General features: G+C 43.6%; 1 protein-coding gene across 2 annotated transcripts; it reads right to left on the minus strand.

Annotated features, from left to right (window-relative positions):
• Positions 1 to 2,385: 2,385 nt before the first annotated feature.
• Positions 2,386 to 42,866, minus strand: rragd (ras-related GTP binding D). 2 transcript variants are annotated; one of them, XM_046309409.1, is made up of 8 exons: positions 42,642 to 42,866; positions 40,425 to 40,570; positions 39,846 to 39,992; positions 38,976 to 39,175; positions 36,956 to 37,070; positions 13,753 to 13,895; positions 5,328 to 5,476; positions 2,386 to 3,175 (listed from the first exon to the last, which is right to left on the minus strand). In XM_046309409.1, exons 1-8 carry the CDS (start codon positions 42,781 to 42,783, stop codon positions 2,973 to 2,975), a joined length of 1,245 nt encoding a protein of 414 aa, XP_046165365.1. In that variant the 5' UTR covers positions 42,784 to 42,866; the 3' UTR covers positions 2,386 to 2,972. The 2 variants fall into 2 exon arrangements, with proteins under 2 accessions (XP_046165365.1, XP_046165366.1); XM_046309410.1 differs by having other exon boundaries at positions 2,973 to 3,143.
• Between the last annotated feature and the right edge of the window lie 13,521 nt (positions 42,867 to 56,387).

Here is a 56,387-nt window from a genome sequence, read left to right on the forward strand (position 1 = left end):
CCTCAGTGTACAGGTATCTCCTGTGGGGTTAGCGTGGTATGTGTTCCCATAGGGCTCCAAGTGGGTGGTGAGACAATGTGTGTGTGTTCTGTGCAACCATGAAATTGCGTAATGCCCTAGTGACCTAATGGTGCAGTCATAATGATGACAGAATGCTTGTTCTAACAGATGAAAACAGGCAACAACAAAAAAAACACTCACACACTCATGATGTGGAAATATGTTGTGAATGCATCCATTTTTTCCTAATGGGTTGTGATTAAGGTGACAATGAGATACATCAACGTAAACAAATCTTATTTTATTGATGAACAAAATAAATAAATAGAACTTTAAAATAAATTAAATGGTTCAGTAAAGTAGTAAAGTAATACAAGTATGGGTCAAAATAATTGGTTTTTGAAAGCAGACAGGCTTCAAGAGCAAATTGCTTGTCAAAGTCAACAAGGTGTTAGTAGAACGTTCTAGCATTGCTAAAATAGTATTATTGATGCCGTGATTAAACAACTTTGAGACACCACAATTGTGATTCAAACTGTCGATTGTAATTGCTAGCACATTTAGATTTGGTGTTCCTAGAATTGACATATGTTATCTTGTATAAAGCATGGAAGGAGATAAGTTTGCATTGGCTAAACAAAATCAATACACTATAATAATACATACATAATGCAAGACAGCATTTTTGAATAGCACTCTGCTGTTGTATAGAGTATTGATTTGTGTATTTTGTATGCTGACCTTACAAAATGTATTTCCATATATATTTTACAATAAAGTTATCGTGTCATACTATTTGAATGGGAGTGTTACAGTTAATTGTGATGTACAGTTAACATTACAGGTGATAAACATAGCTATAAGGACAGGTACATAGTTATATTGAACAACCCTTATTGCTATCTTTGATCTTGCCTTTGCACTGTGCCTGAAAAACGTAATAAAGCACCTTTTAAAAACAAAGTTATTGACATTCAGTTAGCTGACATTCTGAGACTCTTCTTTCTCTTCTCTATCTTTCAGACCTGAGTTCAAATATTATTTGACATTTTTCAAATACTTTGAGAGTTTCCTTTAGTCTGCATGGTGCCAGGTGGGCAGGGTTTGCACAACTTAACTTTTCTATTGGTTCCATTGCAACAGGCAAAAGTATGTGGACAACCGCTCGTCGAACATCTCATTCCAAACTCATGGGCATTAATATGGAGTTTAGTCCCCCCTTTGCTGCTATAACAGTCTCCACTCTTCTGGGATGGCTTTCCAATAGATGTTGGAACATTGCTGCGGGGGCTTCCATTCAGCCACAAGAACATTAGTTAGCTCAGGCACTAATGTTGGGTGATTATGCCTTGCTCGCAGTCAGTGCTCCAATTCATCCCAAAGGTGTTCAATAGGGTTGAGGTCGGGGCTCTGTGGAGGCCAGTCAATTTCTTACACACTGATCTTGTCAAACTATTTGTGTATGGACCTCGCTTTGTGAATGGGGGCATTGTCATACTGAAACAGGAAAGGGCCTTCCCCAAACTGTTGTAATCAAGTTGGAAGCACATAATCGTCTAGAATGTAATTGCATGCTGTAGCGGTAAGATTTCTGGAACTAAGGGGCCTAGCCTGAACCATGAAAAACAGCCCCAGCCCATTATTCCTCCTCCACCAAACTTTACAGTTGGCAATATGTATTTGGACAGGTAGTGTTCGCCTGCCATCCGCCAAACCCAAATTAATATTTCGGACTGCCAGACAGAGAAGCATGATTCATCACTCCAGAGAACGCGTTTCCACTGTTCCAGAGTCCAATGGCAGTGAGTTTTACACCACACCAGCCGACGCTTGGCATTGCGCATGGTGATCTTAGGCTTGTTTATGGCTGCTCGGCCATGGAAACCCATTTCATGAAGCTCCGGACGAACAGTTTTTGTGCCGATGTTGCTTCCAGAGGCAGTTTGGAACTTGGCAGTGAGTGTTGCAACTGAGGACGGATTACTTTTACGCGCTACGCGCTTCAGCACTCGGCGGTCCTGTTCTGTGAACTTGTGTGGCCTGCCACTTCGCAGCTGAGCCATTGTTGCTCCTAGACGTTTCCACTTCACAATAACAGCACTTACAGTTAACCGGGATAGACTCTAGCTGGGCAGAAATTTGATGAACTGACTTGTTGGAAAGGTGGCATCCTATGACGGTGCCACGTTGAAAGTCTATGTGCGCTTCAGTAAGGCCAATCTACTGCCGATGTTTGCCTATAGAGATCGCATGGCAGTGTGCTTGATTTTATACACCTGACAGCAATGGGTGTGGCTGAAATAGCTGAATCCACCAATTTGAAGGGGTTTCCACATACTTTTGTATATACACACTCTTAAAGGGAGTGCTACTAATCTCAGTTTGTTACCTATATAAAAGACACCTGTCCACAGAAGCAATCAATCAATCAGATTCCAAACTCTCCACTATGGCCAAGACCAAAGAGCTCTCCAAGGATGTCAGGGACAAGATTGTAGACCTACACAAGGCTACAACTTCAGCATGCCCTACTATGGGCTGACACTCAACATACAGGTCAACTGTAACAAATGTGGTAATTATATATATATATTTCCGGGTCAGGTCTTGTATGATTAGACAAAAACTTCTGGCCCAAGTTATACAGATGTAAGATCTTAATTTGAGGCAGTTTGCTACAGCAGGAAAGTAATCTTTCTGTAACAGGAAATGTGAATTATCATGTTCTCAGCAACAAAAGATAGTGATCAAATTAAGATCCTATATCTGCTGGTTTGTATGGTTGAAATGCAACCATTTGTGATTGTTGAACAGTCGTGAAGACCTGCACTTGCACAAAAATGTTTACTATTGTGTTTAAAAAAAACTCTCTGTTGTATCACAAACGTTGTGCCAAATGTGTTGTACAGCAGTTGCACAACCTGAGTGTGTTTGGGGCCATACAGCCCTTCATATATCACCTCCTCTTTATTTTATGTTGATTTAAAGATGGTTGATTGACATGTGATGCCACCAATGGGGCGGCGTTCAGTGGTGGCTGCTGAGGACTCAATTGAGGCCTGTTTGCTCCACCTCCTCTGGCTGAGTAGCTTTCTGTTTTTCTGCACCTTCACTCGTACATCAAACACCTCCTGAATAGCATTCTTAAAACAGTGAAAGTTGTAGTCAATTAGTCCTGTGGGATAAAGACAAGATAGGATGAGATCAGTAGTCAGACAGGACGAGCAGAGTTACCATAGCAATTAGAATGTTAAAATGACAAATTCATCTCGCTCTCACAATATCAATTATGAGCGGAAATATCCTACATTGTGAATCAGATAATAATTGCAATTGCAAGAAATACAAAATGATGTACTTAAATCTCTTCTGTCTCATTAGCTTGTTAGCTTAAAGTTAGGTAATACATGTTTAATGTATCTGTCAAATTATCAAAGCCTAGCCATCTCTAATTATTTAGATAGTCAAATATGCAAGTTTGGAGCAATGCTCTTTACATGAGATGTTGTTATTTTATATCACTGAATTTGAAGACAAGCTAAATATACAATTGTTGAGTGGTATTTGTCTAAAGAGTTGAAAGTGTCAAAACGCTAATAAAGACTGAAATATTATTTTACAATTCAAGGGAATAGAATACAGATGCTATGGGCTCATACATGCCTTGAAGACAACTTTTACCCCCATTCTTCCAAAGTTTTGGAGGGTAAAAGTACTTGAAACCGCAGGTGAAAACAATGCATGATGCGACCGTGAATAATATCACCTGTATGATATGACCTGTTGTAAAAACCACTAAAGTTAACGAATACATTCTACATAATAATGAGGTAATTCATGTAACCTTATCATTGTTGGCCTATTGTTATATTGGGGAAAAGAGGGTATTTTGTGACTCGTTGACAAACAGTTTACCAGATGTAAGAAGCTTCCATGCTTTTGTTCTGCTGACAAATATGATAGGGGGAAAGACTTATCAATGCCGATGGAAATGTTCAAATGTAACACATTTTAAAAAAGTCAGACCATACTGTTGAATAAAAATACACACAATAAAAAACAGGAAATACACAACCCTGCACTGACTTCGCTGTGTCTAATAAATACAACTTGAAAACGACTGTTCCCGTAGTTTGGGTGCCATGCCTTCCCATGTACTGTACAAAGAGAACACTCTTATGAATGCCTATTATAACAAGTGGTGTGTCATCTGTCGTCCAATCTCTTAGCTGCCGCAGACAGCCAAGGCTCAATCTTACAAGCCGGGAGGAATTGACAAGTTCACAAGTTAAAAGGAAGATGAGAGCCTTTGATCATCGGTGCTAAGGTAACCACACTCTTCTCTTTAAGAGATAGAGAGAGAGAGAGAGAGAGAGATAGAGGAGAGAAAGAGAGAGAAGTGTCTATGGATTAATGGGCTTTCCATTGCAATTTATATAAATGACTTATTATGTTTTCATCTGTTAATTGAGCGTAAGAAGGGATACTGTATTTAGTCTCTGGACAATACAGCTTTTTGCTTTACATTGTCATCATATTAATTGTGTTATGCCATCTGTCAATTAACACATATCACTGTGCTCATCACAGATCACACAACACGCTAGCAGCGGTTGGATTATAAATATTTCAATCCTGGTTAGTCGTTAGCCTTTGGAAGCATGCTGTTTAGAGTAGCAGGTGGTCTAGTATCAGCAGGTATTCAGTACTGCACTTGTGGATTCATGTCATGTTTGGTCGTCGTGATATCTGAATATGCGCATGTAGCTTTGCTAACTCGGACCTTGGCATAAATCATGCATTGATGTAAGTCTGATTTTTGAATAAATCATGCATTGGTGTTAACAGGAGATACGTGTGACATTTCCTGGAAAATATTTTGTAGTGCCAACGACACATCTAAAAACTAGGTATGTAAACATAAAACTTTGTTAGAATTTATCCCTATATAGTCACAGCACATTCTCCTATAAGGCTAGGAGTTCTTCTTGGACCAGTTTGGGCCCTGGTCAAAAGCAGTGCACTTTAAGGGGAATTAGGGTTCCATTTGGGATAGAGACTGACTCTCGCTCACCTTTCTTACCTTTCTTCTCAAAGCTCTCCTCCCTAACTCTCTCACCTTTTCTCTCGAGACTCTCTATTCCCTAACTCTCACATTTCTTCTCAAAGCTCTCTTCCCTAACTCTTTCACCTTTCCTCTCGAAGCTCTCCTCTCTAACACTCTCTCACCTTTCCTCCCTAACTCTCTCAACTTTCTTCCCGAAGCACTCCTCACTAACTAACTCTCACCTTTTCTCTCAAAGCTCTCCTCCCTAACTCTCTGTTACCTTTCCTCTCAAAGCTCTCCTCTCGGAGGAAGCAGACCAGAGCCAGGAACTTGGTGACCTCCTTCAGGTACATGACGGTGGTGTTGTTCAGGTGGATGATGGCCATGGACTCTTTATCATAGGGCTGACCTGCCTCTTCCTCCGTCAGCCTGGGAGAGAGAGGGATACGAACAAGGGTATGAGAGAGGGAAGAGAGCGAGGGATGAGAGAGGGAAGAGAACCAGGGATGAGAGAGGGACGAGAACCAAGGAAGAGAAAGTGATATAGGGTGTGCCTCCTTCGGCACATGTTAGCCTGGTAGAGAGGGATGAGAACGAGGGGGTGGGAGCGAGAAGAGAACAAAAGGTTGAGATAGCGAGATGTAGGCTAAAATTCATTCAAAGAAGAAAAGGAGGGTGATATGCACATCCTAAACTTAAGAATACCAGTACGGAGATTAAAATGAATACAGAGATAAAGGAAACCCTGCTGTTGTTGGTTTAATAATGTATTTTGTTTGTGCTTTTACATTGTCGGCCAAGGAACTGAAGGAGAAGCTCAATTCAATGAATATTCAATAGACCCCTCATATTCAACTCTGGAACTGGAAGTCAGTTCCACTGCTTTTTTTCATTCTTTCCCTCTAAATCAGAGAGCAACTTAGACCTGGAACACCAGTTGGGTGCAATTAATCAACAGGTAGAACAGAAAACCAGCAAGCTCCGGACCTCGCAGGGTCAGAGTTGAATACCCTTTACATTATTTGGGGATTCTGTTCGAAATAAAGCCTATTTCCCATTCCTTTTCCCAAGTTCTCGTCTCTGTTCTCTTTAGGAACTGTTCATTCTCATAGACTCACTGTAGTATCATGTAAAATCATACAATAAGAGATACTCTTTAAAAGTGCTCTAACTTCTGAAACTGGGTTATTCTTGTTAGTTTGGAGAGATGATGATGGATTTGAGTGAGGGTGTCTTATCTCTCTCTTTGTTAACAAAACAACAAGCAATAAGGCCATGTACTCTAGCCCCCCCACACTGTTTTTAAATAAATATTTTTAGGAATGAAGGCAACATATGTATGGCTAAACTCGTTTAGCTCATTTAACAGATCTTATCCATGGCAAACTAACAATAAGTGCAACCACATAGGAAAATCATTGCCAGTAAAACCTTCACAACAGCCACCATCTGCATAATCAGTGATAACAATCAATTAAAAACAAGTAGAACAGTTAAGGCATCCATCTTGATTTATGTGTTCTCCCACACACCGGCAAACATCCATATTAAACCGAGCACAAACCCTGAGTTAAATACACGGACACAAATAATCTACTGTATATTCCCGCCATGCATTAAAATGAGAAAGTACATGTGTACCTGTGTCCCCTCTGCCAACACCATCTAGTACATACGATAAAAAGCTGTGCTATGTAACAGATGCCGGATCAAATGGTATTTATCAAAATGAATAAAAGCTCAAATCTAATCCCATGCTTTCAGGAGCTTTGGGGGGGGGGGATGCATTGACATAAGGTCTGCAAACCAAGAATAGTTTCTCACTGGGGAGGAAAACAAGGCAAAAAACATGAACATTTTCACATGGAGTCATAATTTGTGAAAATAAAAAAAGGATAACCTCAATCAAGAAAGACCCTTTCAAAGAAGGGCCTACTTGCAATAACTGTGATATGTGGTTGTTTTCCCTTACTAGTTGAATGTACCGACTGTAAGTCTCTCTGGATAAGAGCATCTGATAAATGACAAAAATGTCAAATGTAATTACTAGGAAAAGAAGCAGACATTCAATATGTTGGTCAAGGGAGTGCGTCATTAACTAAATGAGGTGGGAAAAAAACATTGCTGAAACCTCTAAATAATGTTAATAGCCCAGCCGTTTTGTCATGGTTCTGCATCCCAAATAACACCCCTTTCCCTACATAGTATATACACTATATAGGGAATAGGTGTCACACCCTGACCATAGTTTGCTTTGTATGTTTCTATGTTTTGGTTGGTCAGGGTGTGAGCTGGGTGGGCATTCTATGTTACATGTCTAGTTTGTCTAGTTCTATGTTTGGCCTGATATGGTTCTCAGAGGCAGGTGTTCGTCATTGTCTCTGATTGGGAACCATATTTGGGTAGCCTGTTTGGTGTTGGGTTTTGTGGGTGATTGTCCTTGGTGTCTTGATGTCCTTGTTCTGTGTGTATGTGCACCAGTATTAGGCTGTTTCGGTTTTCGTTACGTTTATTGTTTTGTAGTGTTTGTATTTAGATTTGTGTTGCTTCAGTTGAATAAACATGGATCGCAATCTACACGCCGCATTTTGGTCCGACTCTCTTTCCCATACAGAAAACCGTTACCGAATCACCCACCACAACAGGACCAAGTGGTGTGGTAACGGGCAACAGCAAAAGCAGCAGCAGGAGAAGCAACAGAGGCAGCAGCAACAGGAGCAGCAGCAGCAGTGGGAGAGGCTGCACTACTTGGAAGAATGGACATGGGAGGACGAATTGGATGGTAAAGGACCCTGGGCTCAGCCAGGAGAATATCGCCGCCCAAAGAAGAACTGGAGGCGACGAAAGCGGATAGGCGCTGGTATGAAGATGCAGCGCGGCGTCATGGATGGAAGCCTGAGAGTCAGCCCCAAAAATGTCTTTGGGTGGGGGCTCACAGGCAGTATGGGTACGCCAAGTAGGAGACCTGAGCCAACTTCCTGTGGTTACCGGGGGGCGAGAGAGACCGGGCAGGCACCGTGTTATGCTGTGAAGCGCACGGTGTCCCCAGTGCGGGTGCATAGCACGGTGCGGTACATTCCAGCTCCGTATCGGCCGGGCTAGAGTGGGCAAAGAGCCAAGTGCCATGAAGCCGGCTCTACGCATCTGGTCTCCAGTGCGTCACCTTGGGCCGGCTTACATGGCACCAACCTTGCGCACGGTGTCCTCGGTTCGCCTGCATAGCCCAGTGCGGGCTATTCCACCTCGCCGCACTGGCAGGGCGACCGGGACCATTCAACCGGGTAAGGTTGGGAAGGCTCGGTGCTCAAGAGCTCCAGTGCGCCTGCACGGCCCGGTCTATCCGTCACCACCTCCACGCACCAGCCCTCCGGTGGCAGCCCCCCGTACCAGGCTGTCTCTCCGGTCCATCCTTACAGGGGCTCCCTCCTCTCCAGCGCTACCGGAGTCTCCCGCCTCTCCGGCGCTCACAAGAGCCTTCCTCCTCTCCAGCGCCGCCTGAGCCGCCCGTCTGCCCAGCGCCGCCTGAGCCGCCCGTCTGCCCAGTGCCACCAGTCTGCCCAGCGCCGCCAGTGCCGCCCGTCTGCCCAGCGCCACCAGTGCCGCCCGTCTGCCCAGCGCCGCCAGTGCCGCCCGTCTGCCCAGCGCCGTCAGTGCCGCCCGTCTGCCAGGAGCCGCCAGTCAGCCAGGGGCCGCCAGGGCCGCCAGTCAGCCAGGGGCCGCCAGAGCCCCTCTGTCCCGAGCAGCCGCCCCTCTGTCCCGAGCAGCCGCCCCTCTGTCCCGAGCTGCCGCCCCTCTGTCCCGAGCTGCCGCCCCTCTGTCCCGAGCTGCCGCCCCTCTGTCCAGAGCTCTGTCCAGAGCTTCCACCCCCCTGTCCCGAGCTGCCGCCCCTCTGTCTCGAGCTGCCACCCCTCTGTCCCGAGCTGCCGCCCCTCTGTCCATTGAGAAGAGTTGCCATGGTGAGGAGGCCACGGAAGCGGACAAGGTGGGGGACTAAGACTACCGTGAAGTGGGGGCCACATCCAGCACCAGAGCCGCCACCGCGGACAGATGCCCACCAGTGCCGCCCGTCTGCCCAGCACCACCAGTGCCGCCCGTCTGCCCAGCGCCGCCAGTGCCGCCCGTCTGCCCAGCGCCGCCAGTGCCGCCCGTCTGTCCAGCGCCGTCAGTGCCGCCCGTCTGCCAGGAGCCGCCAGTCAGCCAGGGGCCGCCAGTGCCGCCAGGAGCCGCCAGTGCCGCCAGTCAGCCAGGGGCCGCCAGAGCCCCTCTGTCCCGAGCTGCCGCCCCTCTGTCCCGAGCTGCCACCCCTCTGTCCCGAGCTGCCGCCCCTCTGTCCATTGAGAAGAGTTGCCATGGTGAGGAGGCCACGGAAGCGGACAAGGTGGGGGACTAAGACTACGGTGAAGTGGGGGCCACATCCAGCACCAGAGCCGCCGCCGCGGACAGATGCCCACCCAGACCCTCCCCTATAGGTTCAGGTTTTGCGGCCGGAGTCCGCACCTTGGGGGGGGTACTACTGTCACACCCTGACCATGGTTTGCTTTGTATGTTTCTATGTTTTGGTTGGTCAGGGTGTGAGCTGGGTGGGCGTTCTATGTTGCATGTCTAGTTTGTCTAGTTCTATGTTTGGCCTGATATGGTTCTCAATCAGAGGCAGGTGTTCATCATTGTCTCTGATTGGGAACCATATTTAGGTAGCCTGTTTGGTGTTGGGTTTTGTGGGTGATTGTCCTTGGTGTCTTGATGTCCTTGTTCTGTGTGTATGTGCACCAGTATTAGGCTGTTTCGGTTTTCGTTACGTTTATTGTTTTGTAGTGTTTGTATTTAGATTTGTGTTGCTTCAGTTGAATAAACATGGATCGCAATCTACACGCCGCATTTTGGTCCGACTCTCTTTCCCATACAGAAAAACGTTACAATAGGGTGCCTTTTGGGAAGCAATCCATGATAATGATGTTCAAACGTCATGTGAGTAATCCCAGTATTTGGAGGAGAGTAAAATCAACTGGTCCAATGAAACCTCAAGAGCTAAATTGGAGCTCAATTTGCATGCCTTGGCCACTCACACACAATTATCTACATACAAGAATATGTAAAGTGCGTTCAGAAAAAAATTATACCCCTTGACATTTTGTTGCGTTACAGCCTGAATTAAAAATAGATTTAAAAAAACATTTTTCAAAAGGACAAACTGTTTTTAGAAATGTTTCAAAATGTATTGAAAATGAAATACAGAAATATTTCATTTACATAAGTATTCACACACTTGAGTCAATACATGCACAGCTGTGAGCTTTTCACACCTGGATTTTACAATATATGTACATGATTGTTTTTTAAATTCTTCAATTTCTGTCAAGTTGGTTCTTGATCATTGCTAGACAGCCATTTTCAAGTCTTGCCATAGATTTTCAAGCTGATTTAAGTCAACTTTAGGAACATTCAATGTCATCTTGGTAAGTGTTTTATTTAAATTCAATGTAACTAGGCAAGTCAGTTAACAAGAAATTCACATTTACAATGACAACCTACACCGGCCAAACCGCCACCCTATGGGACTCCCAATCACGGCCGGATGTGATACAGCCTGGATTTGAACCAGAAACTGAGTGACCCCTCTTGCACTTAGATGCAGTTCCTTAGACCGCTCCGCCACTCAGGAGCCCAAGTAACTCCAGTATATTTGGTCATGTATTTTAGGTTTTTGTCCTGCTGAAAGGTGAATTTGTCTCCCAGTGTCTGTTGGAAAGCAGACTGAACCAGGTTTTCCTCTAGGATTTTGCCTGTGCTTAGCTCCATTTTTATTTTTATCCCAAAAACCGCTAGTCCTTGTCGATGACAAGCATACCCATAACATGATGCAGCCACTACAATGCTTGAAAATATGAGGAGTGGTAGTCAGTGATGTGTTGTGTTAGATTTTCCCCAAACATAATGCTTTGTATTCAGGACAAAGTTTTTTGCAGTTTTACATTTTTTGCAGTTTTACTTTCGTGCCTTATTGCAAACAGGATGCATGTTTTGGAATATGTTTTATTCTGTACAGGCTTCCTTGTTTTCACTCTGTCATTTAGGTTAGTATTGTGGAGTAACAACACTAAACAAAAATATAAACGCAACGTTGGTCCCATGTTTCATGAGCTGAAATAAAAGATCCCTGAAATGTTCCACACGCACAAAAAGCTTATTTCTCTCATATTATGTGCAACATTTGTTTACATCTCTGTTAATGAGCATTTTATTGATGGCAATTTGAATGCAAACAAAATATGGTGATGAGATCCTGAGGCCCATTGTGAGGCCTATATTTTTTTATTGTATCTATGACCAACCGCATCATAACTGTATTCCCAGTCATGTGAAATCCATAGATTAGGGCCTAATGAATTGATTTCAATTGACTGATTTCCTCATATGAACTGTAACTCAGTAAAATCAATTAAATTGTTGCATGTTGCATTTATATTTTTGTTCAGTATACAATGTTGATCCATCCTCAGTCTCCTATCACAGCCATTAATCTCTGTAACTGTTTTAAAGTCACCATTGGCCTCATGTTGAAATCCCTGAGTGGTTTCCTTCCTCTCCGGGCAAGTGAGTTAGGAAGTACACATGTATCTTTGTAGTGATTGAATGTATTGATACACCATCCAAAGTGATATTCAATGTTTGCTGTTTGTATTTTTACCCATCTACCGATAGGTCCCCTTCTTTGCCAGGCATTGGAAAACCTCCCTGGTCTTTGTGGTTGAATCAGTGTTTGAAATTCACTGCTCGACTAAGGGACCTTACAGACAATTGGATGTATGGAGTACAGATGTGAGGTAGTCATTCAAAAATCATGTTAAACACTATTATTGCACACAGAGTCCATGCAACTTATTATGTGACTTGTTAATAAGCAAATGTTTACTCCTGAACATATTTAGGCTTGCCATAACAAAGGGGTTGAATACTTATTGACTCAAAACATTTCAGTTTTAAATTTGTAATTAATTTGTTTTTTGTTTTGTTTTGACATTATGGGGTATTGTGTGTAAACCAGTGACACAATTTATAACTGAGGCTGTAACACAACAAAATGTGGAAAAAGTCAAGGGGTGTGAATACTTTCTGAAGTCACTGTACACACACGTTCCCCCTTGGAAAATATCTCAAAGTCTGTGCAGTCTCCCAGACTTATATACGGTGAGAGCTCATCTCATCTAGAGTGTTGTGCCCTGAAGCGTAAACACAGTCAACAGCCTTCCCCAGCTCAGCCCTCCTAAACCACAGCGTGGCATATCTCCATCCCATCCCAACCTACAGCTGCCGTGCCCTGGGTAAGGCCTCGGCCTATATCCACAGCCCCAGCAGCAGCCTCCCTGCCAGGGCACAGCAGCCCACGAAGGCACATCAGACCTGGTTCATATTGGGTCAACGGACCCAGAGGGAGCTAACGTTACCACATGGCTTACCACGGCTGGCTTGTTTACTACCGTCCTCTCATGGATACGAGGAAGGTTCTACCATCAGCCTGATGGCCAGAACAGGAGGGCAGGACAGGAGGTAGGTGTGTGTGTGTGTGTGTGTGTGTGTGTGTGTGTGTGTGTGTGTGTGTGTGTGTGTGTGTGTGTGTGTGTGTGTGTGTGTGTGTGTGTGTGTGTGTGTGTGTGTGTGTGTGTGTGTGTGTGTGTGTGTGTGTGTGTGCGCGCGCGGGTGGGTGTGTTCAGGGCTAGGGTGAAGACTGAGGAGACATAAAACGGATGATCACCTGCTGTGTTTGTCAGGTTTTGATGCAATAGAGCTCCCTGACAGGCAGCCAGGTGGAAAGATAAGAGAGGTGTTTGCAAAGCAAAGCCGAACTCTTGAGTGCACCACACCGTGCTTAAAGGGCTCAACTTAAAAGGATACACTTGTGTGCCTTCCGTGTTTAGCACCACCAACATTACCATATGAACTCTCTATGTAAATAAACTCAGAGTGCAAATATGTGTTTGTTTTTTACTTGCAATGACTGTGATGTGGTTGTCTTAACTGCCTTCATTTAATCCACTAACCTTCAGTCACTCTGGATAAGAATGTCTGCTAAACGACTTTGAAGTGAAAGTAAATGTTTTTTGATTTTCCCCAATATCAATAAAGGCTAGATTTAGAGAATATAAATTTCAACTGCGAATGCAGCAATTCGTGAGAGGAATAACGTAGATGAAGGTGTGCTTGTACTCATAATTTCTTCATTTGTGTGTGTGTGTGTGTGTGTGTGTGTGTGTGTGTGTGTGTGTGTGTGTGTGTGTGTGTGTGTGTGTGTGTGTGTGTGTGTGTGTGTGTGTGTGTGTGTGTGTGTGTGTGTGTGTGTGTGAGAGAAAGAGAATAACTATCTACTAAAACAGACTGGGAACTCAGATTAGGATCTAATTAGTGTCTCAGCTGGAGTGAAATTGAACAGAGACACAGAGAGTATGAAGAACAGGATTCACACATACTCTGTTCTGAGGGCAAAGCGTTTGCTAAATGACAATTTTATTACCAGAACTGGGCTGGAACAAAACCCTGCACAGCCTGTGGGTCCCCAGGACTAGAACTGAAGGGCCCTGCCTGGTGTGAAGGTCTGATTGTGACTGTGAGACTCAAGACAATAACATCTTTGTTGGTCCATTATACTCAGGATACAACAGAAATGTGTTGGTTTTTGCCGGCACAGTACCTCCACGCAACTTTCAACTCACCCGTAGATGCAGGAGATGTCTATGACCACATCGATCATGTCGCAGCACAGCTCGTAGGTCTGCATGTCCACCGGACTGCTGTCTGTGGCGATGTAGATCTTACTGACCACGTCAAACAGAAATGCCTTCTCTATGCCCGAGTTCTGAAAGTACACGGAGAGAGATGACATGCTACACTTGGAAAACACATAATAGAGCAAATACACCAGAGCTATTAGAAGCAGCAGGTGGGCACGCTATCGTCTCCTGCTAGAATATCATCCATCAATTTCCTGACGATTCTACATGTTGAACTGCCACAGTTCGCCGCCACCCAGCAGGTGATCCGTAAAACACTGCAGCCACCCGCTGCTTTTTAACAGTTCATCATTCTGGTGTGTTTTCTCTCCGACATTTGACACTTGACTACCTCACACAGGGGAAAAAGAAAGCAAGGACGGGGCAAAAACTAAACTGGAGATGCTCTACTTTCTAAGAACTCAAAACAGCAGGGAGGGATATATTTTGGCAAGACCAAAAAGCCCTGTAGAGGAACTAACGAGTGAGGTTGAGAGCCATGGTGTATGCTCGCCAGGGGGGCAGAGGGGGGCAGGGGGGACCAAAGTTAAGTAAATCAAAGAAGAGAAAGTAGAGAGCACCGAGCACCAACCAGGGATATGAAAAGGATTGTGTCCTAAATAGCCCCCTATTACCTATATAGTGCACTACTTTTGACTAGGGCCCATTCAAAAGTAGTGCCGTTTATAAAGTATAGGGTGCCATTCAGGACAGAACCAAGAACTCCAGAGCACTAGGGGTCGGTGGTGGGAAAAGGACTCCAACAGAGTCTACACTTTGAAGATATAGCACTAACACAGTCATCTGGGTCTCCCTCTCCTCTGTGAATATTAGATCACTGGAAACAATTTACATAAGCAGAGGGAGAGAGGCAGAGAGAAAGAGCGAGAGATAGAGAGGCTTGTTTATTTCACTTTTGTTTATTATCTATTTCACGTGCTTTGGCAATGTAAACATATGTTTCCCATGCCAATAAAGCCTTTTGAATTGAATTGAATTGAAAGAGCGAGAGAATGAAAGAGCACTCACTTGAAAGCTTGGAAATAAAGCACCAAAGCCAAGGTTTTCAGACATTCTTCCCATTAACTAAAATCTCCCAAAAAAGATATATGTCCCATGTGGCTTTTGAACCTTCTTTCCATATGTCGATAATGTATTTTAGATACAGTACTAATCTATGGGCAGCAAGAGATTACTGACGTTTGATGAGGTAAAGTGACTTCTGTGTGATCTGTGTTGACACTGAATGACAGGTATTCTCTCTTCTCCCTCCTACTTTGACAACCAGTTGATGCAATTGATTGGCTAGTCCACTCATCTGGTTTTACAAGTCTACATCACTCTGGGACTAATCCTAACATACTTGTCTTTCTTGCACTCACTTGTTTTGTTTTTCTTCCGGGCACTGATTCCACTATTTTGAAGAAGTCTACTTGGACTGACGCTGATATGTGGTTGTTTTTTACTAACTTAGTTGAATGCACTGACTGTATGTCTCTCTGGATAACAGTGTCTGCTAAATTAATTAAATTGGCATTGTAAATGTAGATTTACGCACATAGAGTAACTTCAATCTTCAGACATACTGCGCAGTGCCAATCATAAGTATTCAGCCCCCCTTGGATTTATTCACTTTTTATTGTCTTACAAATTGGGTTTAAAATGTAGTCAATTGTCTTTTTCTGTCAACAATCTACACAAATCCTAAAGTGTATGAAAAATAAAACACGAATATACCTTGATTAGATAAGCATTCACCCCTGAGTCAATACATGTTAGATTCAGCTTTGGCAGTGATTACAGCCGTGAGTCTTCTTGGGTAAGTCCCTAAGAGCTTTTCACACCTAGATTGTGCAATATTTGAAGATTATTCTTTTCAAAAATCTTCAAGCTCTGTCAAAGTGTTGGGTAATCATGGCTAAACATAAATGTTCAAGTCTTGCCATAGATTTTCAAGCAGATGTACTGTAAGTCAAAACTGTCACTCAGGAACATTCACAGTCTTCTTGGTAAGCAACTCCAGTGTAGATTTGACCTTGTGTTGTAGGTTATTGTCCTGCTGAAAGGGGAATTCCACTCCCAGAGTCTGAGGTAAAGCAGACTGAAGCAGGTTTCCCTCTATGATTTTGCCAGTGCTTAGCTCCATCCCGCTTCTTTTTATCCTGAAAAACACCCCAGTCTTTGCTCATGTCAGGCATACCCTAGTCTCGCATTGCCATACCTCCAAAATCACGCCTCCCTTGGAGGTCTGGAGAATGTTGTATTGCAAAAACGGTTTGAATAGTCCTCTGGCAAGATTATGATTGGGTGTTACATTTCAAGAACTCTCCCCACACACCCGTAGAAGGAGAGCTGTTATGTTATGTGCATTACCAGGTAACTGTTACCTATGCTAGTTTTTAAGTTATCAAGTGTGGCCGACAGACTGCGATGTACATTTATTATAACGGAAAGTGGATTACACTGATCAAGTCAAACTGCACAACATGTTCTAAACCTCTCTGGTGACAAACACTTTTTTCCTTGCCTCCATTCATCCTGTCTACGTGGCTATGCTCAGCTACCATTGAAAGTATCTTGAAGATGGCCCATTATTGGGAGAACCTATTCAAGTAAGTAAATACATTTTTCAAATGTGAAGAAATTCTGTATTAATAGCCAGCTACTGTAACAAAATATAATGTACTTGTCAACGTAAATTATACTGTATGTGTAACGGTTTTCTGTATGTGAAAGAGAGTCAGACCAAAATGTGGCGTGGCTATTGCGATCCATGTTTAATGAGACAAAGTAAACACGATCAAATACAAATAAACGTAACGCAAAAACCGAAACAGCCTAATACTGGTGCAAAGTAACACAGCGACAGAACAAGGACATAAGGACAATCACCACAAAACCCAACACCAAACAGGCTACTTAAATATGGTTCCCAATCAGAGACAATGACGAACACCTGCCTCTGATTGAGAACCATATCAGGCCAAACATAGAACTAGACAAACTAGACATGTAACATAGAATGCCCACTCAGCTCACACCCTGACCAACCAAAACATAGAAACATACAAAGCAAACTATAACCATATGTTAGCTTCGTTACTCCACATTACTAACCTAAAAAAGGAAGCCTGTAAAGAATACAAATATTCCAAAACATGCATCCTGTTTGCAACAAGGCAGTAAAGTAATACTGCAAAAAAATGGGGCGAAGTAATTAACTTTATGTCCTGAACACAAAGTGTTATGTTTGGGTCAAATCCAATACAACACATTACTGAGTACCACTCTCCATATTTTCAAGCATAATGGTGGCTGCATCATGCTATAGGTGTGTTTGTAATCGTTACGTTTTTCAGGATAAAAAATAAACGGAATGGAGCTAAGCGCAGACAAAATCCTAGAGGAAAACCTGGTTCAGTCTGCTTTCCACCACACTGGGAGATTAATTCATATTTCTTCAGGACAATAATTTAAAACACAAGGCCAAATCTACACTGGAGATGCTTACCAAGAAGACAGTGAATGTTCCTGAGTGGTCGAGTTACAGTTTTAACTTAAATCTACTTGAAAATAAAGACCTGAAAATGGTTGTCTAACAATAATCACCAACCAGAGACTTACCAAGAAAGACTCACAGCTGTCATCGCTGCGAAAGGTGCTTCTACAAAGTAGTGACTCAGGGGTGTGAATACTTATTAGGGCTGACCCCATTTAGTCGACTGTTTGGTCGACAAGCTGTTGGTCGACCGAAATTTCTTTAGTCGAGCAGTGGCAATTTATTTTTCACGGTGCACAAGACACCTTATCACAAGACACGTCTTATTCACGCCTGTCTCAGTGGACTAATCCATTGCAGAGGCCACAGGGATGGCACAGTCCATCACTAAGAAATGTAATACTGAAATTGTAAATGGTTATATTATGTAAAGATAATGGTGCAACACTAATACATCTAATATTATTTTAGAACAAATGTGCTTTCTCCAGCGTTGGATACGGTCCCTGTCCGTGGTTCTGAAACATAATCTTCACTGTGCCCTAAAATTGGTGCCTTTCCCTATGTCGCTATGTGTATAATAGCAAAATGAACCACCATATTGGGATTGAGAACAATGCGGCAGAGGCAGCAGCAGAGACAAGGAAACAGCCCTTGCCTTAACCTAATTGTCTAAGAAAATTGAGGACAGAGGAAACAAACTGTAGCTCAGTTTAATGGCGCTTATAATCATCCCGGGACCAGCCGTAGAATGTATGCAACATGACTGTAAGTCGCTTTGGATAAAAGCGTCTGCTAAATGGCATATATTATTATTATTATTATATATATAATCCTATAATCAATAGCCTAACCGTACGTGTACATTAGTACGTGGTAAATTGCAGCTTGCTGCTCCAGCCGCCCAGAGTGGCTCGCTTGTGGGTGTGCTGGCAGCATATAGCAGCAGCACGTTAGATTGTGCGTCAATAATTCAGCACAGCAAGTGTGTATGAAGTTCTGGTTATTAAATGGGTGAATAGTTTAATCCATTCTCCATTTCATGCATTTACTACAGTGCTACAGGCTAACTCAAATGAGCTGCTAACGTAGCTCGCTAGCTAAGTATAGTTAGCTACAGTAAGTGAATTAAATGTCACCATCTACCTAACTTCATATTAGCTAGCTATCTTGATGTAGTTATCATTGTAAAAAACTAACTCTAAATGCATTTGTAGGTAGCTAGCTAACAGCTATTGAGGAGGGTGAAAGGATAGCAGCCCCAACTGTCAAAGTGAGAGAGTATAGGGCAGGTACTTGTGTAGTTCCAGCACATAGAAATGAGGATGGAGATAAAAGTAACATAATATTCAGTGCTGTATTATTTAAGTATAATGAAGTCTGTTTCCTGTGATGTTTTCTGTCCTCAGACACAGAGAGCTGTGAAAGCCTGTCTGCAGATGAAGAGGTCCCAATGGAGCGCAGTGGTTCTCAGTCCTGGGGACTCAGAGGTGCACAGTTTTGTTTTTGCCTTAACTCATCATCAAGCTTCAAGTGTTATTTATGTATTCATGTGTGATGCTATCCTTGACATGATCCTGCCATTGTCACGTTACACATGCACATGTCTGTGCACATGCCTCTATCAATCCAATGTTATCATGATTCGTTATAAGGGATAATATACTTTAGTAATCCACAATGACCTGGTGATGTAAAAGTCTAATAAATACATTGTCTTCCATATTCCTACAGATACCTTGTAACTGGAAATTCCTTCAAAATGATTGCCTTCCGTTACTGTGTAGGGCACTGCAAGGTTGGGGTGACCAAGACCATCTGGGACTCCCTCTGGGGAATTCAGGCGTGTGAAGGCTACCTGTGTTCTGTATAACTTCATGAGGATGGACACGAGGACCAGGCGGGGATCTGCAGCTCGCCGCTGTGTGCCATAGGAGAAGTCTGCTGCTCTGCAGGATGTTTCAAGGAGGGCGGTCAACAACGCAGCAAGAGAGGCAATCCATGTGCCGGAGGCCTTCACCTCCTACTTCTTCGAAGAGGATGCTGTTCCCTGGCAACGCAAACGACTACACTATGCACAACCAAAGGCTCTTAAGAGTAAGAGTATTCTTCCATTTACTTAGTGTCAGGATTTGGCCAGGATTTTTCCAGTTTTGGCCACTAGATGCCCCCATTGTGCTTTTTTGACCCTTTTGTTTTCCCTTGTTTCCAGTTATTATTTGCACCTGTGCCTCGTTTCCCTTGAATGTATTTAAACCCTTAGTTTTCCTCAGATCTTTGCTCTGTGTTTGAATGTTTAGCACCCAGCCCCAGTGATGCTGTGAACATTTGTTACTCCAGTTGGACTCTCTTGTGGTACTTTGTTTTTGTTCTCGTTTATTTATTTTTGATTATCTTTTGAGGCTTTTTTCCTGCTGTACCTACCACCTTGTGGATTTACCTTTTCAGTTGGAGGATTACCTTTTTCTCTTGGAATTACTTTTGACGTTGTGGATTTATATTTTTGCATGAAGTACTTTCCTTTTTACTTTATTAAAACACTGTCTCAAGTACTGCTGGGTTCTGCCGACTATTAGTGGCTCAGTTTGCTAAGTGACTCTTTCTCACACCGGGTCCTGACACTTAGCTACAGTACCTGTCAAAGGTTTGGTCACAACTACTCATTCAAAGGTTTTTCTTTGTTTTTTACTATTTTCTACATTGTAGAATAATAGTGAAGACATCAACACTATGAAATAACATATGGAATAATTTTATATTTGAGATTCTTCAAAGTATCCACCCTTTACCTTGATGACAGCTTTGCACACTCTTGGCATTCTCTCAACCAGCTTCATGAGGTCGTCACCTGGAATGCATTTCAATTAAACCTCACTAGGTTAGGGGGCACTATTTTCACCTCCAGAAGCTAGGATATGCAAATAGGAAACATTCTAAAGTTTCCAAAACTGTTCAAATAATGTCTGTGAGTATAACAGAACTGATATGGCAGGTGAAAACCTGAGAAAAATCCATCCAGGAAGTGGGATTATTTTTATGTTTGTAATTTTCCATTGGCTGCCTATACAGTATCCAATGACTTAGTACTCAGATTGCACTTCCTACGGCTTCCACTAGATGTCAACCGTCTTTAGAAATTGTTTCAGGCTTGTATTATGAAAAATGAGGGAGTAAGAGTCAGTGGATAGTGGAAAGTCCCCAGACCTGTTTTCTACACTCGACCGAGAGCATGCCTTTCTTGTTTTTCTTTTATATTGACAAAACAATTGTCCGGTTGAAATATTGATTATTATGACAAAAAACAACCTGAGGATTGATTATAAACATCGTTTGACATGTTTCCACAAACTTTACTGATACTTTTTGGATTTTTCGTGACAGCCTTTGAGCCAATGGATTACTGAACAAAACGTGCCAACAAAACAAGAGGTTTTTGGATATAATGAGGGACTATATCGAACAAAACAAACATTTATTGGGTAACTGGGAGTCTTGTGAGTGCAACCATATGAAGATCATCAAAGGTAAAGTGATTAATTTTATCGCTATTTTTTACTTTTGTATATTGAAACAATTAGACACCCTATAACCCACACCTACTGTACACACTTGTGTATCAATCTGATTGATGGATTGTGTCTCAGGTGTATAACTGCAGCTCCTTCCACCTTCAAAGAATAAACCAGAGGACCAACCATGGAGAATAGTAAGACACTTCATTATTTATATAACTACGCTATATTGTTTGTCCTTGTGTGTCTGTGCATGTTTTTCAGTATAAAGTATTCTGCAGCCACTTAGTGTGGACACCAGGTGAGGCCACACACAGATTCCTGTTGAACACTGTCTTTTTAACTAACTTATTTTCTCAATAACAGTCTTCACTTCATAACTCTCCCACCTTCTCCCTAAAACCTCTAGATCAGAGTTGCCCAACCAGTCGATTGCGATCAATCGCGGAGTGCTTGCCAGTTGATCGTGAGATGATAATACATCTACTAAAATTTAGCCACACAAATCAATGCCTATAATCTCTTTCTGTTTTAACGTTCGACAGTCCTCCAATCACAGCAATGTCTGAAAAGTCACGTGATTTACATAAAATATGACCAGTCCCTGCCCACTTATTGACTAGTTGGCGCGGTCAAATGCCGCCCGCCAACTTCAAGTCGAGGTCACTGGCTACCTGCCAGGCAGGTAGCTAGCTAGCTAAATTTGTAGCTAGATCCGTTCTTAAGTTGTTCTTAAATTGTGTAGTCAACAGCAGCAATAATTAGTGAAGGGAAGGATACAGAAAAACAGAACATTTGTAATTTCCACAAGGAATGGGAGGAGGATTACTTTTTTGTCAAATCAAACTTAAAATGTGTGCCGGTGTAGCCTAGTGGATAGAGCATGGACTAGTAACCGGAAGGTTGCAAGTTCAAACCCCCAAGCTGACAAGGTACAAATATGTTGTTCTGCCCCTGAACAGGCAGTAAAACCCACTGTTCCTAGGCTGTTGAAAAAATAATTTGTTCTTAACTGACTTGCCTGGTCAAATAAAGGTAAAATAAAATCTGCCATAATAGCATCGCTATCCCAAAGAAAGGTAACATAGAATGACATTATAAACCACACACAAAGCCCAGGAAAGAGATTTTCCAGCAAAGACTGAATTACGAAGAAGAAAAGTACAAGAACAAAAAAATCAACTGGCAGCGCAGCAGTCAATTTTCATAAGGCGTGACCAAAGGGAAGGCGGCAACCATAGCATCTTATCGTGTGAGTCGCGTTATTGCTAAGCATAAAAAGTCCCTCCAAGATGGGGAGATGATCAAGGAAGCATTTATTGAGGCTGCAGACTCGCTGTTTGGGGATTTTAAGAATAAGACTAAAATGATGGCTGCCATCAATGACATTCAGTTGTCCACATATACAGTGACAAGAAGATGTGAGGGAATAGCAGAGAACCTCGAGGATCAACTGAAGAAGGATATTGACAACTGCCAGTGTTATTCCCTCCAGTTTGACGAGTCCACAGATATGGTAGATGTGGCACAGTTATGCATTTTCATTGACAACATGAGTACAAAGGAGGAACTAGTCACCATTTTGCCACTGAAAGGATATACAAGGAGTGGCAGGTAGCCTAGTGGTTAGAACGTTGGGCCAGTAACCGAAAGGTTTCTGGATCAAATCCCCGAGCTGACAAGGTAAAAATCTGTCGTTCTGCCCCTGAACAAGGCAGTTAACCCACTGTTCCCCAGTAGGCCATCATTGTAAATAAGAATTTACTGAATTTACTTAACTGACTTGCCTAGGTAAAAGAAAACAAGGGGTGAAGATAGTTTTCAAGCTTTTATGGAGTTTGCTAACAAATTCCAACGGCCCTTTTGTAAGCTTGTCTTCATTTACTACCGATGGGGCACCCACTATGTTAGGCCGCATTAGTGGGTTCGTTGCACTGTGCAAACAAGATGATTCTTTCCCTGACTTTCTTAGTTATCACTGCGTATTCATCAGCAAGCCTTGTGCTGGAAGATGTTAAACATGAAAGAGGTGATGGATGTTGCGATGAAGATTGTGTGTTCTATTCGAGCAAGAAGCCTACAGCGGAGGCTATTTCAAGCTCACTTAGAAGAGACTGAAGCGGAACACACAGACCTGCTGCTGCACACGGATGTGCGCTGGCTGAACTCAGGTATATTTTTAGGGAGATTCAGAGTTGTTGCCTGAAATCAAGGAGTTTCTGAAGGTCAAACATGCAGAATATGCACAGCTAGAGGACACACAGAGGCTCCTGGATTGAGCTTTTCTCACTGACCTATAATAATAATAATATATGCCATTTAGCAGACGCTTTTATCCAAAGCGACTTACAGTCATGTGTGCATACATTCTACGTATGGGTGGTCCCGGGGATCTACGTATGGGTGGTCCCGGGGATCGAACCCACTACCCTGGCGTTACAAGCGCCATGCTCTACCAACTGAGCTACAGAAGGACCTAACTTACATGCTAAATGATTTGAATGTAGAACTGCAAGGAAAAGGCAAACATGTCATCAACATGATCAGCTCTGTGAACACTTTTAAAAACTGCAACGTAACTGCACTTCTTTCAACACATGCATTCAGATACAGCACAGCTTGACAGTGCACGTAACGTGGAGCAAGTCCAGAGAATCTTATCTGAGTTTGACAGTCGTTTCACTGACTTTGCATCACTTGAGCCTATTGCCACTTATATGTGCTTTCCGTTTGGCACAGACATAAATGTGGAAGTCATTGCCTCCAAAAATGGGGTACCTTTTTCAGTTGGACACCACTCACTATAGCAGAAACTGAAATTCTCCCCCTTCAAAATGACATTCAGCGGAAATCCAGGGAAACCACTGAAATGAAAGAAGAGTTCTGGGAGCTACTGCTAGACGAGAAGTATCCCAACATAAGATGTGCTCTCAACTTATCAGCCCTTGGTGGATCAACCTACCTCTGTGAGTCTGCATTTTCTCACATGAAAATAATACAGTCCAAGTAGAGATCTACTTTGACTGATGACCACCTTGTGGCATGCATTAGACTTGCAACAAGCTGCTTACAGCCCTGACTATGAAAAACGGCTTGCCTCCACACAATGCCAAAAGTCACACTAAGGTAGGAAATTAAACTAGTTGCACTTATTTGTGGAAGACATGTTATTAGTCCACATTACATTTGGGTATCAAATAAGTATTACAGCGGCAGGTCCATACTCATTGGTGTGTTGCGTTTCATACATTTTGTTGGTTGGTTTAGATTTAGAGACTGGTAGATCTCATCAGGCTGGCAAATGAAAAGTTAAATCTCACGTCAAAGGTTGGGCACACCTGCTCTAGGTGATATCATCTGTGAAACCCCTCCCGCATCATCTGTGAAACCCCTCCCGCATCCGAACTGGCTACATAGAGGGCACAGCATGATCAGCGGTCAATTGGTCAGGTCAACAGGAAGTATTATTAAAGAGATGCTTTACATTGAAATACAGATAGAGATGTAGTAGTGCCAGAGTTAATGATCCAAGGTCAGTTTTGCATTTCACCTCCTGATGATTATGATTTGACTTTTATCCAAAGCGACTTACAGTCATGTGTGCATGTACGTATGGGTAGAACCCTGGCGTTACAAGCGCCATGCTCTACCAACTGAAAAAAACAGTGTTAGAATAAAAAAAACACAAGGGCTTAATCATGCCATTTCTTTCTCCATCTGTCTCTTGTCTTCAGGTATGTTTTGATGTGAGAGAGGATGCCAACCCCAAGTCCCGTCATTGCCATCTCACCAGCTCTTCAGATAATCTTCGGGCCAACTGGGGGCCCAAGGCTGGTTAGGAGACACCGCTAGAGACACTACTATGTAACTGTGATGAACTGAGAGAATATTAAGTTATGTAGCACTGTAATTAATAAATCATGTGCTGCCTTCCATGCTCCTCTGTTCTTACCACTTTCCTGTTCTGTCTTTTACACTCTCACACCTCTCTGGCCACCTATTTCTTCCTCTGTTTTTACAATGCACACCAGATGTGCAATGAAGTACAGATTGAACTTGTATTAGTGTGTTGTCTTGGCTGTGTGCTTAGGGTCGTTGACCTGTTGGAAGGTGAACGTTCGCCCCAGTCTGAGGTCCTGAGCGCTCTGGAGCAGGTTTTCATCAAGGATCTCTCTGTACTTTGCTCCGTTCATCTTTCCCCTATCCTGAATAGTCCCCTAGTCCCTGCCGCTGAAACAAATCCCCACAGCATGATGTTGCCACCACCATGATTCACTGGTGCCAGGTTTTCTCCAGACGTGACGCTTAGCACGCAGGCCAAAGAGTAAAATCTTGGTTTCATCAGACCAGAAAATCTTGCACTTAAAGCTTTGATTGGTGGAGTGCTACAGAGATGGTTGTCCTTCTATAATGTTTTCCCATCTCCAAAGAGGAACTATGGAGCTCTGTCAGAGCGGCCCTTCTCCCCCGAGGTGGCCCTTCTCCCCCGACCAAGGCCCTTCTCCCCCGATTGCTCAGTTTGGCCTGGCGGCCAGCTCTCAGAGTCTTGGTGGTTCTAAACTTCTTCCATTTAAGAATGATGGAGGCCAATTGTGTTCTTGGGGACCTTCAATGCTGCAGAAATGTTTTGGTACCCTTCCCCAGATATGTGCCTCGACACAATCCTGTCTCGGAGCTCTACGGACAATTCCTTTGACCTCATGGCTTGGTTTTTGCTATGACACATGCACTGTCAACTGTGGGACCTTATATAGACAGGTGTGTGCCTTTCCAAATCTTTTCCAATCAATTAAATTGACCACAGATGGACTCCATTCAAGTTGTAGAAATATCTCAATGACGATCAATTGGTCACATGCATGCGATGCTTACATGTTTCACGTAAAGAGAGAATGGGTTGAGGGAATAGGGAATGTGTTTCCTAAACAAATGAGTAATTTCGGTAACAGAACTTTTCAGTCAGAAACAAGTAAGAAACTAAATGGCTGAAATAAGGTTGCAGCATCAGCACAGACAGCACAATAAACACTTACTGTGCTGTGGTGCCTTTTCGCTGCAGTAGGGAGAAGAGCGAGTCAAAGTACGCCAGTCACACAGGTACTCGCTGTCATTCATTTTAACAGTGACCATCAGCCTCTTTCAATCACTTCGCTTAAAGCATCAGACAAGCTCAGAGCATACGTAGTTGATTTCATTCAAAGACATTGTGTGAGTTTCTATATTTGGAAAAATACGTTTATACCAATCGATTGGTCAAAAGAACAGGATGACTTGGTCAATCAAGATTTTTTTCTAGTCAAAATGTGTTTTATTTTTCTTCCACTTTGACAGAGTATTTTGTGTAGATTGTTGACCAAAAATTTAAATTAAATCTATTGTATCACAACAAAATGTGGAAAAAGCAAAGGGGTGTAAATACTTTATGAAGGCATATATACCTTTTCTTATTGTATCAGGTATTTTTTAAATATATTTTGAGTTAAAATACAAATAAAATTCTGTACCTAAATTGAATAAATACACAGCTCTATTTGCATATATGAACACATTAACATAAAGGGGTGGAAGAGGGCTGCAGCCACCAAACACTTGCTCTGTCTACCCTCCCTTCCTGCACTCACCTGCACTGTCTAGACTGCCTCATTAATTAATGTTGTTGTTACGTTCAACAAGTGTGTCAATAGCAGGATACCCTCAGATTGAAAATCAACATGCTTGGGTGGAGATTACGCCTATCTAAACATACTTTACATCATGGTTTCCCAAACTTGTGGTCGCGGCCTCCCCTGTTATGCAGGTGAAGGAGGACCCAAACGCGACTTAACAGAAACAGAGTTTATTAATGCTCAAAACCGAATAACTGAAATCCTCTAGATAGTAGAGGGGAAAACAACTGGAGAAGCGGCCACAGACTGCAGGTCGCTTCGGGTAGGCGCAGGCCGTAGTCAACTGAGACACCTGCTCACACGCAGCGTCTGAAGAAGGCACAAAACACGACAGGACAGGGTGATACACAATCACGGCAAAAAACACGACAGGACAGGGCGAAACGCAATTACAGCATGGAATACAAAACAAGGAACCGATGGAACAGGAACGGATCACAAAGGAATAAATAGGGAGTCTAATCAGGGGAAAGGATCGGGAACAGGTGTGGGAAGACTAAATGATGATTAGGGGAATAGGAACAGCTGGGAGCAGGAACGGAACGACAGAGAGAAGAGAGAGCGAGAGAGTGAAAGGGGAGGGGGAGAGAGAGGGATAGAACCAAACAAGACCAGCAGAGGGAAACGAATAGCATGGGGAGCACAGGGACAAGACATGACAATAAATGACAAACATGACAGTACCCCCCACTCACCGAGCGCCTCCTGGCGCACTCGAGGAGGAATCCTGGCGGCAACGGAGGAAATCATCGATGAGCGAACGGTCCAGCACGTCCCGAGATGGAACCCAACTCCTTTCCTCAGGACCGTAACCCTCCCAATCCACTAGGTATTGGTGACCCCGTCCCCGAGAACGCATGTCCATAATTTTATGTACCTTGTAAATAGGTGCGCTCTCGATAAGGACGGGAGGGGGGGAGGGAAGACGAACGGGGGTGCGAAGAAAGGGCTTAACACAGGAGACATGGAAGACAGGATGGACGCGACGAAGATGTCGCGGAAGAAGCAGTCGCACAGCGACAGGATTGACGACCTGGGAGACACGGAACGGACCAATGAACCGCGGAGTCAACTTACGAGAAGCTGTCGTAAGAGGAAGGTTGCGAGTGGAAAGCCACACTCTCTGGCCGCAACAATACCTTGGACTCTTAATCCTGCGTTTATTGGCGGCTCTCACCGTCTGTGCCCTGTAACGGCAAAGTGCAGACCTCACCCTCCTCCAGGTGCGCTCACAACGTTGGACAAACGCTTGAGCGGAGGGAACGCTGGACTCGGCAAGCTGGGATGAGAACAGAGGAGGCTGGTAACCCAGACTACTCTGAAACGGAGATAACCCGGTAGCAGACGAAGGAAGCGAATTGTGAGCGTATTCTGCCCAGGGGAGCTGTTCTGCCCAAGACGCAGGGTTCCTGAAAGAAAGGCTGCGTAGTATGCGACCAATCGTCTGATTGGCCCTCTCTGCTTGACCGTTAGACTGGGGATGAAACCCGGAAGAGAGACTGACGGACGCACCAATCAAACGACAGAACTCCCTCCAAAACTGTGACGTGAATTGCGGACCTCTGTCTGAAACGGCGTCTAACGGGAGGCCATGAATTCTGAATACATTCTCAATAATGATTTGTGCCGTCTCCTTAGCGGAAGGAAGTTTAGCGAGGGAATGAAATGTGCCGCCTTAGAGAACCTATCGACAACCGTCAGAATCACAGTCTTCCCCGCAGACAAAGGCAGACCGGTAATGAAGTCTAAGGCAATGTGAGACCATGGTCGAGAAGGAATGGGGAGCGGTCTGAGACGACCGGCAGGAGGAGAGTTACCCGACTTAGTCTGCGCGCAGTCCGAACAGGCAGCCACGAAACGGCGCGTGTCACGCTCCTGAGTCGGCCACCAAAAGCGCTGGCGAATAGACGCAAGAGTGCCTCGAACACCGGGATGACCCGCTAACTTGGCAGAGTGAGCCCACTGAAGAACAGCCAGACAGTGGAAACAGGAACGAAAAGGAGGTTACTAGGACAAGCGCGCGGCGACGCAGTGTGCGTGAGTGCTTGCTTAACCTGTCTTTCAATTCCCCAGACTGTTAACCCGACAACACGCCCATAAGGAAGAATCCCCTCGGGATCAGTAGAAGCCACAGAAGAACTAAACAGACGGGATAAGGCATCAGGCTTGGTGTTCTTGCTACCCGGACGGTAAGAAATCACAAACTCGAAACGAGCGAAAAACAACGCCCAACGAGCTTGACGGGCATTAAGTCGTTTGGCAGAACGGATGTACTCAAGGTTCTTATGGTCTGTCCAAACGACAAAAGGAACGGTCGCCCCCTCCAACCACTGTCGCCATTCGCCTAGGGCTAAGCGGATGGCGAGCAGTTCACGGTTACCCACATCATAGTTGCGCTCAGATGGCGACAGGCGATGAGAAAAATAAGCGCAAGGATGAACCTTATCGTCAGACTGGAAGCGCTGGGATAGAATGGCTCCCACGCCTACCTCTGAAGCGTCAACCTCGACAATGAATTGTCTAGTGACGTCAGGAGTAACGAGGATAGGAGCGGACGTAAACGTTCTTTTAGAAGATCAAAAGCTCCCTGGGCGGAACCGGACCACTTAAAACACGTCTTGACAGAAGTAAGAGCTGTGAGAGGGCAGCAACTTGACCGAAATTACGAATGAAACGCCGATAGAAATTAGCGAAACCTAAAAAGCGCTGCAACTCGACACGTGACCTTGGAACGGGCCAATCACTGACAGCTTGGACCTTAGCGGAATCCATCTGAATGCCTTCAGCGGAAATAACGGAACCGAGAAAAGTAACGGAGGAGACATGAAAAGAGCACTTCTCAGCCTTTACATAGAGACAATTCTCTAAAAGGCGCTGTAGAACACGTCGAACGTGCTGAACATGAATCTCGAGTGACGGAGAAAAAATCAGGATATCGTCAAGATAGACAAAAACGAAAATGTTCAGCATGTCTCTCAGAACATCATTAACTAATGCCTGAAAAACAGCTGGCGCATTGGCGAGACCGAACGGCAGAACCCGGTACTCAAAATGCCCTAACGGAGTATTAAACGCCGTTTTCCACTCGTCCCCCTCTCTGATGCGCACGAGATGGTAAGCGTTACGAAGGTCCAACTTAGTAAAGCACCTGGCTCCCTGCAGAATCTCGAAGGCTGATGACATAAGGGGAAGCGGATAACGATTCTTAACCGTTATGTCATTCAGCCCTCGATAATCCACGCAGGGCGCAGAGTACCGTCCTTCTTCTTAACAAAAAAGAACCCCGCCCCGGCCGGAGAGGAAGAAGGCACTATGGTACCGGCGTCAAGAGACACAGACAAATAATCCTCGAGAGCCTTACGTTCGGGAGCCGACAGAGAGTATAGTCTACCTCGAGGAGGAGTGGTCCCCGGAAGGAGATCAATACTACAATCATACGACCGGTGAGGAGGAAGGGAGTTGGCTCGGGACCGACTGAAGACCGTGCGCAGATCATGATATTCCTCCGGCACTCCTGTCAAATCGCCAGGTTCCTCCTGAGAAGTAGGGACAGAAGAAACGGGAGGGATGGCAGACATTAAACACTTCACATGACAAGAAACGTTCCAGGATAGGATAGAATTACTAGACCAATTAATAGAAGGATTATGACATACTAGCCAGGGATGACCCAAAACAACAGGTGTAAACGGTGAACGGAAAATCAAAAAAGAAATAGTCTCACTGTGGTTACCAGATACTGTGAGGGTTAAAGGTAGTGTCTCAAATCTGATACTGGGAAGATGACTACCATCTAAGGCGAACATGGGCGTAGGCTTATCTAACTCTCTGAAAGGAATGTCATGTTTCCGAACCCATGCTTCGTCCATGAAACAACCCTCAGCCCCAGAGTCTATCAAGGCACTACATGTAGCGCCCGAACCGGTCAGCGTAGGTGGACCGACAAAGTAGTACAGGACTTTGATGGAGAGACTTGAGTAGTTGCGCTCACCTGTAGCCCTCCGCTTACAGATGAGCTCTGGCTTTTACTGGACATGAATTAACGAAATGTCCAGCAACTCCACAATAGAGGCACAGGCGGTTGGTGATCCTCCGTTCCCTCTCCTTATTCGAGATGCGAATCCCTCCCAGCTGCATGGGCTCAGTCTCAAAGCCAGAGGGGGAGATGGCTGCGATGCGGAGCAGGGAAACACCGTTGATGCGAGCTCTCTTCCACGAGCCCGGTGACGAAGATCTACCCGTCGTTCTATGCGGATGGCGAGAGCAATCAAAGAGTCCACATCTGAAGGAACCTCCCGGGAGAGAATCTCATCCTTAACCACAGCGTGGAGTCCCTCCAGAAAACGAGCGAGCAGCGCCGGCTCGTTCCACTCACTAGAGGCAGCAAGAGTGCGAAACTCAATGGAATAATCCGTTATGGACCGTTCACCTTGGCATAAGGAAGCCAGGGCCCTAGAAGCCTCCCCACCAAAAACTGAACGGTCAAAAACCCGAATCATCTCCTCTTTAAAGTTCTGGAAATCGTTAGAGCAAACAGCCCTTGCCTCCCAGATAGCTGTGCCCCATTCTCGAGCCCGGCCAGTGAGGAGTGAGATGACGTAAGCAACCCGAGCTCTCTCTCTAGAGTATGTGTTGGGTTGGAGAGAGAACACAATCTCACACTGCGTGAGAAAGGAGCGGCACTCAGTGGGCTGCCCGGAGTAGCAAGGTGGGTTATTAACCCTAGGTTCTGGAGGCTCGGCAGGCCAGGAAGTAACAGGTGGCACGAGACGTAGACTCTGGAACTGTCCAGAGAGGTCGGAAACCTGAGCAGCCAGGTTTTCCACGGCCTGGCGAGCAGCGGACAATTCCTGCTCGTGTCTGCCGAGCATGGCTCCTTGGATCTCGACGGCAGTGTAACGAGCGTCAGAAGTCGCTGGGTCCATTCTTTGATCGGTTCCTTCTGTTATGCAGGTGAAGGAGGACCCAAACGCGACTTAACAGAAACAGAGTTTATTAATGCTCAAAACCGAATAACTGAAATCCTCTAGATAGTAGAGGGGAAAACAACTGGAGAAGCGGCCACAGACTGCAGGTCGCTTCGGGTAGGCGCAGGCCGTAGTCAACTGAGACACCTGCTCACACGCAGCGTCTGAAGAAGGCACAAAACACGACAGGACAGGGTGATACACAATCACGGCAAAAAACACGACAGGACAGGGCGAAACGCAATTACAGCATGGAATACAAAACAAGGAACCGATGGAACAGGAACGGATCACAAAGGAATAAATAGGGAGTCTAATCAGGGGAAAGGATCGGGAACAGGTGTGGGAAGACTAAATGATGATTAGGGGAATAGGAACAGCTGGGAGCAGGAACGGAACGACAGAGAGAAGAGAGAGCGAGAGAGTGAAAGGGGGAGGGGGAGAGAGAGGGATAGAACCAAACAAGACCAGCAGAGGGAAACGAATAGCATGGGGAGCACAGGGACAAGACATGACAATAAATGACAAACATGACATCCCCCCAAAAAATGTACATTTGGTTATTAGAACCGGGGGTTACGTCAGTAACCTCCAGTAGCTGCTAGATGCAGTTGTAATAAATAGAGTGGTTTCTGTTTTCTTCCTACGAATGTGGCTCTAGCTTTTGAATGGTTTAAGATACAAACTATTATGACTCAATCACTGAAAGATAAGAACATCTACAGTATGTATGTACGTACTGTTTCCCTCTACTATGCCCACAAGCTGTTAGAACCGAGTGGACAAGACCAGACACTAAATCAGAGTGGGGGAAAAATGTCTACACAGAAGATGATACAACATGATGCCCTTCTGAACTTACTGCCTGATGCTCTTCTGAATACCTTTCTGATGCATTTCAGTCACTTCAAACCATAGTCTTCAGATTGAAATACTTTCAAAAAAATACTGTCTGACTGATTTGTAATAGACTGCCACAGCCCAAATAAAAAAAGTCAACATTGGCCATTGATTACAAAAATATATATTTACATAGTGGGGTCGGGAAAGAAATGTGATTTCCAAATGGGGTAGTGGGCCAAAAAAGTTTGGGAACCCCTGCTTTACATTGTTTGCGAAATCAAGAGATAATATCACTATAATCTGAATGCTCATTTTAGGAAGTTGCTTTCATTTCAGCGCATCTAATTTGTAAACATTTCAACTGTATTAAATTATTACTTTTTCAATTACACAAAAAAATGAACACCCATCAAAATAAAGTTATCTTTCTTCTCTTTCTTGTGATGTAAGTGTCGAGATGGTGCATTATATCCCTAAAGAAACTTTAGCGTTGTTTTTGATTCAATGGTAAGACAATGTATTCAAGACAATGTATTGAGCCCATTTCAGCCATTACCAGGGTGTTTGACAGGTCATCACAAACAGTGTAACGTTAACAGGGAAAAACGACAGGCACAAGCAAGAGTATGAAAGAGTCACAGGATTAAAATGAAAGCAGTCCAGCGGGATTTAAGTGGAAAGTACATTTGAACCCCTCTAACACAGGAAATGGATGGCTGAAAAGGACAGATCCTCAGGTGGGCGTGGCATGCACGTAATGTAATGTCCATTAAGAGATTAATGGTTTCTCATGTACTGTACTTATTAACATACACAGACTAACAAGATACTACAAACGCTTTGCTGATTACACTGAAGGCACAAAAGCAGAGAGAGGCGTTTGCTGCCCCAATCTTCCACACTAAGCATAAAAACCATTTTAAATCTATTTTTCTAAGAAACGTTTGTACCCGTGATATGAATAATGATTTAAATCATAGAAAGTTGTTTTCTCATATGTCTGTAGTTATAAACTGAAGGCGAGGGTATGACTTTGGCTTCACCTAAGGTAAGATGTGTGTCACCAATATCTCTCATGATGTTAATTTTCTGTGCAGCTTGTTCACAAATGAAAACAAAAATCAGTAAATTCATTTATGTGTATACAATACATGAACTGAATGATGTATTCTGTTATCAATCTTCTCTCTACACAGTATAATGGGATCATGCCTCTTTCTACAAACCCCTGCCATTCTTACCTATTACTGCCACCTTCTGGATGAAATTCAAAGTGTTCAAAATAAACCATTTGATTCAGCAATAATAATAATAATATAATAATAATATTAATAACAACAACAATATATGCCATTTAGCAGATGCTTTTATCCACAGCGACTTAGTCACGCATGCATACATTTTTTGTATTGGTGGCCCCAGCGGGAAACAAACACACGACCCTTGGCTTTGTAAGTGCCATGCTATCACTCACATTCAGCTGAGCACAACATTGACCAAATTACAATAGAGATGGGCCTCTGCTTTATTTGCTCAGGCCTTGTCAAAGCACTTCTGCCCAAACAACCAGCCTGTTTGGTCTCTATCGGCCATGTTCGAAGTGCACTAGGAATAGGGTGCCATTTGTCTGAAATATACCCTATTACTCACTCACTCAATCACTCTAGGGGTGTCATGAGGACAGTTATGTGCATTCACACATAGAAAAATATTAAAGGGTAGGTTCAGTATATTGAAAACTTACTGTTGGATGGTTCTCACCCTGAAAGTAGTCTATCGGCCAGGAGAAACTTTTCTTTAAACTGCGACTTTAAACAGCACAGTAGTAGTGTACTTGTGACAAACAAATATGTCTGGTCATATTTTTGATGTTTTATTTTCATTTGTTATTTTATTGGGCCATCCCTTGCATCATTTTTTAGGCCTCCTGGGTATTTGCATGTAAATGAATGTGCACGAGTACTGCCACTACGGGGAGCGGTGACGTCAAATGGGAGCGTTAAGTGAGATCTTGGACGTTTCTCTTTCAATCTTGTAGAATGCTTACTACTGAACACCACTAACGTTTCTCCGTCTTATCATTCTATCCTGTATGGTATGTAATGTGCAAAAATGCAAGATGACTCTCAAAATATTGAGGTAACATGGTTACTTACATAGTCCGTGAGTTTGGTGACGTTTTAAGGCAATTGGAGGGAGTTTTAATCGAGCGGAAAAACGTGTTGTTATGTTCCCCATTGTAAGTAGGTTGGCTAAATTGTTAATGATTTACATGTAGGGATTAAGATGGCGCACAAACATTTTGTACTTTTAGCTCCTATTTGTTTTATTTTCTATGAACGAAGGCTCAGTTTAGTTCAGGAAATACAGTTGAAGTCGGAAGTTAAAATACACCTAGCAAATACATTTAAACATTTAAATTCCTGACATTTAATCCCAGTAAAAATTCCCTGTCTTAGGTCAGTTAGGATCACCACTTTCTTTTAAGAATGTGAAATGGCAGAAATTTCAGCTTTTAATTCTTTCATCACATTCCCAGTGGGTCAGAAGTTTACATACTCTCAATTAGTATTTGGTAGCATTGCCTTTAAACTGTGTAACTTGGGTCAAATGTTTCAGGTAGCCTTCCACAAGCTTCCCACAATAAGTTTGGTGAATTTTGGCCCATTCCTCCTGACAGAGCTGGTGTAACTGAGTCAGGATTGTAGGCCTCCTTGCTCCCACACGCTTTTTCAGTTCTACCCACAAATGTTCTATAGGATTGAGGTCAGGGCTTTGTGATGGCCACTCCAATACCTTGACTTTGTTGTCCTTAAGACAAATTTGGAAGTATGCTTGGGGTCATTGTCCACATGGAACACCCATTTGCGACCAAGCTTTAACTTCCTGGCTGATGTCTTGATGTTGCTACAATATATCCACGTAATTTTCCTGCCTCATGATGCAATGTATTTTGTGAAGTGCACCAGTCTCTCCTGCAGCTAAGCACCCCCACAACATGATGCTGCCACCCCTGTGCTTCACGGTTGGGATGGTGTTTTTCAGCTTGCAAGCCTTCCCCTTTTTCCTCCAAACATAACAATGGTCATTATGGCCAAACAGTTCTATTTTTGTTTCATCAGACCAGAAGACATTTCATTTGCAAACCGTAGTCTGGCTTTTTTAATGGAGGTTTTGGAGCAGTGGCTTCTTCCTTGCTGAGAGGCCTTTCAGGTTATGTTGATATAGGACTTGTTTTACTGTGGATATAGATACTGTTGTACCTGTTTCCTCCAGCATCTTCACAAGATCCTTTGCTGTTGTTCTGGGATTGATTTGCACGTTTCGCACAAAAGCACGTTCATCTCTAGGAGACAGAACGCGTCTCCTTCCTGAGCGGTATGACGGCTGCTTGGTCCCATGGTGTTTATACTTGCGTACTATTGTTTGTACAGATGAACGTGGTACCTTCAGCTGTTTGGAAATTGCTCCCAAGGATGAACCAGACTTGTGGAGGCCTACAATTGTTTTCTGAGATCTTAGCTGATTTCTTTTGATTTTCCAATGATGTCAAGCAAAGAGGCACTGAGTTTGAAGGTAGGTCTTGAAATACATCCACAGGTACACCTCCAATTGACTCAAATGATGTCAATTAGCTTATCAGAAGCATCTAAAGCCATGACATAATTTTCTGGAATTTTCCAATCTGTTTAAATCTGTTTAGTCAACTTAGTGTATGGAAACTTCTGGAACACTGGAATTGTGATAGAGTGAATTATAAGTGAAATAATCTGTCTGTAAGCATTTGTTGGAAAAATTACTTGTGTCATGCACAAAGTAGATGTCCTAACCGACTTGCCAAAACTATAGTTTGTTCTCAAGCAATTTGTGGAATGGTTGAAAAACTAGTTTTAATGACTCCAACCTAAGTGTTTGTAAACTTCCGACTTCGATTGTATATGTAAATATGCAATGTGATGATACAATGTGTTAAATTGGTGATATTTGTAAAAAAAAATGTTTTAAAGTTTAACAGTTTGTTAGCTTTATGCTAACCAAATTTAGCTTTGCTAAGCGCTAGCTAGCTTTAGGCTAGCGGGTGTCAGCTATTCTTAGCTTACGTGTTAATGGTTAAAAGGTCATGGTTGTAGCATTGTTTAGCACAGGCCTCCAGTCATTTTTAGCTTTTGAAAATTGATACTGCTAGTACAGTAAGTTATATAATGTATTGTAGCCTCTTATTGTACAATTTGATGGTTTTATACATGCCAAATAGATTTAGTTGCTAGACGCTAAATACTACTGATTGAATAGCCTCAGATTATATGCACTATTGGTTTGGCCATTAGTGAAAGGTAATATGTGAATGGGTTTGAATGTGTAGATGTATGGCGAGAGTTTTTTTTACTTTATTTTTGATACTGAAATATGAAAATATAACAACGCAATACTACAATGCAATTGTAGTGTGGAATTGATTTTGACAACAAAAATATTAACAAAAGACAACCATATTTTAAAAACATTGTAGAATGCCTACTACTGAACACCACTAACGTTTCTGCGTCTCTTCATTCTATCCTGTTAATTCGGGTTTATTATCTGCTGACCCGTCTCAGTCCGAGGCGTGTAACATACTCACAGATATCAAGCTAACTGAGGAAGGTTGAGTGTACTCACAGATATGAAGATATTGAGCAAGTTCTCTAGAGTGGGCAGCTGAGGGATGAGTTTCTGCACCACTTTGCTGAAGGCCTCAAATATGGAGTGGTCATAGATGCTGGTCAGGTAAAGACTGAAGAGTCAAAGGGGAAAACAGTCAGTTCCTTTCAATTGGGTATAACTGTAACCACCTTACAGCAGCAGTTAAGACTGGATCTACTCACAAGTGCATAGCAAAAATGAATGTGAACAAAATGTAGGTAATGTAGCTTGGAGAGAACACTCTGGCCACACACTAGTAATCCACATTATGGTAGCTTCATTTGAAAACACCTCTTTATAGTCAGGCGGCTAAGCAAATCGGTTGTGCATTTTGTGATAAAAGCGCCACATTTTTTTACAGAGGTAGATTTATTTACCCTGAAAATATTGAAATATGGAGCAACCAGAAATTTAGAAATTTAGCCCTTGGGGGATGTGGCAGCCATCTTACAAAATGGCCGCTGACGGTATTACCAAAGATTTTTATAACTAACCCAAGATAGACTGTTGTTTCCACTGGGAGCAAATCATAGTGGGCAGAACAAGTCACTTGGCTCTGTCATAACCTCACATGGTCTCTCCTATCATTGCTATGCAGACGACACACAATTAATCTTCTCCTTTCCCCCTTCTGATGACCAGGTGGCGAATCGCATCTCTGCATGTCTGGCAGACATATCAGTGTGGATGACGGATCACCACCTCAAGCTGAACTTCGGCAAGACAGAGCTGCTCTTCCTCCCGGGGAAGGACTGCCCGTTCCATGATCTCGCCATCACGGTTAACAACTCCATTGTGTCCTCCTCCCAGAGCGCTAAGAACCTTGGCGTGATCCTGGACAACACCCTGTCGTTCTCAACTAACATCAAGGCGGTGGCCCGTTCCTGTAGGTTCATGCTCTACAACATCCGCAGAGTACGACCCTGCCTCACACAGGAAGCGGCGCAAGTCCTAATCCAGGCACTTGTCATCTCCCGTCTGGATTACTGCAACTCGCTGTTGGCTGGGCTCCCTGCCTGTGCCATTAAACCCCTACAACTCATCCAGAACGCCGCAGCCCGTCTAGTGTTCAACCTTCCCAAGTTTCTCTCACGTCACCCCGCTCCTCCGCTCTCTCCACTGGCTTCCAGTTGAAGCTCGCATCCGCTACAAGACCATGGTGCTTGCCTACGGAGCTGTGAGGGGAACGGCACCTCAGTACCTCCAGGCTCTGATCAGGCCCTACACCCAAATAAGGGCACTGCGTTCATCCACCTCTGGCCTGCTCGCCTCCCTACCACTGAGGAAGTACAGTTCCCGCTCAGCCCAGTCAAAACTGTTCGCTGCTCTGGCTCCCCAATGGTGGAACAAACTCCCTCACGACGCCAGGACAGCGGAGTCAATCACCATCTTCCGGAGACACCTGAAACCCCACCTCTTTAAGGAATACCTAGGATAGGATAAAGTAATCCTTCTCACCCCCCCCTTAAAAGATTTAGATGCACTATTGTAAAGTGGCTGTTCCACTGGATGTCATAAGGTGAATGCACCAATTTGTAAGTCGCTCTGGATAAGAGCGTCTGCTAAATGACTTAAATGTCTTAAAAAGAACAAGCAAGGACGTGGGCAGAGCCAAGTACGAGTTAGTAAAATTCAATTGGTGCGTTCTAGCATTTATTTGCATATTTTCATTAGGGAACGCCTACTCTGTGACGTACACGTGTCCAATAACTCAATACGCCCTTGTACTCGTTCTAAACAACACGATTTTAGAAACTTTGGCAAAGGGTAAACATTTTTCAAATGCAGTTCACTATGTTACAGATTTTAGTTTTGGAAACAGAAAACTGTATGGAGATCAAATGTTTAATCGATGAGAAAATGTAAAGAATGTCGCACAAAACCCATCCGGCCACTGAGCTTCTTATATTTGGTAGTTTGTGGAAATGCCAACCGGATGCTTCACATTTATACATCTGGTGAAATGTCTGGCTCATTATTCTATCTGTGGTATTACCTTAGATGTATCTTCTCCAAGCCAGCGTCAGCCAGGTCGTCATTGGCCCGTTTGTGTATGTCCCTCTGCTTCTCGATCTTAGCGTCGTCCGACAGCCCATCCACCTTGTGGATAAACACCTCAAAGTTGATTTCTGGGTTGACCTTGTAGGCCCTGGTTACTGTGAGGTGGAGCCGACTCAGCGCCTCCACATAGTCATCCTAGAGACAGACATTGGGGACAGGATGGACAGTTACTGTTATAACAGAGGGAAGTTGGCACTTTCTATGAACAGCCTGTGTGTAATTAATGCATTTATAGCGCCTTATATGGTTAGTATTACACTCCTAGTAGTCGCTTGAGTCCATCCTTCCAAATCTCGTCTCGTTGACAACGTGAGCGATGTCTGGGCATCTGAGGCTACACCCTAGACATGCTTTAAACATTAATACAATTGTTGTATACAAATGCATAAATGCCTTTTGATGCATTCACAATACATAACACCAAGGACTTAGACGAGATCTGGCCCTAGCTCTTCAATAACACATAGATGGTTCAAAGACAGCCAAGTCACCAAAAGGATTCCCGATTGCTGATTGAAGCTCTCACAGCAAGACTCCTTATCAAAGAGGTGTGGAACACATCTAACAACCTAGTTTCTATTAGAGACCTAGGAGACATTGCTTTTCTACTTTCGCTGTACACTCAAAAGTTCTGAGAACTTTTTTGAATTTAACTGAACTGAACCGACCTGAACTTTATTGATCCCAGAAGGAATCCTCCAACCGGGCATTCTTCAACCAGGATTTATGGAAAACCAGAGAGTTTTCTGGAAGTTTTGGGAACTTTGAAACCTTAACATGGACACCACCGTTTCCATGTAGTCACCTGTGAGTCGATGACGAAGATGAGGGCCCCTGTTCCTCTGAAGATCATCTCGTAGTCAAAGGTGGGGTCAAAGAAGTCGATCTGTCCAGGGAAGTCCCAAATCTGGAAGCTGACGAAGGAACTGTTGGACACGTCCTCTCTGCAGATCTTATTCAAATCAAATTCAACTTTGGTTAAAGTGGATTTAAAATCACAACACACTTTTTTCAGTAAAACAATACAATGATGGAGATTTAAAAAACAAACAGAAGGCAATAAAAAGAGATGTATAAAATAACATAAAAAATGCAGTCTAAAAAAGGAAAACAGTAAAATCATCACCAGGTGAAAAAGGTGGGTTTTCAAACGTGATTTCAAACCTTCAACAGTGCCTGTGTGACAAAGGTCACTGGTGCATGCTTAACAGAATGGCTTCCATAGTCTAGCTGGGATGGGACACTGTCCTTTACCAGGCCAGGGATCCTCTGTCTTGTGACCACACCGTGACAACATCTCAGCCAGTCAATTCGATAGCACGAGTGGAGTCATTTCTACCTGGGCAGTGAGGTTACGGTGTGATCTAACTCGGATACATCTTACCTTATTGGTGCTCTCCAGAAACAGGGTCTCGTTGGGGGACATCTTGTGGAACACCACTTTTTGGATGGAAGACTTGCCGCTACGCCTTAGACCCATGAGGAGGATCCTGGGCTTCACCTCCCCACTGAGGGGGTCACTGAAACCACCTGGAGGGAGAGATGTGTTTTATGACAATTGTGTGTATTTATTAAAATCAATGTTTATATTTTTGCTGTGTATGCACTGGACTGATGAATGGTTTGTGTATTTGTTTTTTAAAATTGAGCTGCCCTTCTTGGCCAGGACTCTTGTGAAAGAGGCCTTGTAACCTCAATGCTGACTTCCTGGTTACTCGCATACCAGTATTTAGCCTGGTGATGATTTTACCGCAAGCCAATTAAATACATAAGAGCAACTCATACTCAAGGAACATGTGCTCCACATACACCGACCAACCAACACCACATGAGTGTAGCTCACACTCCGACAGCACAGTTGGCATGATGTGTATCATATAGCATGGAATCTCCTCAGCCCCATAGAGCCACAGTTTATCTGACCCAAATGGCACACTATTCTCTTTCTAGTGCACTTATTTTGACCAAAGCCCTATGGGCGGCCCCTGGTCAAAAGTAGTGCTCTACATAGGGAAAAAGGTGCCATTTGTAATGCGGACAGTGCCTTCTCTGACCCTGGTACTGAGCTGGCCCAATCAAATGCTTCCTCTGACCTTGATAACTCTCTACTGAGGGAAGAATGTGGTCTGCATTCTGTCACCACAGGGCTGGCCTTCCTAATGCTGTAACATTATAAGGCTGTGGCCAAATGCCACCCTATTCCCTATGGGCCCTGGTAAAAAAAAAAAAGTGGTGCCATTTGGGATGTAAACCGAGACTGAGACTTGGCACTCATGTAATGGAATGTGGTTGAGATGGGGTAGCACCACAGTGGTAATATATTATGGATTCTGAAGAGCATTCGGGAGTTTATAGCTTCAGGAAAAGGAACTGCTCTATCGGTTATTCTTTCACTGACTGGAATGATTCATGACAAATGACTGGCTGGCGGGTATGAAGAGAAGGCCCAGTTAGGCAATTAGCAGCGTATGCATTGAGATCACTGTTACTTTTAGAGAAAAACAAAGGACCTCTGAGCATATGAAAGTGTGCTATTGCAGAATTATTGGAAGATCATTGTAATGTAAGATACAGTGTTGACTGGTCATTTAACAGAACACACACTGTCTGGGAGAATGATGAAATCCCCCGTTGAATTTCTCAACACTCTCTGAGACTAGAGAAAGAGAGGCTAGAGAGGCGCTGTCTATCATGTGACAGTTGAGTAATTATACAGACATAACCAACATCCCAAATGGCACCCGATGCTCTATTTAGTGCACTACTTTTGACCAGGGGCCCTACGTAGTGCGTTTTATAGGGAATAGGGTGCTATTTGGGATGCAAACATTCCACACCTTATGTTGCTTATTTGATCCAATAGTATAATTTGGATTGACTCTTCAATGCATCATTTCACTATCTGCAGGTCACACAGTCCTATACCTCTGACAGGGAGTCTGTTTGCATCAAATGAAAGATTGGAGAAGAATCCGGATATAAATCTAAAAGAACAAACTGTAGATTTGTGAGAATGTTTGAGCTACCTATTGGAATACATGCACATACTTTGGCAGTTCTTTAATGGTAATAGATTGTAATCGCTTATTAAACGTTAATAAAGGTATTATCAAATAGTTTTTTTTAAAATCAATAATGTCAAAAAAATGTAATAAGACTATGTAAATCAGATTCAGATACACTGAATGTCAGGCAGCAAATCCGTGAATATGCAGAGGCGCAACAGGACAGGCTTCAATTTCTCTAGTCAAAACTGACCAATGATTCCTTTTTCGGTAACATGACGCATGCAAACCAACACGTTTATCATAGGCCAACGCTCAATACGAACACAGCTCTCGCCTAGCTAGCTTCGTTGACACAGTAGATTACAGTAGCTCATTTAAATGTGGCTGCCAAACGACCACGCGTTCGGTGTGAAAGCGCTTGGAGGTTATTTTACGCTGCGCTATGTATAAACATTTCACACAAATAGTGAACTTCAAAGGGTTTAGACACAATTCACCTCGTAGTATACATAGCTGGGATACAGTAAGATGAAACATTGTGTCAATATATTAATGACCTTCCTGACGCGGAGGGAGAAAAGTTTTGCCACTACCTCCGTCTTCGCAGCTACAGTCCAGATTCCCGTCTGTGAATGTATCAAAGTCGTCGTCGTCGTCATCGTAATCACCAATCGCCAATGTTTCTTCGTCTTCGACCTCGGTGTACTTCGAAACCCCCTCGCTGCTGCTGGTCATTTTCTTAAATGTCTCTGTTGGTTAGGCTAAACCACAGACGCTGACCAACTTTTACACAGCATTGTCACCTGATATGTGCAAACCATTATGAACTTTCACCCCCCCCCCTTCCTCCGTGTGAATAAAGCATGCTCGCTGGCCAGCATACCAGTCCGCCTGCGAGAGAAATTGCAGCGCACTGCAACAATTCCTCGCATTCAGACTTGTTGGAAAGATGCCAGCCCCGAGTCAGATCAGGGACAAAACTTGCAATGCAAATGCAAAATTATAGCATGCACCTCGTCCCATCAATTAGCTTTTCTCTCGTGTGGATCTTGAGATGTGTACACTATATTTTTCTTAGAAGGAGCTCATACATACAGTGCCTTAAAAAAGTATTCATACCCCTTGATTTATTCCACATTGTGTTACAGACTAAACTCAAAATGTATTAAATATGTTTTTTTTCTTACCCATCTCCACACAATGCCCGTTATTATTTTCAAAATTATTTCAGTTCTGTGAAATTGGTTGTTTGATCATCGCTAGACAAACATTTTCAGATCTTGCCATAGTTGTTCAAGTATGTTTATGTCAAAACTAACTAGGCCAGTCAGGAACATTCACTGTCTTCTTGGTAAGCAACTCAAGTGTAGAGTTGGCCTTGTGTTTTAGTTTATTGTCCTGCTGAAAGTTGAATTAATCTCCCAGCATGTGGTAGAAAACAGACTGAACCAGGTTTTCCTCATGGATTTTGCCTTTGCTTAGCTCCATTCTGTTTTATTTTCTATCCTGTAAAACTCCCCAGTCCTTAACAATTACAAGCATACTACTGGATAACTTATTGGTATTGCTTTTAATCTTTTTAAATGAATTTATCTTATTAACACTTTGTTCTAGCTAGCTATTTGTGTAGGTAGCTATCAAGTAAACGCAATGATAATAGTAAAAAAGGAAAAAAATGGGAAAAAAAAGCAGTTCTCATTTTAACCAGCTCACAAGTCTTGAAATTGATGATTTACACTGCTCATAGACATGATGCATGATGCAGCCACAACTATGCTTGAAAATATGGAGAGTGGTACTCAGTAATGTGTTGTATTGGATTTCCCCCCAAACATAACACTATGTATTCAGGACAAAAAGTGAACTGCTTTGCCTCATTTGTTGCAGTATTACTTTAGTGCCCAGTTGCAAACAGGATGCATCTTTTGGAATATTTTCTATTATGTACAGGCTTCCTTCTTTACACTCTGTCAATTAGTTTAGTATTGTGAAGTAACAGCAATGTTGATCCATCCTCCGTTTTCTCCTATCATAGTCATTCAACTCTGTAACATTTTTAACGTCACCATTGGCCTCATGGTAAAATCCCTGAGTGGTTTCCTTCCTCTATAAGCAACTGAGTTAGGAAGGACTCCTGTGTCTTTGTAGTGACTGGGTGTATTGATACACCGTCCACCAAGTGTAATTAATAACTTCACCATGCTCAAAAGGATATTAGAGGTCTGATTTTCTTTATTTGTACCTACCAATAGGTAGGTACAAAGCAAGGCATTGGAAAACCTCCCTGGTCCTTGTGGTTGAGTCTATTAGAAATTCACTGCTTGACTGAGGGACCTTACAGATAATTATATGTGCGAGGTACAGAGATGAGGCAGTCATTCAAAAATCATATTCAACATTATTATTCCACACAGAGTGAGGCAATGCAACTTACTGTATGACTTGTTAAGCACATTGTTACTCCTGAACTTCTTTTAGGCTAGCCAAAACAAAGGGTTTGAATAATTATTGACTCAAGAAATTTCAGATTTTCATTTTAGTTTGTAAATATTTCAAAAAAGCATAATTCCACTTTGACATTATGGGGTTTTGTGTGTAGTCCAGAGACAAAAAAAATCTAAATTTAATACATTTTAAATTCAGGCTGTGACACAACAAATTGTGGGGGAAAAAATCAAGGGTTGTCAATACTTTCTGAAGGTAGGCTACTGTATGCAGTCCTATGGAGTCCAATTGGAAACCCAACTACCGAACCATCAAATGATTGGATTTATAAATATATTATCTGGGCTCTCGAATGGACTGATCTCTATAATATATACTGAACCAGTGGAGATTTTAGCATGTAAATCTTGGTGGAGCAAAAAAACTAAAAGTGGGATGCATGCCAGCAAAGCCATTACACAACACAACACTAAACAATACATGAATTGCACTATAACGGTGACAAACGGTGCCCGTAAACTGTTAGAGCCTACATAAAGCTGTCCCAACATCTCACCACTGCTACACCTGGCTATCAGCAGAGCTTTGACTGGCTGCGAAACTGTTCATTCAGCCTCATTTACTGCCTTTTAAAAAACACATCTGATATGGCTGAATTGCTTAAACAAATGTGGTTTCTGCTGACAATTGAGATGTGCAAAACTATGGCATAAGGGGATGACAAGCGGATAACAGACAATCCGTAATTTCGATTAAGACATTAATGAGTGAGCTAGGATGGACGTAGTCAATATAACTATTTTGTTTGGCACTTTTGAAATGTACAGAGACAGAATTCAGAACATGGGCAGTTCTTACAGTGTTCTCCCTGTACACCAAGTTAGAACTGTAGGATAAATAAAGGGGGCAAATAAGCAGACAATGAAATCTCTTACAATATTTGATGATTGCATTTCTCTAAAACAGGTTATAGACTACATGTGCACCACCAAGTCAGAACAGTAGGCAAAATTAAGAGGGGTAAATAGACCAAATTATTAGGGTGAGGCACATGGGCTACTAACATCTTACTACACAACATACACTTGGTATTACTTCTTAGCTACAGTTTACATATCTCCCTGGCATATTACATCATTTATGCAGCAGCATGCAATATATTTTTGGACTCACCCTGTTGTGCTGTGCTCTCTTGAAAAGGAAGGTAGCGCAGTGATACTTCGTGGGCTAATTTTGTCATCAAAGTCTGTCATTCTCTGGATTTATGGTGCTTTCAAAACAACTGGGAACTCAGAAAAAAACAAGGTTGAATCATGATAATGTCATTGATCTTCAGGTTGTAGCTCTAGAAAGAGGCCAGATTTACAATTCCGTGTTGGATGACCGTTCAAAACCTATTTTCCCAGTCGGAGCTCATTTATTCCCGACTTCCCAGTTATCTTGAACTCACTGAAGTCAAGTTTTTGCACTTCCGAGTTAAGTTGTTTTGAGCGCGGCACAAATCATGCTTTATTGACAGCATGGCCAATGTTGAATGTTATCATTTTAAACTTGGAAAAGAGCTTCTTAATCCCAGTTTTAGGACCACACAGCCACTCCACTGAATAGCAGGCTAGTGATTTCTTTTAAATGCTTGCAGTTAGCCACTGATTCCTTCCAAACCATTCATTGTTGAATTTGCGATTTCCAAAGCAGCCCCACCTGACCTGAATGACGGGTTGTCACTGGGTATTTGGAGATCAAACGGTTTCAGGATCATGGACAGTTCAGCACCATGGACAGTTCAGGGCACGCCTTTCACCATCGCTGATTCCAAACCTTACAGATAAGCTTTTGATATGGCACTGTCACATATTGACCACATGATAGCGCTGTCGGTACAGATTTTAAAAACTAGAATTTAAAACAACTAGATCTTTAGTGACTGATCTGGCAGACTCACTAAACACATACTTCTTTGTAAATCATATCTTAGTGTTGGAGTGTGCCCCTGGCTATCCGTACATTAAAAAAAATATGTGTGCAATCTGGTTTGCGTAATATAAGGAATTTGAAATTATTTATACTTTTACGTTTGATACTTAAGCATATTCTAGAAATTACATTTACTTTTGATACTCAAGTATATTTAAAACTGAGAATGGATCAACATTGTACTGACTCCACAATAATTACCTAAATGACAGAGTGAAAAGAATGCCAATACATAGTGTCACCATGAGTGTCCCCAAACACTTTTAGACTTTTACGTTTAGGTAGAATTTACTGTGTGACTTTCACTTTTACTTGAGTCATTTTCTATTAAGGTACGGTATCTTTACTTTTACTTTTTCCACCACTGTTGAAAGGTAAATTCCTGAAGCAGGTTTTCATCTAGGATTTTGTCTGTGCTTAGTTAGCTCCATCCCGTTTATTTTTACACTGAAAAACTGACCAGTCTTTTCCAATGTCAAGCATACCCATACCATGATGCAGTCACCACCATGCTTGAAAAAAAAGGAGGCAGTTACCCAGTGATGTGTTGTATTGGATTTGCCCAAACATTTAGGCCAAAAAGTTTATTATTTTGCCTTGTACTTTTTCAGTATTACTTTAGTGCATTTGTTGAATTTTTTTGAATATTTTTTTATTCTGCGTATTGGAATTCTTCTTTTCACTGTGTCATTTAGGTAATTATTGTGGAGTCAGTACAATGTTGTTGATTCATCCTCAGTTTTCTCCCATCATAGCCATTGAACTCAGTAGATGTTTTAAAATCACCATTGGTCTCATTGTGACATCCCTGAGCAGTTTCCTTCCTGTCCTGCAGCTCTGTTCAGAAGGACAACTGTATCTTTAATGTGTCTGGGTGGTCTAATACATCACCCACAACATAATTATTAACTTGACCATGCTTAAATAGATATTCAATGTCTTATTTGTTATTGTTACCCATCTACCAATCCGTGCCCTTTTAATGAGGCTTTTGAAAAGCTCTGTGGTCTTTGTAGTTGAATCTGTGCTTGAAATTCAATACTTGACTGAGGGACCTTACAGATGTTGTATGTATGGAGGACAGCGGAAGGGGTAGTCATTCAAAAATCATGTCAACCCCTATTATTTCACACAGAGTGAGTCCATGTAAGTTATTACGTGATTTGTTAAGCCAGATTTTGCTCCTAAAGTAATTTAGGCTTGCCATAACAAAGGGGGGTAAATACTTAGGGGAGAGTGGGGTAAGTTGAGGTAAGGGTTAGTTGAGGCACCCACCCCTTGTTTTTGGGAAACCATACACACAATGAATCACGTGGGATTTTAACAAAGTCAAAATAATGTATTGTTTTATAGGTTTCATGATGTTGTATCTAAACCAAAGTAGATTGTTTTTATTCATCGGTTGGGGTCTCTATAAGCTACAATATGAGGTCTTAAACCTAGCATGTAAGTGCTTCCGTGAGGCTGTGTGGGCTAATATAGTCAAGTGTTAGCCTTAGGGTAAGTTGAACCAGTGGCCATTGGGTAAGTTAAGATAATGGTTGTCAAACCCCATATAAATGGTCATGACATTTTGTTAGCTTTATGCATAATATGCGTATTTTTGCAATGTGTCATGCATATGAACAAAATATTTGTATTGTTACCAAGCAGATGTCATCGAGCACTGTGTATACACACATAAAACAAGCAGGGGTCTTGCCCCCCTTGAGATTATTGAAAGCAGCCAAGGAAGTGAGAGAAGGGAAGAAGTCCATTTGAGAAGCAAGATGTAACCATAAATGGACTGAATGACACTGAAGGGGTACATTGACAATAAAGAAAACGAATATGTATCTGTGCGAAAGAGAAGCTATGATAGAGTAGTAGAGGAACACAAGGTCTTATCTGATGACATTGAGTCAGTCTGAGCTTGCTAAAAATATAAAGAATCTGTCATGCAGGTGATAGAGGACCCAAAAGCGACTTAACAGAAACAGAGTTTATTCAAGTCCAAACAGGGAATAACAGAAATCCTCTAGTCTGTAGAGGGGAATAACAAGAGAAGCGGCCACAGACTGCAGGTCGCTTCGGGTAGGCGCAGGCCGTAGTAGACAGAGACACCTGCTCACACGCAGCATCTGATGAAGGCAAAAAACACGACAGGACAGGGCGAAACACAATCACAGCATGGTGAATACTAAACAAGGAACCGACGGGACAGGAACGGAACACAAAGGAATAAATAGGGACTCTAATCAGGGGAAAGGATCGGGAACAGGTGTGGGAAGACTAAATGATGATTAGGGGAATAGGAACAGCTGGGAGCAGGAACGGAACGATAGAGAGAAGAGAGAGCGAGAGAGTGAGAGAGGGAGGGGGAGAGAGAGGGATAGAACCAAATAAGACCAGCAGAGGGAAACGAATAGAATGGGGAGCACAGGGACAAGACATGATAATAAATGACAAACATGACAGTACCCCCCCCACTCACCGAGCGCCTCCTGGCGCACTCGAGGAGGAATCCTGGCGGCAACGGAGGAAATCATCGATGAGTGAACGGTCCAGCACGTCCCGAGACGGAACCCAACTCCTCTCCTCAGGACCGTAACCCTCCCAATCCACTAAGTATTGGTGACCCCGTCCCCGAGAACGCATGTCCATGATCTTATGTACCTTGTAAATAGGTGCGCTCTCGACAAGGACGGGAGGGGGGGGAGGGAAGACGAACGGGGGTGCGAAGAAAGGGCTTAACACAGGAGACATGGAAGACAGGATGGACGCGACGAAGATGTCGCGGAAGAAGCAGTCGCACAGCGACAGGATTGACGACCTGGGAGACACGGAACGGACCAATGAACCGCGGAGTCAACTTACGAGAAGCTGTCGTAAGAGGAAGGTTGCGAGTGGAAAGCCACACTCTCTGGCCGCAACAATACCTTGGACTCTTAATCCTGCGTTTATTGGCGGCTCTCACCGTCTGTGCCCTGTAACGGCAAAGTGCAGACCTCACCCTCCTCCAGGTGCGTTCACAACGTTGGACAAACGCTTGAGCGGAGGGAACGCTGGACTCGGCAAGCTGGGATGAGAACAGAGGAGGCTGGTAACCCAGACTACTCTGAAACGGAGATAACCCGGTAGCAGACGAAGGAAGCGAATTGTGAGCGTATTCTGCCCAGGGGAGCTGTTCTGCCCAAGACGCAGGGTTTCTGAAAGAAAGACTGCGTAGTATGCGACCAATCGTCTGATTGGCCCTCTCTGCTTGACCGTTAGACTGGGGATGAAACCCGGAAGAGAGACTGACGGACGCACCAATCAAACGACAGAACTCCCTCCAAAACTGTGACGTGAATTGCGGGCCTCTGTCTGAAACGGCGTCTAACGGGAGGCCATGAATTCTGAATACATTCTCAATAATGATTTGTGCCGTCTCCTTAGCGGAAGGAAGTTTAGCGAGGGGAATGAAATGTGCCGCCTTAGAGAACCTATCGACAACCGTAAGAATCACAGTCTTCCCCGCAGACAAAGGCAGACCGGTAATGAAGTCTAAGGCGATGTGAGACCATGGTCGAGAAGGAATGGGGAGCGGTCTGAGACGACCGGCAGGAGGAGAGTTACCCGACTTAGTCTGCGCGCAGTCCGAACAAGCAGCCACGAAACGGCGCGTGTCACGCTCCTGAGTCGGCCACCAAAAGCGCTGGCGAATAGACGCAAGAGTGCCTCGAACACCGGGATGACCAGCTAACTTGGCAGAGTGAGCCCACTGAAGAACAGCCAGACGAGTGGAAACAGGAACGAAAAGGAGGTTACTAGGACAAGCGCGCGCGGCGACGCAGTGTGCGTGAGTGCTTGCTTAACCTGTCTTTCAATTCCCCAGACTGTTAACCCGACAACACGCCCATAAGGAAGAATCCCCTCGGGATCAGTAGAAGCCACAGAAGAACTAAACAGACGGGATAAGGCATCAGGCTTGGTGTTCTTGCTACCCGGACGGTAAGAAATCACAAACTCGAAACGAGCGAAAAACAACGCCCAACGAGCTTGACGGGCATTAAGTCGTTTGGCAGAACGGATGTACTCAAGGTTCTTATGGTCTGTCCAAACGACAAAAGGAACGGTCGCCCCCTCCAACCACTGTCGCCATTCGCCTAGGGCTAAGCGGATGGCGAGCAGTTCACGGTTACCCACATCATAGTTGCGCTCAGATGGCGACAGGCGATGAGAAAATAAGCGCAAGGATGAACCTTATCGTCAGACTGGAAGCGCTGGGATAGAATGGCTCCCACGCCTACCTCTGAAGCGTCAACCTCGACAATGAATTGTCTAGTGACGTCAGGAGTAACGAGGATAGGAGCGGACGTAAAACGTTCTTTTAGAAGATCAAAAGCTCCCTGGGCGGAACCGGACCACTTAAAACACGTCTTGACAGAAGTAAGAGCTGTGAGAGGGGCAGCAACTTGACCGAAATTACGAATGAAACGCCGATAGAAATTAGCGAAACCTAAAAAGCGCTGCAACTCGACACGTGACCTTGGAACGGGCCAATCACTGACAGCTTGGACCTTAGCGGAATCCATCTGAATGCCTTCAGCGGAAATAACGGAACCGAGAAAAGTAACGGAGGAGACATGAAAAGAGCACTTCTCAGCCTTTACGTAGAGACAATTCTCTAAAAGGCGCTGTAGAACACGTCGAACGTGCTGAACATGAATCTCGAGTGACGGAGAAAAAATCAGGATATCGTCAAGATAGACAAAAACAAAGATGTTCAGCATGTCTCTCAGAACATCATTAACTAATGCCTGAAAAACAGCTGGCGCATTGGCGAGACCGAACGGCAGAACCCGGTACTCAAAATGCCCTAACGGAGTGTTAAACGCCGTTTTCCACTCGTCCCCCTCTCTGATGCGCACGAGATGGTAAGCGTTACGAAGGTCCAACTTAGTAAAGCACCTGGCTCCCTGCAGAATCTCGAAGGCTGATGACATAAGGGGAAGCGGATAACGATTCTTAACCGTTATGTCATTCAGCCTCGATAATCCACGCAGGGGCGCAGAGTACCGTCCTTCTTCTTAACAAAAAAGAACCCCGCCCCGGCCGGAGAAGAAGAAGGCACTATGGTACCGGCGTCAAGAGACACAGACAAATAATCCTCGAGAGCCTTACGTTCGGGAGCCGACAGAGAGTATAGTCTACCTCGAGGAGGAGTGGTCCCCGGAAGGAGATCAATACTACAATCATACGACCGGTGAGGAGGAAGGGAGTTGGCTCGGGACCGACTGAAGACCGTGCGCAGATCATGATATTCCTCCGGCACTCCTGTCAAATCGCCAGGTTCCTCCTGAGAAGTAGGGACAGAAGAAACGGGAGGGATGGCAGACATTAAACACTTCACATGACAAGAAACGTTCCAGGATAGGATAGAATTACTAGACCAATTAATAGAAGGATTATGACATACTAGCCAGGGATGACCCAAAACAACAGGTGTAAACGGTGAACGGAAAATCAAAAAGAAATAGTCTCACTGTGGTTACCAGATACTGTGAGAGTTAAAGGTAGTGTCTCAAATTTGATACTGGGAAGATGACTACCATCTAAGGCAAACATGGGCGTAGGCTTGTCTAACGGTCTGAAAGGAATGTTATGTTTCCGAACCCATGCTTCGTCCATGAAACAACCCTCAGCCCCAGAGTCAATCAAGGCACTGCATGTAGCACCCGAACCGGTCCAGCGTAGATGGACCGACATAGTAGTACAAGATCTAGATGAAGAGACCTGAGTAGTAGCGCTCACCAGTAGCCCTCCGCTTACTGATGGGCTCTGGCCTCTTACTGGACATGAATTAACAAAATGTCCAGCAACTCCGCAATAGAGGCACAGGCGGTTGGTGATCCTCCGTTCCCTCTCCTTAGTCGAGATGCGAATCCCTCCCAGCTGCATGGGCTCAGTCTCAAAGCCAGAGGAGGGAGATGGTTGTGATGCGGAGCAGGGAAACATCGTTGATGCGAGCTCTCTTCCACGAGCCCGGTGACGAAGATCTACCCGTCGTTCTATGCGGATGGCGAGAGCAATCAAAGAGTCCACATCTGAAGGAACCTCCCGGGAGAGAATCTCATCCTTAACCACTGCGTGGAGTCCCTCCAGAAAACGAGCGAGCAGCGCCGGCTCGTTCCACTCACTAGAGGCAGCAAGAGTGCGAAACTCAATAGAATAATCCGTTATGGACCGTTCACCTTGGCATAATGAAGCCAGGGCCCTAGAAGCCTCCCTACCAAAAACTGAACGGTCAAAAACCCGAATCATCTCCTCTTTAAAGTTCTGGAACTTGTTAGAGCAATCAGCCCTTGCCTCCCAGATAGCTGTGCCCCATTCTCGAGCCCGGCCAGTAAGGAGTGAAATGACGTAAGCAACCCGAGCTCTCTCTCTAGAGTATGTGTTGGGTTGGAGTGAGAACACAATCTCACACTGCGTGAGAAAGGAGCGGCACTCAGTGGGCTGCCCGGAGTAGCAAGGTGGGTTATTAACCCTAGGTTCTGGAGACTCGGCAGGCCAGGAAGTAACAGGTGGCACGAGACGTAGACTCTGGAACTGTCCAGAGAGGTCGGAAACCTGAGCGGCCAGGTTCTCCACGGCATGGCGAGCAGCAGACAATTCCTGCTCGTGTCTGCCGAGCATAGCTCCTTGGATCTTGACGGCAGTGTAACGAGCGTCTGAAGTCGCTGGGTCCATTCCTTGGTCGGTTCCTTCTGTCATGCAGGTGATAGAGGACCCAAAAGCGACTTAACAGAAACAGAGTTTATTCAAGTCCAAACAGGGAATAACAGAAATCCTCTAGTCTGTAGAGGGGAATAACAAGAGAAGCGGCCACAGACTGCAGGTCGCTTCGGGTAGGCGCAGGCCGTAGTAGACAGAGACACCTGCTCACACACAGCATCTGATGAAGGCAAAAAACACGACAGGACAGGGCGAAACACAATCACAGCATGGTGAATACTAAACAAGGAACCGACGGGACAGGAACGGAACACAAAGGAATAAATAGGGACTCTAATCAGGGGAAAGGATCGGGAACAGGTGTGGGAAGACTAAATGATGATTAGGGGAATAGGAACAGCTGGGAGCAGGAACGGAACGATAGAGAGAAGAGAGAGCGAGAGAGTGAGAGAGGGAGGGGGAGAGAGAGGGATAGAACCAAATAAGACCAGCAGAGGGAAACGAATAGAATGGGGAGCACAGGGACAAGACATGATAATAAATGACAAACATGACAGAATCTTGCGGACCAGTTTCATTGACTTAGTAGCCTCAAATGCAGAGAACTGGACTATGAATTTGCACATTGAAGCAACGTCCCTGTCCCGGATAACTGGTCAAGAAATGGTAGGTAAGTGATATTGAACAGAGAGATCTATACCTGAAAGCAGGCATAGATTTAAGACATACAATGTACCACACCCCCATTCCATGAATTAAACTTTGACCTACCAGCACCATCACCCACTGTTATAGGACATCATCACCCACTTACCCCAAGGCAGATCAACTTACCCTGTCCCTATGCTCAATTTACCCCATACCCGGGATAAGTTGTGCTAAGACAGCACTTTTTTCGGGGACAAGCTATGTTTTCAACACTGTTATGTTTACATGAATTCAGATTTTTTCCAGAGATACACAACATCCTGAAATATATGTACAGTTGAAGTCGGAAGTTTACATACACCATAGCCAAATACATGTAAACTCATAGTAAAAATTCCCTGACTTAGGTCAGTTAGGATCACCGCTTTATTTTAAGAATGTGAAATGTCTATCGTAGAGAGAATTATTTATTTCAGCTTTTATTTCTTTCACCACATTCCCAGTAAGTCAGAAGTTTACATACACTCAATTAGTATTTGGTAGCATTGCCTTTAAATTGTTTAACAAGCTTCCCACAATAATTAGGGTGAATTTTGGCCCATTCCTCCTGACAGAGCTGATGTAACTGAGTCATGTTTGTAGGCCTCCTTGCTCGCTCACACTTTTTCAGTTCTGCCCACAAATCTTCTATAAGATTGAGGTCAGGGCTTTGTGATGGCCACTCCAATACCTTGACTTTGTTGTCCTTAAGCCATTTTGCCACAACTTTGGAAGTATGCTTGGGGTCATTGTCCATTTGGAAGACCCATTTGTGACCAAGCTTTAACTTCCTGACTGATGTCTTGAGATGTTGCTTCAACATATCCACATAATTTCCCCTCCTCATGATGCCATATATTTTGTGAAGTGCACCAGTCCCTCCTGCAGCTAAGCACCCCCACAACATTATGCTGCCACCCCCGTGCTTCACGGTTGGGATGGTGTTCTTCGGTTTGCAAGCCTCTCCCTTTTTCCTCCAAACATAACGATGGTCAATATGGCCAAACAGCTCTATTTTTGTTTCATCAGACCAGAGGATATTTCTCCAAAAAGTATGATCTTTGTCCCCATGTGCATTTGCAAACCGTAGACTGGCTTTTTTATGGAGGCTTTGGAGCAGTAGCTTCTTCCTTGCTGAGCGGCCTTTCAGGTTGTCGATGTAGGACTCGTTTTACTGTGGATATAGACACTTTTGTACCTGTTTCCTCCAGCATCTTCACAATATCCTTTGCTGTTGATCTAGGATTGATTGATTGATTCGCACCAAACTATGTTCATCTCTAGGAGATAGAACGTGTCTTCTTCCTGAGCGGTATGATGGCTGCGTGGTCCCATGGTGTTTATACTTGTGTGCTATTGTTTGTACAGATGAACGTGGTACCTTCAGGCGTTTGGAAATTGCTCCCAAGGATGAACCAGACTTGTGGAGGTCTACAATTATTTTTCTGAGGTCTTGGCTGATTTCTTTTGATTTCCCCATGATGTCAAGCAAAGAGGCACTGAGTTTGAAGGTAGGCCTTGAAATACATCCACAGGTACATCTCCAATTGACTCAAATGATGTCTATTAGCTCAAATTATGTCTATTATCAGAAGCTTCTAAAGCCCTGACATAATCTTCTGGAATTTTCCAATCTGTTTAAAGGCACAGTCAATTTAGTGTATGTAAACTTCTGACCCACTGGAATTGTGATACAGTGAATTATAAGTGAACTAATCTGTCTGTAAACAATTGTTGGAAAAATGACTTGTGTCGTGCACAAAGTAGTTTTTTAGTTAGTTGTCCTAACCGACTTGCCAAAACTATAGTTTGTGAACAAGACATTTGTGGAGTGGTTGAAAAACTAGTTTTAATGACTCCAACCTAAGTGTATGTGAACTTCCGACTTCAACTGTCGATACCTTTTGTTAGAAGGAATACTACATTTCCTTGACATAGGGATTGTGAAAGTATAAAATATTCAACATTTAGTTTAGCTTTTACATTTGTATTAATTTGTAAACATTTGAATAATTTTCTTTTCACTTTGACATAATTAAGTATTTTATGTAGATAATTGACAAAAAATGTATCTATTTAAATCCCACTTTGTAATGCAACAAAATGTAAGAAAAATTCAAGGGTGGTGAATACTTATGATACCCACTGTATAGCATGCAGCAAATCTCTGATTTTACTGAGTCCACAGTAGGGTATCTTGAGAGAGGAGGCTTGCCTCTCTAATCCTCAAGTAATACATTCAAAACATAATCTCTAAAGACAAGCAAAGCGTTCATGGGTGGGTTGGCCATCTGGCAGTTCTGGCAAATGCAAGATGAAACATATTTTTCTTGGGTGGACTGTTCAAAATTGACCAAAATAAATAAATAAATAAAATCACAAAAGAAAGGGACATGGCCAGTTGCCCACTGGCCTGTTAAGATGTTTTTAAATGATTTTCTTTTGTCTTAATAATTTATTTAAGCATTTGCCTCATCAGTGGGCAGCAGAAGACCCCCTTCTATCAAAATGGGCCGGCCTGGTTTTCTGATTGAGAA

The sequence above is a fragment of the Oncorhynchus gorbuscha genome, linkage group LG17 (assembly GCF_021184085.1).
Source record: "Oncorhynchus gorbuscha isolate QuinsamMale2020 ecotype Even-year linkage group LG17, OgorEven_v1.0, whole genome shotgun sequence".
NCBI classification, from domain to species: domain Eukaryota; kingdom Metazoa; phylum Chordata; class Actinopteri; order Salmoniformes; family Salmonidae; genus Oncorhynchus; species Oncorhynchus gorbuscha.

Bases quoted from the DNA above. Each gene is read 5' to 3' on its own strand.
- rragd (XM_046309409.1), bottom strand. From the start codon at position 42,783: ATGACCAGCAGCAGCGAGGGGGTTTCGAAGTACACCGAGGTCGAAGAC. The intron at 39,176-39,845 runs GTGACTACATGG...GTCTGTCTCTAG, and splicing joins TCTTCGTCATCGACTCACAG to GATGACTATGTGGAGGCGCT. The intron at 13,896-36,955 runs GTGAGTACACTC...GTGTACTTTCAG, and splicing joins TGCTCAATATCTTCATATCT to AACTCGGGCATAGAGAAGGC.